This window comes from Falco biarmicus, chromosome 5, assembly GCF_023638135.1.
Source record: "Falco biarmicus isolate bFalBia1 chromosome 5, bFalBia1.pri, whole genome shotgun sequence".
NCBI lineage: Eukaryota > Metazoa > Chordata > Aves > Falconiformes > Falconidae > Falco > Falco biarmicus.
The window spans coordinates 22888925-22944474 of NC_079292.1; the positions used below are offsets into that span (position 1 = coordinate 22888925).

At 42.9% G+C, this 55550-nt stretch overlaps 2 protein-coding genes across 3 annotated transcripts; one reads left to right on the plus strand and one right to left on the minus strand.

Moving 5' to 3' along the window:
- The first annotated feature begins 14415 nt into the window (after positions 1-14415).
- Positions 14416-45072, plus strand: DMTF1 (cyclin D binding myb like transcription factor 1). Of its 2 annotated transcripts, XM_056339714.1 has the most exons (17): positions 14416-14597; positions 21434-21550; positions 22069-22188; positions 23110-23204; positions 23966-24080; positions 27138-27214; positions 28708-28865; positions 29700-29732; positions 30886-30995; positions 31723-31951; positions 33623-33774; positions 35281-35496; positions 37861-37946; positions 38615-38773; positions 39570-39953; positions 42746-42893; positions 43701-45072. In XM_056339714.1, the coding sequence occupies exons 2-17, from the start codon at positions 21442-21444 to the stop codon at positions 43808-43810; spliced, it is 2301 nt and encodes a 766-aa protein (XP_056195689.1). In that variant the 5' UTR covers positions 14416-14597; positions 21434-21441; the 3' UTR covers positions 43811-45072. The 2 variants fall into 2 exon arrangements, with proteins under 2 accessions (XP_056195689.1, XP_056195691.1); XM_056339716.1 differs by lacking the exons at positions 14416-14597; positions 21434-21550; positions 22069-22188; positions 23110-23204; positions 23966-24080 and adding an exon at positions 24242-24373.
- A 2-nt stretch (positions 45073-45074) lies between these two features.
- On the minus strand, positions 45075-54340 carry TMEM243 (transmembrane protein 243). The gene is made up of 4 exons (XM_056339717.1): positions 54168-54340; positions 47784-47834; positions 46806-46910; positions 45075-45575 (listed from the first exon to the last, which is right to left on the minus strand). The coding sequence occupies exons 1-4, from the start codon at positions 54243-54245 to the stop codon at positions 45453-45455; spliced, it is 357 nt and encodes a 118-aa protein (XP_056195692.1). The 5' UTR covers positions 54246-54340; the 3' UTR covers positions 45075-45452.
- Positions 54341-55550: the final 1210 nt, after the last annotated feature.

Genomic DNA, 55550 nt, shown 5'->3' on the forward strand with positions numbered 1-55550 from the left:
TGCTATAAGAGTGTTTACGAAACTGTGAAACCTGTATAGGAGCCCCAATTAGGATATGTCACACCATGAGAACAGCTGTGGCCCAGATGGTGCCCCAGAGGCTAATGTATTTTAAAAGGGCAACTCAGACTTCTTCTTAGAGAAAGGAAAATAATAATACATTTTTAAAAGGATATTTTTGTTTAGGGTTTTCTTACTGAAAATACAGCTTAAAACTTTTTTTTTTTTTGTGATCAAATCCAAATATTATTCTCAAATAAGACTACAAATAAGTTGTTTTATCAACAACTTTTTATAGAGAAAACCCTCATTTTTGGAAAAAGGGTGGACAGAAGATTGAGTAGTTCTAATTTTCAACGAAGACGAGGCACAAGTACTTCACACAAGGTTAAGCAGCAATGCAGCAGCAAAGTGTATGGCCCTACCTCTATACCACGTTTCTTTCCATATATTTGCAGTAGTCAGGGATTTCCTAGATACAGATGCAGGACAAAATGAATTTGCACAGAGCTGTTCAAATCAAAAGGTAATGATTACCTGCAATGAGCAAATAGAAAACCAAGACATTTCCAGAGAAATCTGTCTGTCTCTCATATATGCTGCTGGGCTGTTTGTGAAATGTTTTTTTCAGGTTTTTTTTTCTTTCTCCTTGTGATAAATTCAACTCACCTCTCACCTATTGCCAAAGCATGACAAAGATATTTTTGTTAATTTACTAAGAAGTTGATTTTCTTTGCAATTTTTTGAGACTAACCAATATGATGAAGTTGCATAGAAATAATTTCTGGGAAAACATACCACACTTTTATCACTTTTTCAGTGCTATATTCACATCTCTCTCAGCTCTTCGTGCATATAACAGAGCTATTACACACTGTGTGGCTAAAAAATAGCTGCATAGAAAAAACTGAACTTGACTGGCAGACTCCTTGAAGGTCACAGAGCAAGAGTGACCAAAAATTTCACATGGCACTCAGGGAAAATATCTTATCCTACTGAATGTTGACAAAGGTCTACACAACCAAATCCCTTCATCTGAACGCTGTCAAAACATTGAGAAGGCTGGATGTAGATATAGTCTCTACAAGTGCCCATTGGTGCCTCTCTGCCTTGGCTTCAGATATAAGCAGCTTCAAATTTAGGAAATATTCGAAGAAAAGTTTGGAACACATTGGAAATCTGCACCTGAAACCCACATTTTAATGCTGGAGCCTGACTTGCTTGCTACCAGTGAACAATGTCTTAGAGCTAGGGCAATTCCATCAGCCTGAAAGAGCAGGATATAAAAGGCTAGAACCTCTCTAATGTCAATTAGAAGGACTTCTATGGTCAAATCATCATTAGAAGGGAAAGACAGAGGAAAAAGCCAGGACCCTGTGCAGCATCTTACATCAGACCTGAAAGACTAACTGGCCTGACTCACAGCCGCTGCCACAGCAGGCAGAAAACAGCTCTGAGATTAAAGGCACAGCACTAAAAAGCAAAATAGCAAAAAAAAACCCCAACAAACAAACACAAAACACAAATTAAGCCACTTATTTCAGCCACATCACTGCATATATATCAACAGTATTTATTTCTTCTTTTATTGAATTTAAAACATCAATATTTACTGTCAATTGAAGCGTACCACTCCTGGGGTTTTTTCCACATTTTCTCATTTACTTCTCACAACTGCATGTGATGTCTAACACACGCTACAGGGATATGTGAATTATTAAAAGCTATCTTTTTTAGAGGGCTGAGGTGCTATGAAATACCTGAAAGGGCTGATGTTACAACTTCTATTCTTTTAACCATATATACAGTTTGGGTATTTATTGAGATTTTTTAAATATATGTAACCAGAACTGATTAGAAGAATTATGAGTTACTAGGCTTTGTAATCATAGATCTATTTGCCATAGCTGACAGTATTTCTTAGCAGGGGATTTGCAAAGAAAAGTCTAAAAGGGATTTGCAATACTTGTGCAAGGACCTCAGATTCAGGGTCTTTAAATTCTATGACTCCGTGGATTTCAGCCATTCTGAAAAAGGCACTAAATACCCAAATATCAATAAAAAAAATTGTATAGCATTGGCTTGCAACGTGTATGTTCCTGATGTAAATTCACAGAACCAGTCATAAATGAAGTTAAGGAAGTACTTAAGTATTTACATGTTGAAAATCCTGAGGGCTGGTATTTTTAATTTCTCAGCAGGACTGTACTGAAAAAGACCCTCCAGATGCTGAATGCACATTTTCTCCTGCTCATATGGATGCTTACATTGTCTTAAAGGGAAGGACATGCAAGAAGTGGATCTCAAGATACGACCTTAATATTGATGACTTTAGACTTTCTTTCCAAACTAGCTTACTGATGGCAGAATATATTAATTGGCATAATGTTCATTTGAGGGGAAAAAAAACACCCTGATTTTGTAATTCCTTTTTCTTTTTGTCAATCCTATAAGCAGAGGTGCTTTTTTTCCCCTGAACATAAGATTTTTCTGATCACTGGTGACATGTCTCATCAGCTGCAGAGATAAAAAAGTATTTCTTACACAGATAACTCAGAATCACCTGTTAGAGGCAGACCAGGTAACCTTTTGCTGTTACTTAGATTGATGGCTAAAGCTGATTTTTTTTATGACATAATGCCTCATTTTCTGCTAGTAGCTTTGCCATGTTATCAATGTTTGAAAAGGTTGTGTTTCTGAGTTTCAGAAGCATTTTGGATTTAGTGAGAGAAGGAGATGGAAATACAGATTCTACTTCTACCTGAAATGTCCCTTCCAAGTTTCTTAGTGTCACTGACTGACCTCTGCCTCATCCTGTGAAGTGACAATCTTCTCCTGCTATGCTCCTTCTAGATAACGAGTTGCACTGAAAGGTGCCTTGCCAGCAACCACATACCATAGTTAAAGATTTGCATTGATATTATTTGAGAACAAATTCATCTGAAAAACAAGTGAGCAGATGAAAAGAGAAATAACGGGACCCAGGATGCAGGTTGCAGTAGAGCAGTCACTGCTACAATATACAAAAACAGCCATATGTTCACCAGTGTAATATTTTGTGCTTTATTTTGATTCTGTTTGGTTCGAGATGGTTAGAAAGCTTTCACAAATTAGTTGAAAGACGGAGTCTGATATCTGAAATGTAAATTCTGCTCACTTCACTACTAAGAGTGGTCCTGCTGGCTAACTCCACCAGTTTAAACTGAAAATCTGTCAAAAAAAATTGGACAGATTCTGACAAGAGTCAGCCAGGCGGGATAGATCCAGCTTTAAAGCAGTATAAATCAAGAGGATATGACCCACCTGGCATGAATGAAAAAAAAAGCACATAACAACAAGATCTTCCAGATGTTTTCAAATCCCTTAGAGGATCGCTCCTTTCTGCTCATAAAATGAGAAAATAATGTGGTTTATTCCTATAGAGAGAAACTGCCACTATCAAAATTATCATAACAAAGAAACTCATAGTAACACAAATAATTTTCACACTTGAAGCAAAGTTTTCTGTTTGGACATGGTCTGATCTCCACTGCAGCCAGCATGCTGACATTTACTAAGGAATTAGCACATCACTCTGCCTCACATCAAATACACTGCAGCAGTATAACCTCTGGCCCCACATATATGGCTGCTATTTGATATCAATGTGACTTGCAGGAACACTGCAGCTGTGCTGGCCCTAGGTGAGCTGATACGACTGTTGATGCCTATCAAAGAAGAAAGCTGCCCTGTCACTCAGACTTGTGGGGGAGAGGGAATCTCAGCCAATGGAAAAATTCTGATAACAAATTCTAGGATTTATTAGTTCTATCCCTTTCTGAGCTGTTTGTAAGCTGAACCCTGTAGCTCTTACCTGGGGATCCCTTTGCCTATGCTCCTCTGTACCACACACTTTGGGAAGGTGTTTTAGCTTCTGCCCAGCACTTGCTCCTGAGCTGACCCCCCTGAGAGGTGGGTGGTGACTGCATGGCTTTCATCATAACCATGAGTTCCCAAATTGCTAAAAACATAACATCACCAAGCTTAAAAAACAACAACCCAAACCCTACAGGGCCAGAGTGCACCACAGGGAAGCACAGCTATGTACCCGTCCCCAGGTACAGACCAGGCTGGGAACTAGAGGATAAGCTGTCCTCAGACAGTATGTCACCTAGCCGATGGAGGCAGAAGAAGGGAGTAAGGCTGGAGTATCCACCACATCTTTGGTAAACAGATCCCTAAAGTTGTTTTCATCTCACAGAGCAGGAGTACCCAGAGGTTGCTATCAGCAACCAAGCCGGATAAATCGCTCTGGGAATGAGGAATTTCTCTTGTAGCCTGAAGCCATTTGCACAACCCTTTACCTGAGCTGGGGGTTCATTGCTGGAGCACAACCAAAGGGCAGGACAGAGAGATATTAAAGAGCTGAGAGGTTTTTTAATGTTGAAAGTTGAATTCACGGTCCAGTTTCTCATTTGATAAACCCATAGCTGTCAGCTACAGACATTTCAGGGCAGAATCATTGTGTAAAAGCACAACATGCCATACCCCCAACTCTGATCCTGGAAGATATAAACACAGAGAATCAATTTCTCACTCCTTTGTTTGAAATATGGCTATTTGTAAATTATGATTGTAAACTCATTGTCCATGACATTCTTGTTCTCACCCTTTCCCTCCATGATGCAGAAGAAAAGCATCCAAAATGCAACAAAGAGGAAAACTGGTCATGTTGCAGAGGTGGGATGTACATGCATGGTGATGGCACATGGGCAGTTCTTGTTACATCGGAGCACAGTCTAAAATCTGAGGTTTGCAGTAAACCAGAAAAGACAGACAGACAGACAGAGAGGCTGCATCTGGATGGGAAAATCTTCCTATTCGTTCACTCTCTACAGTCACACCCTTAGTGGGTCTAAACCTGCACAGCCTGACCGACTGCAGCGGAGTGGGTTTACAGTGGGTAAACCCACTGTAGGTAAAGGTTGTTGGGACCATGGAGGAGCAAGTCCATCTCTAACCTGAAGAACCAGATCTATCCTTCTAACTTGTCCAGAAATTGCTAAAGCATTTTTTTTCTTAATGAAGAAAGGGGAAATCTAGGCATAAAGCATTGAATTAAGTGGGGGGGAAAGATCTATTGCATCATGTAGTCTTCCCACCAAGTCAGGGATAGGTACCAAAAGCAGTTAGATTTCCAGAAAATTCAGCAAAGTGCAGACTAAGGGGCTGAACAGCTCACAACTATCAGTGGAGGATATAGATCTGCTGGGTCTTGAACCAGGTCCTTTATACACCCTGGAACACATACCTTCTGCCCTGGGATTCTGGAGACTGTGCCATAGACCACATGAGAGGTGCTCCTGAAAATGCAGATGTGGAAGCCCAGCCTGCATTTTCATGTTGGGCTCAGGGCTCCCACTGGTGACTGAAGCTCGTGATGGCAGTTTCACCAGTGGAACAAATTCAGGAATTGTCCCCCCCCAGCCAGCAGCTTTAAATCAACCTGATTATTTCATCCCAGCTCTTTGACAAATGAGTCTGACTTATTTAACTCGTTTGAAAGAAGTTCATTTTAATGAAGTTATTTATATAGCTCCTTGATGCCATTAGCTAGATTACATGCTGTCCAAAAGGCATAATGCATGATCTCATTTCCAACTTAATCCCCTTCTATTTCCTTCATCGTCTAACTTAAGTAGCAGGAGTTCAGAACATATGTTCTTCCATTTTCTCTCTAGACAGCAAAAAGTCATTTGACAGCTGCCAGGTAGTATTATCAGCTCATTTAGTCACTTTTTCTCTAGCCTAGGAAATCAAACTGGAATGTGAAACATATTTCTGCTAAATCGCATGGAAATCCAGGCCTGTTTAAGGTCCAGAAACGTATCATTCTGTCACTTTTGGAAATAGATAGTGTTATCCTGGCCACTGCACTGTAAATTGCCAACTTTGATTTACTGCTTTGATTGCTTCTGAAGTTTCTCACCAGTTTTTCCACATCTATGATAGGAAAAAATACATCACTTGTGCCTTGAGTTTCAAGTCCTACCTTGCAATCATTTTTTCCAAGAAACAAACTTCTTGCACTTACACTCAACCTCCCCAACATCAGTGCATCAGCATATGCGCACAGCACCAGACATGTCGGAGCCATGGTCTGAACGCATGTGAGAGCGCAGGATAAGGGACACAGGCACTTCAAATGGCCACTCAAACTGGGCAGTGGCACCGGGTACAATCTGGTGCTGAGATTCCTTGATTCTCTGTGACTTCAGGTGGAAATGCAATCAGCAAGATAAATGTATCTAAAGAACACAGCCATGCAGGACTGGACTGATGTTACTGATGTTATTTGTAAAGTGATGAGTTTGAAAACTACTACCTGAGGCCCAGATATGCTTAAACATCAGAGGCCTCTCTCTGGTCCTTCTGATGTAAATGCAGACATTTCTTGAGCTGTTGAAGGAGACAGAGAAGTGCCTCTGGAGATTCCTGGAGGATGGTCTTGTCTGCCTAAGTTAGACTTTGTCTCTTCTTGAGTGTGAGGCATCCATAGGAAATGTTATAAGGACATGGTAAGAGGCACCTGGCCATCAGCTCAGAACAGGTCCCTAATGGACTGTTTTCTTATTAAAAGGGGAGAACGTGACAGGAGCACCAGTGCTCACTTCTTTTTGCATGAGAGCTTCTGGCACAGTCCCTTCCCTGGGAGCTGGCAGGCCTCTGTCCAGGCTCCTCCTCAGCATGGGACATGGGTCCATGGGTATGTTCTCCTCAGTGATGAAACCATCTAAAGAGGTTTCTAAGGTACTCCCCCTGCAATCACTTCTGCTCACATGTCCTGCAGCCCTCTTCTGTGCTTTGTAATGGTTTTGTAACAGCTTTGCGGGTTTGTGCTGAAAACTGGGTCACTGAAAAGATCCAGGACAATGCAGAAAAACCACAAAAAATACCTATTTTGAACATTTTTCTTAACCCAAATAATTTCAGTCATACTGCATTCTGACAGGGATGGTGAAGGTGGGGGGATCTGCTCTCTCATTTCTTACACAGAGCCTGATGATGTGCCCAGGGTAGGAAGCCTGATGCTCATCTGGGCAGGACAAAACTGGAGTCTCACACCCACCTACTCGGAGAGTTTAAGACTTTTACATTACACCGTCACTGGAGAAATCTGAGGCTAGTAACAGAAATCCTTGTTTGGCTCCAAGTGTGCTAGTGGCCAGAATAGAGTCTTTCTTTATCTTGGTGCTTCCAGTCTTCAGCTTTATCATTTTCAGCTGCTCTCCAGGAATATGGTGCATGGCTCCAGTGATCTCCCAAGCAAAACAAGGAGACATGTAAAGAGTTTAAGCATCTCTTGGACAGCGGTTCTAGAAAGCAAATGAGGTCTATCACTGATTTTTCAGCCACTTTTTAGACCTTTAAATTTAGAGATTAAATAGGCTGATCCCACCCTCCACTACTTCCTCCAAATATTCTGTTTTTTCAAAAAAAAAAGGGTTTGTATTGGGGTTTGGTTGGGTTGTTGGTTTTCTTTGCTGTTGTTGTTTGTTTCCCAGAAATAAACCACTGAGAGAAACCTTTAATCACAGTGCACATTGCAAGAAAAACAATCAGCAATGGGCCACAGTATCAAGCAAGTGAGATAAAAAGAAACATGAAAATCTGGGGCAGAAGTGACCCTCAGAGGTTGTTTAAGTTGTGTCTCTGGTGTATCTACTGACAGAAACTCCAGACTGCTATGAAAGGCAGGCTGCAAGACCAGTACGGGCCCAAAAGACAGGTTTCATAAACATAAGAAAATCCTGCACTGAGGGGAATAATTCCATGAATGACTTTTTTTCCAATGGAAAAATTTAGGTTTGGAGTTGAGTTCTGCCTGCCAGCTCTGCGCTAATCCAGAGACAAAAATAAAACTGGCTGACTTGCTTAGGTAGTCGAAGTTGGAAGCAGAACAACAAAGAGGAGAAGAATTTAATGTCATAGTAAAACAAATTTAGGAACAAACCAGAATGCAAATACAAAGTAGATGCTGCTTGCTCACATCCCCTCTGGGTTGAAGCAGCTGGTTCCCAGCTCCTGGATATATCGCAGCACCATCTGCCAGCAGAGAGTAGAATTACATGATACATGGTACATTTTGTCTGACGAAAACACTTTGTCCCCCTCAAACGCACGGGAGCTTTGTCACTGCTTTCATGGTAACCAGCATTTGGCAAATACTGCCAAAACCTGAACCTAGGTGAAAGCTAAATCAGCCTGCAGCTTCAAAACAGCACGTGTTTTCCAGTGTGGAATTCCTCCCACAGCACCTTGGAGAGTTCAAGACTGACCGTACGGCTCCAGTTACTGGAATTTCATGGGTGACATAGGCCATGGAACCAGCTCTCGTCCCTTGTGTTATCCCTCCCTCCACTACACAGCTGCTGCTCCCCTGCCCACCCATAGTCCCTGCACACAGCCTGTGTACGATGGCATGCAGAAAGCACTCTCCATTTTTGTCTGTCCCTCCTACAGCAAGAACTAAATTTTGCCACCCTTCCCTCATGCCTCCCCCTGCCAGCAGTGCCTTTGATTTCGGTGGCACCACGGTAAGTCACTTCCCAGCTGGGATCCATCTGCTCCTCCCATCTGCTCTGTTCTTTTCTATCCCTTCTCTTCCGCCAGTGATTCTGTGAAGCCTTGTTCCTTCTCCTCTTCTACTGTCCATACATCCATCTCACAGAAACCGGTTCCTCCTTCCCATTCTCCTGGATATCCTCTCTATCCACCAAATCCTTTATGGATACTGTGAACTGCACAGCTCCCTCCCTCTGTACTCAATAGGAGGAAAAATGTATCATCCCGACACCACTGGCAGCTCAGACCCATGTAGGCCTTGACGGCAGCTTGCCCTCTTCTCACATTCTTCTCACATCTTCTGGGGCTGTTCCTTTTTCTTCTTCATATTTGTGATATCAACACAAACATTGCTAGTGTTGGGTTAGATGCAGTGGGATCGCTACTGCTATGGCCCCAGTCTGTGTGAGAGCTGGGCACCTCTGGATGGCAACCCAGGTGGTAAGTGTGCTTGCCCGTGCAGCCTAAACTGACTGCAACTGTAATTTAGGTGTCTCAGTAGAGGTGTCAGGAAAAAAGGAAAGGAAAACGCCCTCCTTCCCAGCTCCACAGACCGTGTATCGAGGCTTTTGAATACATTGACATTCTTAATATTTTCCAGGACTCTGGCAGAGGGTAAGTGACACGGCAGGCATTCAGAACGTATCACCAGAGGCTTTCAAGGTGGGTCAGTTCATTACAGACTCACTCAGGTACAAGTGAGGAAATATATGAGATTGTCACCAAAGACAAGGGCTCAAAATAAGTGACTGCTCTCTATAGGATTCTTCCTAGGCCAGGTAATAATTTTTCTTACAGGAGATTCACTCTGCAGTGGAGAAGCCACACAAGCTCACACCATGCTCTGTTACTTTTTCTCTGGCATCTCTCCATTTCATGGCAGCTCTTCAGAGCCTGAGCAGTCCTCCATAGCCAGCACCTACCAAACTGTGAGCATAGAAATGAACAAGTGTTTTATAAATACTAGATTGTTTATATACAAAAATATATTTTTCCTATAAATAAGTAATGAATATATTTGCCATACCCATACGTAATTAGATACATATCTATACAGATAGAAATAAATGTAAATATGCATAACCTCATAAAAAAACAGAAATCAGACTGTTTGTGGGATAGTGCAGTGAGGAGAGGTATCTTTCTCTCTGGGTTTGTTCCCTTCAGCTTGCGCCAACTACTACCTCCACTCAGAAGTTCTCTGCCCAAGAGAGTAATATCTCCATTTCTGCAACAACAAGGTACAGTTCCTCGAGAAAGGATGGAAAAACCCATGGACAAAGGTTTAGCCAGGGGATAATCTGCAAGAGACAGTCCAGCTCTTCTCTGTGGACTTGCCTTTTGCTTGGACCAAAATTTTTATGACTGACAAGAAGATGCATTTTTGGAATGTGAATCCTGAACTGCTGCTCAGCACCCCAACACCTGTCAGTGCAACTGGGAATGGATGGAGTTACAGCAGCGGATATTTGGTGGGTCAAATCAGTGGTTCAGCTCTATCTGCCCAAAGCGACAGAGGGAGTGTCACACTAAGCAGGCACAACAGATAAATACATCCAGCCAAATGAGAAAAACCTTTGGAGCTGTGGATTGCAACAAGCTGGGGAAAAAGGCATGATCTGTGACAGCATTTTTCCATGAAACTGCAGACAAGAACAGTAAACCAGACCAGAGAGTGAACTGGGACCAGTGCACAAGGCTGCATTAAGCAAGGCACATCTTACATACCAAGGCAGAGCAGAAGGACCATTCCCCTGTGAGCACCAAAGCTCCTTCTGGTGTCAGTGCAGAGACATACAACCAAAGACCTCCCTGGTGAGATCCATGTAGCTCCTTTTGCATTTAATCATTTCAACTCACAGAAGTCAAGATTCTTGAGATGCCTAACCTTTCTGCAGCACAGGGAGTGGAAAGCCATCTTGACTCAGAAGCAGCAGGCACAGTGGGGCAGGGTTTGAGCAGCTGGAGTGTGCAGGTGCCCTGCATGGGAGGATGTTATGGCTGGCACTGGGCCACCTACAACTGCTCCAGCCAGCTCTGAAACCACTGTGAATGAGCCATTGCATGCCAAAACACCAGAAGGTCAGGGTAGCGTGTGGAGCCCCTGCTCAGACAGATTTAGGAAAGCGAGGTGGCTGCAAAAGTAGGAGATACAGAATAAATACAGGCAAAGGAAGACAACTGAGGAGACGTGTGGCTGGAGATGTGTTCTTGGAAGGAGATGCTCCATGCCAAAGAGGCACACTCCTGACACCAGGTTATCATGCGGAGTTGAGGAGATCCCTGTGTCAGTTCATACATGCTACCCACCCGTCCCTGCAACTTCTCCACCAGCCCTTCCCACCCTCTGGCCCTTAGCTGCACATCACCTGGGGTGCCAGTCTCCCTAACTTGAGAGACAGAAGTCAGTAAGCGATGTGTTCATATCCCAGCCCATGGATTTGATAATACATAATCAAGATTTACCATTTTGTCTTCCAGCTACGTCAGTATCTGTTGCAGGGTGTCCCATATTGAGTACTACTCCTCTCTGACACCTATTTCATATTTACAACATACACACTCTTACGAGTCAGTTCAGAAGCAAGCTGCTAAGGCCAGCCACACTCCTTGTTAGTACATCACCTACCCTGCCCACCTCCCACTATTTAATAGATACAATTCAAGGCCTTCTCTAACTTCTGTATTTTGCATTTCTTCTCTTGAATACTGCAGAGTAAAACTTTTTTTCTTCTATTAAGGAAAAGGATCTACATCAAGCTTACAGTCGTCTATACTTTCTGTCACCACCCATGTGATCAGATTTAGGATTATTAAATTCATGCTTTGCCTTCAGGATTTACAGTGAGTCATCAGCATGCTGATGATCCTCCATCTCACATCTTCTTCTTATCAAGCAGTGCCACTGTCTCACTTTTCCCCTAATGCCTGATGAGGAACGAGCATACTGTACCTACACAGCAATGCTAATTTAGCTTTAACTTCACTGCAGCAAAGGCAGAAAAGTGCCAGCTCTGGGAGGCAACCAGTGGGTCTAGAGCACATTACAGCAGAGACACCTGGTGGCTACCAGAACATAGATTGTCTGGAAGAAAACTGTGGATGGGTAAAAAAATAACTGCTACTTTAAAAAAGGGATTGTTAAGTCTATAGCAAACTCTGTGTTTGATTCTTTCATCAACTGAAGTAGGTATATATGCATGTAATCATTCCCTCAACATGAAGTAACTCAGGATGCATGAATCCATTTGCTCCACAGAACAAGAGTCCATTACAGAGTAAGATTTCATCCTGTTCACGAAACGCCAGAGAACTCTAGTCATCACTTATTCTACATACACCTTGAACTTGATTTAAAGCAAATGTTCCTGAGTGTGGTTGTATCCTGTATCTGTGAGGAAAGTGATACTATTTCCACTGCACAAACAGGGAATGGGGCACAAACAGAGGTCATAGTCTCAAAACTGTGCAAAAAGTCTTGCAGATCTGTGACTGAAACCGGACTGGCACACAATTCCCGGTGCCCCAGTCCACAAAGTGTTGCCATGTGATCTTGCAGCAGCAGCTTATCATCTTCATATCTCACAGAATCACAGAATCATTTAGGTTGGAAAAGACCCCTAAGATCATCGAGTCCAGCAGTTAACTCAGCACTCCCCAAACCATATTGTCCCTAAGTGCCACAACTACACACCTTTTCGATACCTCCAGGGATGGTGACTTAACCCCTTCCCTGGGCAGCCTGTTCCAGCACTTGACGACCCTTTTGGTGAAGAAATGTTTCCTAATATCCAATCTAAACCTCCCCTGGCGCAACTTGTCATATTGCTTGCTGCTTGGAAGAACAGACCTCACTATGGCACACCCCAGAACAAGACCACTATGTAAAAGGAGGTACAGATTTTGCAGTTAAAATATCGTTTTCTACAAGGCACATTAAGACAGATAAGATAAAAAGAGCCTAAGGAGAAAGACTTTATACCCAGCATGAAAAATGCTCATAACTGAGGGGATAACATATGGGGGAAAAAGCATGGTATGGAAGGAGTCATCTTTGTGTTTGCTGTTTGCTGCTTGCTGCACGAGGTCCTTCTAGAAATTTTTGTGTGTTGAAGATTTATATGAAATGTCAAAACTACTGCTTCTTGCACAGTCTGAACTCAAGCCTCCTGATGATGCATTTTGGTACAGCTCAACTTGATATCCTGTTATTTTTAAAGCAAGCCCATAGCTGCCTTGAAAACAACACAAAGCAAAGCAAAACAAACAAACAAAAGCCCCAACACAGAGATATACTTCAGAGAAGGCAAACGTAGGGTTCATGCTTCATTTGCTGCAAAAAATGGAGAAAAAACCATCAGGGAGCTGCTAGAGATCATGGGCTGGTGAGTCCAACAGCTGTTATGCAACCCCAGAAAAGCAAATTGTACTTCTGCTTTGGCCGAGGAGTACCTAAGGGCACTGAGCACTTAAACTTTTCTCTGAAATTCAACTATTGGACATAGAACTATTGATCTCTGAGCTTTGATGCCCAGAAAGACCAAGTCCACAGCCACCAGAGTTAATTTAAGTCTGTTTCAAACAAAATGGATGCTATAAATCCTGTTTTCAGCTACTTATCCCAGTTCCCTTCTTGTCCCAGACGTGTTTCATCTCCATGCTTTCAACCACCATAATTTTACACACAGTGCCTCTTCCCTTGCTCTGTTCTCCCCATTACAATTCTGAGTCTTAGCCCCTCTGTTACCATGTCCCAGCTACAAGCCTTTGTTTTATAGATGCAAATCCCCACCTTTTCTTCCCGACTATGTTTTAGTCTAGAGTAAGAGCAGAACTGCGCTTTGCTGCAGCCCCTTCCACAGAAATTCCCTGACAAGAGCCATGCAGGGAGGCCCCTGTTCACCCCAGTATCTCAAAGCTGTAGCATTCTCTGGGCAAACTGAGCAACCCAAACCCTTATGTGCAAGATGCAGTTACCTAACCATAGTCATCCAGCCCCATCTGAGATATGCCAGACCAGGCAGGGCATCTGTCCTGCCTTGCCTCCCTCCAGTCACTGCTTCAGAAGCAAAGGGAGCTCCACTGGCCACATTGACCAGTCCCCTGCGGGCATCTTTTTATGCTTTTTTTTTTTTGGGGGGTGGGGGGGGTGTTAAGGTATTAAAGGGCACCAGATGTTTAGGACAACTGCATGCTGCCTGATGAACAGATTCCACAAACCTCTCCCGAGGCTTTGGGATCCCTGCAGCCTGTGAGCGTGGTTTGCAGGAAAGCTCTTCACAAGGGACAAGGCACATCTTAAAGCTCCCAAGGTTTGGGGGCAGGCACAGCTAGAGGTCCAGCACATAAGGGAAGCAGCCAAAAACCGGCTTTGTGGTAGAAGCCTAAGGAGGTTTTCACACATAAAATCGCAGGCAGGGGATGCCACTCGCCCCCTCCCTCTTTATCTACCCGGTTTGTCAGTGAAGAGGCTCAGCCGGTGGCTTTTTATTGTCAAGGCGCTTTCGAGCACCTAGCCCGTGAGGCAGCATGCACCACAATGCTCAGCCCGCTAGGCGCTTGTTTACTCTCGGTTTGTAAGGCTCGCTTTTTATAATACACCGTATTATTTTTTTTTTTCAGGTCGTCAGGCAGCAGAGAAACGAAGATCAAGCCATGAAGGAAGCACGGACGGAGAAAAGGGTTTCTCCTCAGGGCCGGCCGCAGGGGGCCTTTCCCGCCTCCCCAGCACGGAGCAAAGGAATGCGCCGTGCGCCTTGTGGCGCCGCTGCCTCTGCGGCCCCCGCACCGTGCGCTTTGTGGCGCCGCGTCCGGGCGGAAGCGACGGGGGGGACGGGCGGCGGGCCCTTCCGGCGGGCTCGCGGGCTGGCTGCGCCTTGCCCCGCCGCCGCCTCCGCCTCCCCCACTCGCCGCTCGCTGCCGCTCGGCGCCTCCATCCTGGTACTTGGGAGTCTCCATCCTGGTTTCTCAAGTGCCCGGACCCAAAACAGGAAGTAAGTGCGCGGGGGCCTGCGGGCGGACAGGGCCGGGAGCGGCCCGGCAGGGGCGGTGGCGGCGGAGCGCGGCGGGCTGAGGGGATGGGGAGGGGGAGGCGGAGGCGGCCATGTCCGGCCCCACGCCTCAGTCGCGGCCGGACTGGGCCGGGCCGGGTTGGGCCGGCGGCGAAGCTGGCAGCGCTCTCGGCCAGCACCGTCGCCCGCTGAGAGGACGGGAAAATGGCGGCGGCGGCGGCCCGGGGACCAAATGGCGGCGCTGGCGGCCGGGGGGCAGTGAGGGGCTGAGGCGGGCCCTGAGGCGCGGAGCCGCCGCCTGCGGGGCGCTGCCCCCGCCCTGGGGGCAGTGCTGGGGGCCGGGGCAGGGCGGGCAGGGCCGCTGCCTCCCGCCGCCTCTCCCCTGGGCCGCGGGCCTGGCCAGCGTGCTGCGTGCTGTCGGGAGCGCTGCGCAGGAAGAAATGTGGACGGGGGCTGGCGGGCGACAAAAGCGAGGAAGGCTGGAAATTACCAAACCTTGGGTGCCTGGGGCGGGCGGCGGGCGGGATTTTTGGTGGGGTTTTTGTTTTTTTGGTCTTTCTTGATATTTGTGTTTTAAACTCCCTTCTCTGTAATAAAGGGCCATTTGCACTAACGATTTTAGATTCCCGATTTCCCCTTGCAAGGTCTGCGGTTGGGGTATCCTAAGCTTGTGGCTTTTATCTGTTTTGTTTCATAATCTTTTTTTTTTTTTTTTCTTTTTCCAGCGAGAGTTGTGATTTGAGGTTGCTTGGGGCTCTGTTTTTAAGTGGAGTTTGCCAAGATCAGGGGTTTCATCTAAAAGCAGCAGCAGGCTTTTCTGCTCTAGAGTTATGCTGTCTGTTTTGCCAAAATAAAAGATACCGGTCGGACAAGCCCCTTTTCCCATCCTTTTGGAGTTTTTTCCTTCTATTTGAGGGGTCTTTTTTTCTTAGGTCAGCACTTGGGAACCCTGAAGTGTATTACGCTTATGCTAGCTATCTCTTCAGCTGACAGATAGTATTTGTATGTATTTATTCACAGAGAGTTACCATTGTTTGGCTCCATCTGGCCATTGTAAGTTATGAGTTGAAGTAATCTAGAAAATGCCTTTTGTTTGCCAGTGCTGCTCTGGCCATAGACTTAAGTTGGCTTCTTGACAGCATAGTTAAAATCCCTCTGCAAAACCAGGAGATGTAGACTTTGCAATGAGATGGACACATGTCATTTAGATTCTCATTTTCATCAGTCCACATTAATATAATAATGTCAACAGCTTCATGCTTGTTTTCCGGACGCTTACTGAAACTTTCTGGATGATGTTTTATGACTTTACTAAAAGATTAAACATCAATTAAAACTGTTTAAATAGAATGCCTAAAAATGCTGATTTTTGGCTTAACCACTCAAAATTATAAAGTGTATACCCGCATACAAGAGACAAAGACCTCCATGTGTCCATACTGTATTTTATATACTGAAATAGTCTCTTATTTGTAAGTGTAATTGTCTGGCCATCAGGAGGTTACAGAGCTGTGGCTTTGCTTATCAGTCTTACACCTTGTGCAGTTAGGATAACAAATCAGCTTTTCGTATTTTATTGCATGCTAAATTTCTGTCTGTTGTATATAAAGGTGAAGAAGTTAACTGTGTGCTTAGGATAAAACTGCATTTACATGAAGGAGAAAGAGTATTTATTTTAGTACATATCATACTTCCCAAGATTTTTATCCATAGCCATAGAGTTGTGCCTGAGAGCCATTTTCTGTTATTGAAAATGTGCAACTTCCTGTATTTTTTCTTCTGAAAAAGCTAAGAATTAGCTTGTTTGTTTGTTTGTTTGTTTTCCCCTGTGTAACATTTAAAGCATGCTCAGTGCCTTTTATTAAAATATCGATGGATAGGCTGGAGCTCATGGAATTCTGCCAGTTTTGGATCAATGCAAATAACAGTTTGTCCCATTGTGTCACCCATACATTCAGTTTCTGTGATGGCCCACTTCTCAAAATACCACTGACGAATAGAATGTAACTGTTCCTAAAGGACTGTAATCTAATGCTGGTACAGTTTAATAAATCTTTCTATGCCTTGAACTCAGGGTCCTTCTGTTTGATATCTGTTTGGTTTGGTCCCCTCTTAGGTTCTCTGTTGCAGCTGTTAAAGACAGTTTTTGTGTGGTGGAATTTTACATTTCAGCAGAACCCATTTCTTAAATAATAGCATCAGAGAATTGGTACTAGCTGAATAGTAGAAACTCCTGATTATATATTGGAAGTATGACTTGACCGGATTATACTAAACATTCAGGCTTCCTTAAGTATGAGGTGTATGAGGTCCTGTAATGACTTTGTTTCCTTTGTGTAATTACTCTTAAATGCCTTGACATCCCAGTGCCTTCCATGTGATTGTTCCAGTTAAATGCATCAGTAGCCTCCCTTAATAAACTTTGATGTTGCTTCTTTACAGCATTTAGTGAAATATACTTTTTAATTTTTGCCCAGTGCAGAGAAAACAGCTTTTAATACAATTCCATGCAGAAATTCAAAAAGTTACAACAGTCCACAGACGACTAGATGTAACATTCAGTTAATAACTAGGCATAATGACAAAATTCTGTCTGCAAGGGTAAAAATACTGGTTCTTAGAAGTGCTTAAGTTTTACAGCCCACAGAATAATTGAGCCCATCTGCCTGATGAAGATGATTAGAATTACAGGAATTTTGTATAAAAAATGTTCATGTTTTTTGTAACTTGGTATAAAATCAGCTTTGTGGGGTTTTTTTTCCTGCCTAAATCTGCTGCATGTTTCCCAGAAAAATAAGAACGGCTGTAGTATGTGGGTTTCATGGAAAATTTATATTGGAATTCTATATTAAATTACTCTTGTCGGGGAATTATTTTCCTCTGTCTGTTTGGTTGCATGTTGAAACCTATTTAGAATTGTAATGCAACTCTTAAAAATGTTGAGTTTGGTAAATAACTCTCAAAAGTCTTAACAGGGCAAAAAATGCTTATTAAATTTACACTGATTCTAAGGTGCTATCTTAGAAATTTAAGATTATTCTGTCTTCACTGCATTTCGTAATAAGCATCGACACTGTTAGTGTATGTGCTTCCAACAGTGTTCTCTTCCCCCACAAGCTAATGCCCTCCGTCAGAACATAAAATATTAGTGGTAGATTGGTATTTCTATGAAGAATGTGTTTGAATCAAGGATTAAAGAAAAGTCGTGGCTTATGCATTTAAAATTAATGCAAGCTTTTTGTTTTAAATAGAAATCAATGCATTTTGAAAAAGCATACTTGGTGAAGTTAGGAAAGGAAGGTGATATTTTGGAGGTGGCGAGACTACTCATGCTGTAGTTACCACTAATTAAGAAACCTTGGCTGTCATTAACTTTGTATTTAACTTTTTCAAGAGCAGATGTATAGTGGATGTGCAGGTATCTGTATGGAACAGAATTCACATGGCACATCCTGAAAGACCCCTGTGGTGGTACAGCATTGTTTAGCATGGCTTCAGCTGTCATGCCATGATAAATGAAGGACATCGGGTGAGTACAGTGTCCCTACAGCCAGTATCAAAGAAGCCTGCATCAGAGGGCGTTGTCTCCTGCAGCAGTTGTCTCCTGTGCTTACTCCACTGAGCTTGCTGAAAACTCCCAAGTGGTCCCATTAATGTCATATTTGATGTATCTTCAGCATACATGGTAGTTCTGTCATCATTTAAGTGTAAAGCAGTGTTTTTTATTATAAGGTCTGGAGATTGTTTCCTATTCACCCAGAAGAATCACTGCAGTTACTTAAGATTTTTTTCTCACCTTTCGGTCACTAATTCAAGTCTTCATGGGTTAGCATTCCTGTCCTGGTGTAAATGTGTCTTACAAAACCAAGTTTGTTTCCGTCAGTTTTCTTGTATGTGTACTGTAATGAATAAAAAATAATGTCCAAAATACGCATTTGACTTTGAGTTGGCTCCTTCTGTTTTTTTCAGTCAGTTTTGAGCTGAGGTCCAAGGCTATATCCATTACAGTTGATGGGATTTTTTCAAGTCAAATGAAGGATTTGGCTCTAAAGTTTTTATCAAGGCTTGACTATAATTATTACCTTCACTCAGAAAATTTGAGATAGCTAAATCTCAAGTATCTGACACAGAACATTACTGGTTTTTTTCTGGAGAGCCTGCAGTTACTGTTGGAATAAACCATTGTTGGGGGATAGGCAAACAGTTAGAAAACCTTGCACAGCCCAGGAATTACGTTGAAGAGTCCTTCTTAGGTGATCACAGTTCCTTGAACAACTTGCCGTGCACAGTTCTTGATGCTTTGTTAGGAGTACCTGGGAGCTCAAGCTGACAACTGTAGACGTCTAACTTGATCAGAAGAATCAGTGCTGCTTTTAGATGTGGTGCCTCAGCTATTGTCTGTTTAGTTCTGTTACAACTCTTGTTTGTATGGAAGCGTCAGGGCAGCACCTATTGATGATGGTGTATCCTACCCACCTTTGAAAGAAGTGCCAGGTTTGGGTGTATGGACTCCTTTAATGCTGCATCCTTCTCTAACATGGCAAACCAGCAAGGGAGAGAATGCGAATGGGCAAACCTAATTAGTCGGTGGTTTTAATTTGGGAACCTAATCCTATAAACCTATTCTTTGATCCTCAGCAAATCCTGATGAAACAATGACCTAGCTTTGCTCTCTTTGTATTGAGTTTTCAGTGTTCTTTCAATAAAAAAGAAGAAATGGTCTTCTGTATCTTCTGCTGTGGATGGTGCTATAGTTTCTACTGCTTCTAGATCAGCTTTAGGTGAAGTATATGATAGACACGTTTTATAAAAATAAATTTTATGTCTTTCAAGCCTTTATAGTGGTGAGAAGAAAGATAGGTGCTTTCAGCTGATCCTAGAAAAATAAATGTCATCACTTTCTGTTCACGTAAAATTAAAGGGACAATCCTCCATGGCATTTCAGGTAACTTTGGGAATTTTTACTCCAGCATTCTTTGTAGTAAAAGTTACTCAGAAAGTACATACAAACATGAAAAAGAGAATCTGTCTGTTTCTTTTGGTCCTCCAGAATGATACAATTTGTTCACTCCCCCAAAAAGCTAAATGAATAGCTCAAAACTGGGTTGAAGAGGTCTGCTAATTTAGCTATAACACTTTGGATTTCTTTCTTAATGTTTTAGAGTTAAGGGTGCATTTTTTGGTTCTTAAAAATCGGTTCTATAGCCATGCAGCAAACATCACTTCTAGTAAAGTATAGGGCAGAGGCTGTAGAACTCAGAAGCAGATGAATCCCAAGGAAGTTATTGCCTCCTATGCTTGTATGTGGCAAGGAGCTGCTGTTGATGGTAGATACGAAAGTAAATTTGAGAACCCTCTCATTTGAAATTTCAACAGTATCCGAAATTGACGTGTTCAGAAGGGTAATACCACTTCATTCTAGGAATCGGTCACTACCTGCGCTTAAAGATGGGCCAAATTTCATCAAGCCTGAGAAGTGAAAAGTAATTTTATTGGAAGACTGGCAGTAGTGTTATTCTTCCAAGGAAACGCTGTTCTTGGGAATCTTCAACACCAAAGAACATGTTTTCTGAATAAAAATTAAATAATTTCCTGCCAAAGCCATATTGTTAACATTAGACGGGGGATTTAAAATCCAGGTTGTAAATTCCACCTGCGTATGGATACATGGATATTCCTGCTTGGTACATGGAAGCTTTGTAGTGTAATTGTGATTGATTGGGGTTTTTTTAAGCTATGGTCTATGGTTGGGGTTTTTTTAGTAATGTAAGTTAACATTGTTGATAACAGTATTTTGGCTTCAAAATAAAAGTTGCAATTAACTTTTTTCCTGTTGTTGACATGTGAGAAAACACATAAGAAGGACTGAGCTCTTCACGGAGAAATTGAAGATATTTACTTTTTACAAATCTCTGCCAAAGACAGTCACCAAACCCCGGTGTTCAAAACTGATGAAGTGATTGCAAAGCTGGGTATTTTAGATGTGATTTCATGTAGATTCTGCAGCAGAAAAGGCTACGTTTCTTTCTACTTGGTGGATAACACCTTTTTTGTTTTATTTCAAAATTAGTAATAGCACGAGTTTACACTGACGTTCTTACAAGTTTTGGGTTTTTTCATGGTATTTTTATAGTGGAAATGAGATTATCAGAAGCACTTTGTATTGGCCTAGTTCACTGACTAGTGTATACAGCTTACCCTGGATAACTTATTTTCTGCATGGTTTTTTATACTGGTGATCGCTTGCACCCAGTTTTTCTGTTGCTCATGTAGTTTCAATGCTAAAGAAAAAATACAAGCTTCACAATTATTTATGTGCATGGAAGGAGAATAAAACTTTGCAACTTTATGTATAAATAGTGCAGCTATGAGTAGTACAAGATTACAGAAATATTTCTCCATCTTGACTAGCTTAGGTTATGTAATAGTAAAATTATTAAATGAGCAGTGGAACAAATATTAGTGAGAAAAAAAGTAATAGCCTAGGTTTGTATTTAAAAAAAACCAACAACAAACAACAAAAAAATCCCAAACCAAACAGTAGTAGATTACAAATGTCCTGAATAGGGAATTTGGGTACTATTTTAAACTGGAAAAGTAACTGAAGCTATCTGATGTTTCCCTGTGCAACATATAAGTCTACAGGAAAAATAAAGGCAGGTGAATGTCTGAAACTGGAGTTTTTCATGTAAAAGAACATACATACATCCGTCATTCTCTGGGGGAGTTTATGCTGGTTGGTTGAGATAAAGGAAGCAACATTACGATCACAGTGGCAGTCTGACTGCAGAAATGTAACCTGTGTATTGCTCTTTCAGGTTTGAGTATGAGCACAGTCAAAGAAGAGTCTGACACAGTGACAATAGAAACCGTGAACTCTGTGACTTTGACTCAGGACACTGAAGGGAACCTTATACTTCATTGCCCTCAAAATGGTATAGAATTGTACTGCATAGTATTTTTTTTCTTTTTTCACTGGTCCAACCATCATACTTCCCTGTCCCCAAATCCTGTGAGTTACTTGGACTCAACTTACTGTGCTGCAGTTTGTTCTGTTTCAGTTTAAAGAAGGATGAAGTGTCAAATTAGGTGTAAATCACAAAATTCTGTGTGTATGTGCCCAACAGGGATATAACTATCCTGATTTATTTTAGTGGAAGTCAGTTCTTAGAACCGAGCATGTACCCAGAGTTCTCTAGATGTAGGGGACTGGTTTGTGTGTGATGGACTGCATATGGAATGTACAAAGAAAATCTCACAGATAATGTGTGTTGAAGAAAGCATGTGAACTGTTGTTTCCCATAACTCAGACCAGCTTCCTGGTCAGTAGTAAAGCACCGAAGCAACCTATCACATTTGCTTCCGCCTTTTGTTTTGGGCTGCTTTGGTAGCAGAACTTTCTCCGAAACTGTTTTGTTAACAGAAAGTAACCTGTGTATGTTTCTGTTGTTAGAAGCTGATGAAGTAGACTCTGAAGACAGCACTGAACCTCCACACAAGAGGCTTTGCTTATCAGAGGATGATCAAAGCCTTGATGATTCCACTCCATGCATTTCTGTTGTTGCAGTTCCAAGTAAGTTCTTTTATGTACTCTTCTAACAAATGTTTCTGTTGGTAAAGGTTAAAAGTGGACTTTTTGGATCGCGTTACAATATTTTGCATGGTTTATCAATATACTTGGGTATCATCCTTACCTCATAGAGCCTTGAATAGTTTTGCAGCAATTGTTGTCTACACAGTACTGTTAAAGTAAACCTGCCTTACAGATAAAGGCCTGCAGACACAGGTATATTGGATAAGTTGAAGGATAAGCGAATGAACAACAAACTAGATGCTGTCCATCTGCAATTAGGGATTTTTAGTGATCAAACAGCAGCTTTTGCATGTTTTATAATATTGAGACATATGATGTTTTTAAGGCAGAGATTGTTGTACAAAAGATAGGCTGAGGACTGAATTAGTCTTAAGGAAGTTGACTGAATATTGAATAGTTCAATATAATCTCCCAAAGGGAGGCAAAACCAGATCCAGCAAGTTAAAATACCAGTTTACAATACCTAGAGCAGTTGTTTCATGGAACTTAGTAGAAACTCCTTAGAAATAAAGGCATTATCATGTTGAAGTTGAAGGGAAAAAGAATGCAGCCAAAGGATTTGAACATTGGCCTTTAGTAACTGGAAAATACTGAAGATAGGGCTGGAAAGGGAGCATTAGTACAGTTCCAATGTTTGCACCAAATCAAACACTTTGTATTTATACGTTTCACATTGTCTTAATTGTAGTCAAGTATAAAACTGAAGGTTTCAAAACCCATATCTAAATTTTATGAAGAGAAGGAGTTGATAATCATTTTGATGATTATACTGTGTCAACAAATAATTACCAAATAAGGCCTCTTCAAAATTTCCATTGCAAAGGTAGCACTATATAAAACCTGTAGCATGCATAAAAAAATACAGGAGTAAGGTAGGCAATTAACTTATCCATTCTGAAGTTTCAGAAAATGATCAGAGCTTTGAGGTGACCATGACTGCTACCACTGAGGTAGCTGAAGATGAGATTAACGAAGGAACTGTCACTCAGATTCAGGTACAGTAAAACTTCAAAATTGACCTTTTGGTGTACATTTTTATTTAAATGGAAATGAAAAGGGAAACAAATAGCGGAAAGGGGTTATTAAAGTAATAAGGTTATTTTTAGTGTGACATTAATGTATTTGAGCGTAGATCTCGTTTGTAAAATATTGGTCTAGAAAACTGCAATTGAATCGTTTTATATATGACAGAGGTTATTTGTAGTGTAACTTACTGCCCAAAGAGCAATACAGAAAACAGCAATAGATATAACCCTCCACTGATAATTACTTGCTCTGTGGTGGTCCACATATAAAACAATTTTATCTGGTATTTCTGTCATTCTTTGATTATAAATTAAGCTTTATAACAGGCCTAAATACACTTTGTTTTGTCACCAATCCTAACAGTTTCATACGGTTCTCATTGTGGGTGTACCATGTTTACAAGTTCTAGATCAGAGATGGTGGACACAGTGCTCTTTCTGCCAAAGCCAGTGAGACTGTTCCTATTCACTGTACATTAAACAGGATGAAGAATGATATCTAATAAATTCTCACAACATCTGTGTGTTAAGATGCTAAATCTCACTCAGGTGTTTAAGAAAGGTGAATGTACTTTCAATGCAGTATCTAAAAAGTGGCACTTTCTGAGCAGTCAGCAACGTGACTAGGTGTGCTGGTTTAATTGTCCTTCAAGTTATGCCTCCATGTTAAATGCGAGGTGGTAGAAAGCACTGAAGATCTTACAGGATGATATCATATTGGTCTTTTCAAGATTCTTCAGGATGAACAACTGGATGAAATCTCCCCAATGGGCAATGAAGAAGTGTCAGCTGTTAGTCAAGCCTGGTTCACTACTAAAGAGGATAAGGATTCTCTAACAAATAAAGGTAGGACATTTCAAATGCAGTTCTCCCAAGCTGTAAAATGGTAAGCTATTCCAAATGTCTCAGAACATTTTACAGGTTGCGTAAAGTAATCTCTGGTCTGGCTTTTTCAGTGAAGGTAGTTGAGAAGACTGAGTCTAAAAATGCTGCGAGATCCCATGCATTTTCTTCACCATCTCTCTTACATTTTGTATGCAAGAAGGAAGCTGGAATACCAGATACACTTGGAGAGGAAGAGGGACCACGCTTTCAGTGGTGACAGTGGTTCTAGTGGCCGTGGTAGAAAACTGCTGTAGGTAATGTGTCGGCACATGCAGGGCAGACAGTTGTGCATGCTCCGTTTGCACTTCTACTTGGTTAGGAGATGGGAAGCTGCAGTCAGAGAAGGATGGACCAGGAAAAAAAATCAACCTGCACTCAGGTTAATCCATCTTTCCCCAAGTAGGGCTTATTAGTCTGGCTACCATGTTGTGGTTCATATTAAAGTTTCTGAAGTGAGTTGTTTCAGGGGTGGAGGGGTCATGCAGACCAGATTCTACTGAAATAATCACCACTACTCCACTACTTCTAAAAATGTGCCCCACTGGCATTACTCTCTTTCAAAATGTATCTGCGCAATCATGTAGTAGTTGTTGAACTTCGGAGCTCCCCACCCCACAGCAAATGTCTTTTTAAACCTAGACAAAAAATTTAGTGTCAAATTAAGCCATGTCTCTCCAGTTTCATCTCTCTACTATTTTTCTTACTCTGACTTTACCTCTTTCTAGGGATGAAAAAAAATCCAATCTTTTTCAGTCAGTCCAAAGTAACTCCCTTTTTTATTGGAAAACTTCAGGAAAAAAAGTAATGGTTTTCTCTCCCAGAAGCAAATGATCTCTTACTCAGTGAGCTCTACTCCAGAGACCTGCGTGTACTGCTGAGTCAGTGAGAAAATACGGGGAGGCCTGCAGAACCTGGATGTCGGATATGGAAAATTCAGAAGAGGGGAACTGAGCAACTCTGTCAGTGACCACTTACTGATCCCAAGTGTGCACTGACAGTTGCTTCTAACAGCCAATAAATAATTTCTCCCCATTTTCTTTGTCCTTCTTATTTATTAGATTTATAGGGCTTCAAAAGTCGATATTCAGTGTTCAGTCCAAGGACTGGGGAAGAGACAGGAAAGCAAAGAGGTTGCTCTGCATCACAGCACTGAGGCAGTTGGGTAGAAGTAGTGAGAAATCCTATTGCTACAGTTCCAGTGCTCTAGGGTGAGAAGCAGCACAGAGATCATGATCTTTACAGTAGTCAGTGGGAAAGGACCTTGGTTGGGAGCAGCTTATTTTCAGCTGTGACTGGAGGAGTATGTACTGGTGATTTGGCAAAGAAAGGAGTGACTGTTCTAATTTGACTTGGTGGCCTCATATTTGATGTGTGCCTTGTTAAATATATTAGAAACTTAATGCCTTCGTAGCTGTCTCACAGGCATATCAACTGACCATATATCACAGGTAGCATTTATAATTGGGAATGAATGAAGGCATTAAATTTGGTAATTCTAATGAAGAGATTAATAACTCGAAGACATTTCCAATAAAATATGCCAAGAAAAATATTTGAGAATCCATACTAGCAGAACTTTTCTTGGGGTTTCCATGTTTAGTGACAGAGATCAGCTGTGGAGGAAGCCCAGTGCATCTCCTTTTACATTAGCGAGGAGTTTGACATGTGTTGCCTGAGCTAATAATTTTATAGCACTCCACCTAGTAATGCTTTCTTTCAAGACCTGTAGGCAGGTTATAATAATCTTGGCATTGAATATGCAGACACATGAAGTGCAAAATATATGTCATTTTCCTAAAATAGTTAGGTATTAACGGTTAGTCCATGTGAAGAGTATCAGTGTCCCTTTAAGTCAGTTCAGATGCTTGGATAGAGATGTGAATCACAGCTACAGTGGTAGATTATTGTTTTGTCTCTGTAGGTTTGGAAGAAGAGATTGAAGCCATCAGGCACAAGGGAAGAGTTTTCTCGCATCAGTTCCAACAGTATTAGTAATAATGCTTGTACTTTTCATTATAATTGGATTTGAGTAAACAATCTCTTTGGTGCGTTCTGCCTCTCAGCTGTGGTAATTAGCAGGCTGAGAAGGAAGTACCCTGATTTTTCTGACCAGAGATGGGCAGGTAGCCAGCACACACCAGTATGTAAACTGGGTCACCAGTATAATCTTAATTATAAGTGATCATTAATATTAAGTATGGTATGAGCATGAATGGAGAAAAAGAGGAATCTGTATGTAGATTTAGGGTAGGAATGTTTTGATCTTTTATTGATAGACTTGAGGTTTGAAATTTTCTCTGAATAAAATTGATTGGTTTTGCTTTTGAAGCTTAGCTGGCATTGTAGTTACTAAGGGCATAGACAAAGACAAAACATGATGTTTGTTTCTATTGGTTTCCCACTTTTTAATTGGGGAAAAAAAACCACTTGCCTTGAGTCTTCATCTTGACTGTGACCACTGGGCATTATTCCTAATGCATAAAAAGAAGAGAGATATGGACCAGCGTGTCACAATGGACTAGGTAGAGCATTTATCTCTATGAAAAGCACTCACAGTAGGTAGCACCACTCACATGTTGGGAAATGATAAGGCGTATAAGAGAACTCGGTGTTGTTGCCAGGTCCTCAGGTAATACTAGGAGTCACATTTTAAGTCCCAGCTTCTGGAATCACCTGCTTGGAAGTTTCAGCTGTCAGTTTAAAGACAGAAATTTTCTGGATGTGGCTGAAGGGAAAGCCTGAAAATGTGACTTGACAGCAAATAGAGGAATGCATGTTCTGTTTTTAAAAAGTGGATGTTTTAGAAGAGGGGTCTGACTGACTCACATTATGTAAACATAAGTTGACAGTTACTAGGGGTTGTTTATCAATTCTGAAAGAACATTGTTTAATTGTAGTTAAAGTAGCTAAAATTACTTTTTTCTTCATTAATTGTAGTGAGGGTCATGTTTTCTGATATTTCTGTTCTTGTTTTGCTGACTTTCACTTCAGTAATTAGTTGGTCATTTCTATTTTCAGGCCATAAGTGGAAGCAAGGGATGTGGTCAAAGGAAGAAATTGACATTTTGATGAGTAACATTGAGCGTTATTTAAAGGTATGTGTTAGCATATGTTATCTGCTAGTTGGTGTGGTGATGCAGCTCCTGTTAGAAACCAGCTTCCCTTAGTACTCCCCAGAATATGCAATAAGCGATTCTGATCAGTTCCCAGTAGAAATGGTCATTGCTCATTTGAAATACATAAGAAAATTGTATCCATATACAGGATTTAAGACTACTTACTGAATATAACATTTTATATTTTTTATATATATATAAAAACATTTTAAAATTTTATATCAGGATATTTGAGTGGCTTAATCTGTTTCTCTGAATATACATCACTCATGAAAACTTTGGTGAAGACAGAGGAAAAAAATTTAGTAGTAGAGATAATTTTCCTTACAAAGCATTGAATACAACTTCCAGACTTCTTTGATGCCTTATCTGTATTTGTTTACTACACTGCAAGGATGCCTGTATCTGCTGTCTTCCCCTTAATATATTGGTGTCAGAGTGCTGTGTAAAAATAGGCATGCAGTTAAGCTGACAGTGATAATTGCCCGTAAGTCATATTTGTGGTAGGCTTACCACTGAGGATATTTGAGCTGAGCCCTTACAGCTGAAAATTTATAGCTTGGATATTACAGGATCACCATCCTTCATTTGTGGATCAAAAAAAGCCCTGAATTTAGACTTCATTGGTGTAAAAATTCTCAGAATTTGTTGTGGAAAGTGTGCCTGCTTTTACATGTATTAGAATTTCTGCCACAAAATCATTAAAATAGGTAATACTGTTTTTTAAATCCAGAGAAGCTTTTTTAAGCTAGCTAAATATCTTTTTTTAGTTACTGGTATCTCACTTGATTAATTATTTTCCCATTTGTCTGCTTTCTTGTACTGCTTCAAATAATTGAAATATAAAGACTTTTAGTTTAAGCTGAAGTTAAACTAAAGCTTTTCTTTTATACTTAACTCCAGTGGTTTTGTATGTAATTTACTTTGAGTTTCCATTAGAACAAGAAGAGTAGTTTAACTGAAAAAAAAAATTGCTTTCAGATAAGGAATATCCAAAATTGTGTAATAAATTGATACAGTACTGTTTGACAACCTTCCCTTGTATGACCCCAGGCTAATTCCACCACAGTGTATTTTCCGTGATGTTCTAAATGATGGTTCAATTTTTGATCTTAAATACACATTGGAGAGATTTTTTTTTTAATGTGGATGAAGGTTAGAGCTTCCATGTCTACCTGGACTCCAGTGTAAAAAAAAAAAAAAAAACCCAAACAAAAACAAAAACAAACAAAAAACCAACCAACCACCAAAACCTAGTATTCAAGGGTTTGTATTTGAGGTAGCTAATTTATAAATACTCCATTTAACTTTTGGACAGTAGTATTTGTGATACATAGAAAGTTGCATAATAGCATACTAGGCTTCAATACTTCAATACTTCGTGTGCTGCTTTTTGATTTCTAGGAGACTTTAAGGTGTTTTGTTTGTGGTTTGTTGTTGTTTGTTGGTTTTTTTTAAATGCTTTCTTCTAGGCCCGTGGAATAAAAGATGCCACTGAAATTATATTTGAAATGTCAAAAGATGAAAGAAAAGACTTTTACAGGACAATAGCTTGGGGTCTGAATCGACCGCTCTTTGCTGTCTATAGAAGAGTTCTTCGCATGTATGATGACAGAAACCATGTTGGAAAGTATGAAAACCTCTAATGCTGCATGGTTTTATTGGTTTAAGTAGGGTCATGTATTTAATGTTTGACATGTTATTTGTGAGTCAGAAGATTCTAACCAAACAGACCTAGCTCTTGCTAATCATAAATCACTTCTGCTGAATTCTGGTAGATCAACCATGACAATAGTTGTGTTAATTTGATGGTATCCATGAGTGAAAACCAAAAAAAAACACCAAAAAACCCCAAAATAAGGATGCAGAGAGGATTCTGATATGATTGGAAGACTGACACAAGCATGGATCTGCTGAGGTGTGGTTTCTTTCTAGAGCTGTGACCTTGAGCTAATTGATCTTCATCCCTGTGCCCTTAGTTTTGCCCACTGGTAAAGCAATGGGTAAGGTGCCATCCAGAAGTGCTGAAAAGGATGTTAGATTTTAGCTTTTAAAAGTAGTTGAAAATTACAAATACCATCTTATGCTGATTGTTGGGGGTTTTAATGTAAAATCAGCTTTATGGTGATTCTGAACAGAGACAGGACAGAAAAAATAGCTGTTTAGTTGAGAGACTAATACACAAAGTTCTAATTCTATTCTTAGTAGTCAGATCTCTGAGAATGAGGAATTTTGCTTGCAAATGAGAGGAACGTTAGACCAAATAACCCTAGGAATATGTACCAAGGTGGAACATGGCATTTGTTCTTCAAGTTCTTGAAGCATTTAGTCAGATGGTTTCTTACATCTCAAATTCCTCAATCTCTTGTTGCAACTAAATATGTACTGTGTGGTTAGTAAAACAAAAATATTTATGCCGTATGCTTTGTTTAAAATAATGTATTTTTATTTACCTGTTGCTTAGGTATACTCCTGAGGAAATTGAAAAACTTAAAGAGTAAGTCTTTTTATTAACAAGATCACACTACTTTGTTTATATCTAGTAGCTTGAGAGTTTTTACAGGTTTTGTTTCACGAAATCACTAAAAAGTTACAAGTAAATTTCCTGCTCCAACTGTCAGAAAACAGTGGTCATCAAATTAATCTGAAGAGAAAGGAAACAACATTTGGATTATTTTTTTGTATTTTCTAATGTGTATTCAGGACATAAGCAATATGCAATAAAGTTCTAAAGCAAGCCTTCTGTTTAAACTAGTAATGTTTTGGATTTTTGCAGGCAGTCAACATTTGTTTGTGAAAAACAGAAATTCCCTTTCTTTAGGAAATCTGAGTAAAGATTGTTTCTAAAGAAAGTGGAAGGTCAAGGATAGAATCTCTCTTGTGAAGGTATTAAAAAGGTACATGAATTGTCAGTAAGGCTTTTTGATTTTTGTCCATGAACTTGATAGATCAAAGAAGAGGGGCTGCAGACTTTTATCTTCCCTTGCACCTTTCCAGGTTGAGCAGTTTGAAGAAACCAAGTTGGGCTGAAGGAAAGAAGGGAGTATATTTCATTGTGTTGATGGATATGTTTGGATCAGTTTAGCTGGTTTGTGTCATTCACAAGCTGCCTGTGGTTCAGATGTGTCAGAAGTAGTCATGGCTGAACATGTTAAGCAACCTGTTGTCATGTGTGGGAGGAAAATAATAGTTAAAATTATGAACATGATTTTGCAGTGTTCTGCTTCATTTCAGTTGTAGGATGTCTGGGTTTTTATCAGGCCTTATTTAGATTTCTCAAATGATCTCTATACCACCTGAAAACCCTTGAGGAACATGTGTAGAACAGATGTTGGCTGTTTATCTAAACATTCATACTGTGTTTAACACAGTAATTATGCCTCACAACCTTCCTGCAAGACAGTTAGATATTAAGCATTTTATAAGTGAGTATCCTGTGGTTTAGCTGGCCCAAAAGCTAATAGCTTCTAGAAATACATAGAAAAACTGTCAGTGATGATAGAAAATATGAATATGGTAGTATCAAAGTCAGTCCCCATTCTGTTTTTAAGCCTGTAAACTGCACGTGTGTCCTGGTTTTATTAGAGCATATTTGATATTTTGGTAATCTCATAACTGGATATAGTGCTAATGAGCGTGTTTCTGTTTAGGCTGAGAACAAAGCATGGTAACGATTGGGCCACAATAGGAGCTGCACTGGGGAGAAGTGCTTCATCTGTAAAAGATAGATGTCGACTGATGAAGGATACCTGCAACACAGGTGAGGTAAATGCTGGTGTCGGTAATGGCTGTTCTACTTAAAACTTTGTCATCTTTGCCTTTGTCAGTGGTGTTTTCAGACATGTGTAACTCTGAACCCAGGAACTTAAAATGTGAAATCTGGGACCATTTTTAGAACATCTTTGGTACAGGTTTCTGCAGTTTCACTTCTGAAAGATCAGAACATACGTTTATGCCACAAGAGCATATTTTGTTAAGGTGGATTAAAAAGTACTTTTCCTTGTGTTTAATGTTTATAAACATGCATTGTATATTTGGTATCAGTTAAGAGACAGATGTGCTTTAGGAATAAAGTATTGTTTACTTTGTAGTGCATATATTCAAATGGAAGGAAAATGTAGTCACACCTCATGTGATTACTGTATATTGAATTGTTGCATGGTTTATTTGCTTCAACTCATACAATTCAGGTAGCTTAGACCAGTTTGCTCAATATTTTGGTAAGTTCTGTGTGGCTTCATTCATCTGTGTGAAAGGAAGAGAAGAGAAACTTGGTAGCAAAACAATGGAATTACGCATTTGTTACTCAGGAATGGCTGTAATATATATTGTTAGTAAGTAAAAACAGTTAATATTTTCTTCACAGGTCAATATTTACATCTGGAATAAGGTGTTAGGCACTGAAGATAAATGTCTGGTGACATGTTATGGATCAGAACAGAGGGCATCTTCTTTTAGTTAAGTTGGAGGGCTTTTCTTTCTTTCAGGGAAGTGGACAGAGAAAGAAGAAAGAAGACTAGCAGAAGTAGTACATGAGCTAACTAGCACGGAACCGGGTGACATTGTCACACAAGGTGTATCGTGGGCTGCTGTGGCAGAACGGGTTGGGACGCGCTCTGAAAAGCAATGCCGCTCTAAATGGCTCAACTATCTCAACTGGAAACAAAGTGGGGGCACTGAGTGGACCAAGGAAGATGAAATAAATCTGATCTTGAGGTTTGTTATTTTAGTTACTTTTAAAGGTTTGTAATACATGACTCTAGCAGGATTCCATTGGGGTCCATTTTGCTGGTTTCTGAGACACTAAAAACTCTAGAACCCTCCAAAAATCACTACTGTGTTTATAGTTCCCAGAGATTTATTATTGAACATATTTTTTGTTTTTTGTTTTTTTAGTGAATATTAGTGTTCGTGAAAGGTGTCAGATTGAAAACCCTGGAGACTGAAGTCTTCTTTATTCCACAGAAAAGGTACAGCACAGGCAGCGACCGTGCAAGCTTCCCACACGTTGCCCCACCAATGCGCTTTAACCCTTCACTGGAGGGTAGTTCAGTCTCCCTGCCCGTTCAGTCCTTGGCCTCTCTGCAGAGATGACCAACAAGGGTCAAGTGTGGTGGTGGTTTCTGTGATGTGGACATCTTGTCTACAAAGAACTAAACTGAGACTGCAAATTAATTTCATGTAGGCCACCAAACACTGATTGGATATCAGCATCTTTGCATTTGAACTGGCAACCTGGTAGTAACTTTGGAAATCTTTTGCTCTCTCCAGTCCTCCTCCCATTTTGAATGCCTTTACCTCAGGCTTTTTAGCCAGTGGATTTTTATGGTTGATAGTTTTGGGTGAGAATAAAAAGCCTAGACATCTAGGGAATGTGAGCATTATTTACAAAGCAATATTCACTACTAATTTACTGAAGCTCTTTGACATGAACTCAAAATAAGTAACCTGATTCCAGATTGAAGAATGTGCTGGTTATAATTCTTCATATTTCTGTACAAATGGTATCTGTTTTGGTCTGTCCAGATATTCTTAACTCATCCTGCAGGGTTGGTTTTGGTAGGTTTTTTCTTTTTCCTTTTTTTTTTTTTCCCATTTATTTAGCTAGCAAGGATGTTTAGTGCTGTTGCTTGGTTTGTGAAGAGAAATGCTCTTAACTTCCACAAAAATCTTTTCCCCTCTCACTCCCCTCCTTTCTCATATACTCCATGTGTAGATGAGCTGGAGGCAAATCAAAGCTATTTATAGTTTTCAAAACAGATTTTGGTAGAATCCAGTGTGTGTATAACATCTGCAAAAATTATGTGAAGACTGTCCCTTACCTGGAGAGCCTTATGGGACTGATTTATGAGGAACTGCTTAATATTGTGGTTAACTTGATCTGCTTTGGCTAAGAAGCATCTGAGAGGAGGCAAAATTCTGTTAAGGACGGATGAGTGTTATTTAGGAGAAAACAAGTAAATATCATAACATGAAATTAATTAAGTGAAGGTTCAGAGTGAATCTTGGGAAGTATTTCCTGCCTTGGAGATATGTTTGGGGAATGGTTTTCCAAAGAGAAAAGATGCGAGTACCATCATTTGGAATGCTTCACAATAATCTGGTCAAAGTCCTAATGTGTATGTAAATAAGGAGAATAATCCTGCATGGCAAGGAGATGGACTGGATCATCTAACAAGTCTAGTCCATCTTCTGTTGTTTATGATTCTGCTTGACCTCTGGCAGCGTGGAGCCTTGGAAGCCTGTGTCAATTCATGAGCTCTGGTAGGCTATTCATTAGCATGCCGTTTTGCCGCTGTTAATGTGTGACAAGACCGGAGATGTGCAAGACCACTTCCAGTCTGGAGGGTAGTTTCTAACAGGTAAATATTTTCTGTATCCTGCCAGGATAGCGGAACTTGAAGTTTCTGATGAAAATGACATCAATTGGGATTTACTAGCTGAAGGATGGAGTAGTGTACGCTCACCACAGTGGCTCCGGAGTAAATGGTGGACCATTAAAAGACAGATTGCAAACCACAAAGATGTTTCATTCCCTGGTAATGTACTACTTGCACACTTGTCTTCTAACAGCTCCTTTCACAAATGTCAAAGGAATAAGGCTGCATTTTGTTCCCTACTTAAAGCGCTGGTTACCAAAGAGCACGTTGCTCCATTGCTGGAAGTTCCTGGCCCCTTGGATCTGCTGGCTGAATTGCTCCTACAAGCAATCCTTAAGTGTTTTGGTCAAAAAAAGCCAAGCTGATATATGCAACTAAACAGGAGCAGATTTTTCCAACTCCCCTCACTTTGGCTAAAGTGGGAGCATGTATGTAAGCAGCTCAGCTGGTAGATCTCAGATGATGCTGATCTTTGGTATGGAGGGCAGTGACCTCTTCAGGTGGAAGAGTATGTATCACTCTTGTATGCAGCCTAACTGTCACCTCAGGTTAGATCTGTTACCTTTACAATGTTAAAATGTAATCTGTGTTGAGGTGCTGAACCTTAGCTTTACTAGCTGCACAGTGAGGGGGAAGGGAGGAATCGGGGGCATAAAGCTCCCCAGATAAGTCTCTCATAGCACTTTCTCTTTCTTGGCTGGAGAAACTAGTGCCTGGGCCAAACAGTATTTCAGACTCCGTGACCTTCAGTCCTCCTTTTCTCTGTTTTGGGGAGAGGAAAAAAAATTGAGAGATTAGCCATGATGACTAATGAATGTCATAATGAAAGGTGTAATTTAATGGACACTTGCTGTGGTCATCAGTGTGGTTATATATTAGTCATGCCTGGAGGCTGCAGTTGAGAGGGTAGCCCTGTTACACTTACCATACATTAATAGGCATTCGTTGCATCGAATAATTCATACAATAAATACACTGCCGAGTCAACAGGCTCCACTGTCTTTCCCCGAGACAGAATGTCATGCTCTCAGGAGTGGGAAATGTTTAAGCAGTTTGCTGTACTGAATGCTAGAAAAGCAGAGGCCTCAGCTTTTGTCACCTTATTCATGTCAACCACTCCCTCAGTGGGACCAAAGTGATCATAGGGAAGAAAGGTGGGTGGGCTGATTGGTGCGATAGGCCACTTCGTGCACAGACTGAGAATTGTAGTGTAGCCACTGCGAGATTCTCTCTTGCTCCGTATTTCCAGTGACACTTCTGTCAACCTTTTGAACAAGTCCGCTTCCACGTTTTGTAAAATTAGAGCGTTTATTTCTGATAATGGCATTACACAACTAGTGATACTGGCACTTGGTTGTAGCGTGGGTATATACCATACCTGGTTGTAGAGAGGTCTATATTTTTATGAGCTTTTCTTTTTTTTTTTTTTATTTTAATTTTTTTTATTCAAGCATTCTAAAATGTCTAGGTTCCTTGAGAAAATCAAGTTCACTCTGATAGTTGACTGTAAATGTATTTTATGTATGTGCTAAATTTCTAGTTGATAAATCTCTATAAATTGTTTAGGTTCCAAATTCAGAAGGATTTTGGTTACTTTTTTCATCTTGGATAAATCTCACATGCAGCGTTTCAGACATGCTTTAGCGTGAGCGTTCTTTCTCTCAGTGCTGATAAAAGGTCTTAAACAACTCCATGAGAACCAGAAAAACAATCCAGGGCACCTGCTTTCGGAGAACAAGTCTGGAAGTGGATTACCAAACACAAACTCCAGTTCGGGGGTTCAGCATGTGCAGATTCGAGTGGCTCGCTTAGAGGAGAACACAGGCAACACACCAAGCCCTATGGCAGCTTTGCAGATTCCAGTCCAGATTACACATGTCTGTAAGTAGCTGAAACAAATGACTCGCTGTCCTCTAATGAAACCTAAAGCTTTCTTATGTTAAGATGGTGAAGGAGGAGTGGGCATGTCTTACATGATCTTGTTAATTCTGCTTTGGTCTTGCCGTAACTTCAGATTAAGGATTTCTGGGTTCCATTTGCCTGTTTCTAACTTCGTTAAGCAAATGTAGGTGTTACTGTGACAACAGTAGCAAGAAGCTGCAACTGGAGCACCTGGACATAGGAGTTGTAGGTGCCTGTCTGTGTGCATGCACACAAGGGTGTGCCATATAACATGTTCTTTGGAAAGGTACACAAACGTCTTAATGAAGGTGCAGCGTGTATGTTCATTCCTTAAGTTTCTGCTAGTAGCTCTTGTCTAAACCAGTATCATGTACAAGATCTTTTGTGAAATATGTACACTGCTGTCCCTAAGTTTGATGAAGGACCCTGACAGGGAAGGTGAGTTTTTTTCTAGCCCTGTTTCTCATTGTGCAGTTATTTCTAGGCGCAAACACTCTAGAAAGTATTAGCTGTCAAGTCACGCTGATGTTAAGCTCATGATCTGCTCTAACCACTCTATTCTTTTTTTAAGTTGGTGCTTCTCATGCTCTTAAGGATCAACTTTGCTCATTTATTACCAGGTCTACTTTGACTGTAGTGCTTATTGCTTGGTTTTGTAACTCATTAAGTAATTCCAGTCACTCCAATCCAGTCACCCCATATGCAGCCAGTCATCTCTGTTGTGTAAGATTTGCATTGTTTGCCATTTGTGAGTTTTATTAGGGAAGTTTAGTGCCTCAGTCATGCTTACTACAAAATTAATCAGGCTAAGAAATGATTCTTCAGAGTACGACTAGATAGGCATTTGCTAAACAATTTTCTGTTTATAGTTTCATTAGATTAGCCCATCTTAATCTACTTATTAAGTGCCATCTTCATTTTATCTGGTTTATTTTTAATTAGAATGACATGCAACACCAAGCCAAGAACATTTTGTCTGTTGTAATATGTCAGCAGTCTCAGACTTTTAGCCAGGCTTGGTCAAAGCTGTTGGGTTTTGATGAGCAGGCAAGATGCGCTGGTGTTCTGTAACCTTTAGTCCTTTCTGAAATGAATCCTGAAACAGTTATTTTATGTCAGTTGCCCCTGTCTGCCTAACAGGCCTTTTTCCCCATTTTAGTCTTCTTTCCTGAAGAATTTCTGTTTATGTAATCAAAGTGAATTTTGTATTGTGTCTTTCCCAGTCCCATGAGGGCTGAACCTATTAGCCACTCTCAGCTGCATTTGATAGAAGGCTCAAGGTTTCAAAGGGATAATATCTGTAAGCTTTATGAACACAACTGGCTAGGTAACAGAGAGGCCACACTTTGCAGCTGTCTGCTGCTAGGTGCCAGGAAATCTGCAGCAGCAAACCTTGAACGTGCCACTACAACAGTAAAATCTTTAAAACTGGAGCTTCTATCTTCTTCAAAGACCAGAATTACTCTGTTTTGAAGACAGAGAGTCTTGAGATGGCCAGGTTTGGAGCTTGGAGCTCTGCTGTTGTCATGTAGGTCTTTTGGCCTTTCGGTATTTATGGAATTCGTGGGTAATCCCAGGCAGATTACTAATTTGCCTGCAGCTTCCTGGAACTTGTGAGGGTTGTTTTTTTAAGAGTAAGTAAAAATTACAATTATGGTTTTGAATAGGTTTTATGATATTTTACAAAGCTTTCAGTACGAGTTGTTTTGGACCTGGTGATCTTGAAATGTCTGATACGTAAACTTTTTGATGCTTCTCTTTGTGACTTGTGGAATTAATAGAGATAATTGCATAGATAATTACACACTTGTGATAAGAATACTTACAGCTTTTATACACTGCAGTCATAACACACAAGTTAGGCAAATGTCTTGTGGAGCATCTGATATTTCATCAGTGGTGGACATGGTGGAAGGCAGAAAAGGTTAAAAATACAAAAAAATGGGAAAGACAGCAATATTAAACCTGACACCAGTTTAAAACAAGTAATATATGATCCAAAGGATATCATTACACCAGAACCTCTTAGAAATCTCATTACAAAAAGTAATTATATAATGTTAGATAACTTTATTTTTCTGCTTTGATCCCAGCGCACTAAAACCATACTTGCTTTTGCTTTTTTGGATTGTAGAATGCCCTCTTTAAATAGTATTGTATCTTGGGTAACAATTAGAGAAACTTGATATTAGTTTTCTATTTTTTTATTCAGCAAGTTTTCTTTTTCCTCTTACTGGAATTAACAGTACCCTGCTATATATTAATTGTAGTATGTTATGCTCTCTGCAAGGCTGAAACATTTTGGTTTATATACTTTCTTTCTTTTTTTCCTTCCTTTTGCAGCCTCAACCGATTCCCCTGCTGCTACTGTTGACTCTGAGACAATAACACTAAACAGTGGAACACTACAGACCTTTGAGATTCTTCCAGTAAGTAGCAGAAAACTGGTATTTGTTACTGTTCTTTCTTTTAATTACAGACACTTCTTAGACTATGGAACAGTGTATTTTCAAAAAAAAATAGTTCTCCAGTGGAAAGAGGAAGTTAAGAGATCTAAAACTTAAAAAGTTCAAAGCAAAATATGTTTCTAAAAGTGTAATTCATTAGGGCTGTGGAGTAAAATGTGAATTGCCGTTAAATGCTTTAAATCCGTCTTGATGCCTTACTGCTATGAAGTTTTCCTTTGTGCTTGTTTGGCTTTTTTTGGTTGAAATCTTACGTAACGGAGCCACAGGAAGCTCCCAGCAAGTACAGATTCTCTCAGTTCCATTGTACCGTAATTTATAGCACAGTTTCTCTTTCAACTCAGTGTTAAGAGTAAGTTGAATTTCTTCCTTTCTTAATTGCTGTTGCACAGCATAATACAGTCCTGCTTGACTCTTACTTAGCATTAATACTTGTCCTGGTAGCCTAAGGCAATGTATGAGTTCCTCTCTACTTTTTGAGTGCAGTACAGCAGTCAGCACAGTAGGGTTGGATTTGTTTGTTTGTTTTCCAGGGAAGTTACAGTTAGGGTAGCTGATGTAAATAAACACGCTCTGGGCACAGCCCAGGAAGACAGTGTGTTTGGATATTAAACTTGGGTTGTCTTTTGTAGTCTTTCCATCTCCAGCCGACTGGAACACCAGGTACATACTTACTGCAGACAAGCTCAAGCCAAGGCCTTCCTTTAACACTGACGACTAGTCCTACCATGACCCTAACGGCTGCTACTGCTCCAGCCTCCCCAGAACAGATCATAGTTCATGCCTTATCGGTATGTATTGTGAGCAGTGAAACGACTGGAGTTTGGGCAGTGGGGGAGGGGAACATCATAATGCAGGCCTCTGTATGTGCATGTTAGATTTGCAAAGCAGTTCTTAAGTTATAACAGTGTTACTTTGCTTAAAACACTGAAGAGTGCAAATTTCTTTTGTTTTTTTATTTTTTATTTTTTTTAGCAAGCAACTTCCAAGTTGCTTCAAAACTTAGCTTAGTAAGCAACTTAGTTCTCGCTGTGGCTGAGCATGCTGTCTCCATCTAGTGGCATGTTCCGCAGCACGACAAATACTGCAGTTTCCTGATGTTTTCAGTGACTGACAAATGAATATTGGTGTTCACAAAATTTGTATAGTAGTGACAGTATACTTTTTATTAGAGGGAGGGAAGAGGAAACAGACTGGGGATTGAATAACAAAAGTGATGCAAAACTCAGGGGGAAAAACTGATCTTTTGAATCTACAGTGACCCTCACATGAACGGTTGCCTCTTTCACTTTAAGTATTTACTGTATTTGTGACTCAAAGAACAGTTGACACCAAATTCAGTGTACAAATTCATTGTTTAAGGCCAGGAAAGGTTGACAGATGATCTGGGCTGACATACTATATATATAAAACTCTAAATTACACACAGTAATGAGTTCTTTGAATCCTTTTGCTTTTATTTGCTGAAAGATTTGAAGATACTTTGTCTATGAGAATACAGAAGACTTGAAGATACTTTGAGAATACAGAAGTCTCTGACATTTTTTGGTTTTTGTTTGTGTCTCTTTTTGCAAATACTGCTTACAGCCAGAGCATTTGTTAAATACAAGTGACAATGTCACAGTGCAGTGCCACACACCAAGTGTCATAATCCGCACTGTTGCTGCTGAAGATATCTCCTCGTCTGTCACTCAGGCAGAACTTACTGTTGATTCAGACATTCAGTCGGCTGACCTGACAGATCCTGCCAATACCCTAGAAACAAATACTTTCCCAGATGATATCCATCAGTCCAAGTTGAGTGATGAAGAACAGTCAGCCTACAATGAAGATGATGCCTCCAAATTCAGCAGCAATAGCAGTGAACTGATGGATGGAATTATAGTAAGAACTGTGGAGGAGATTTCAGATGCCAGCCTGAAACAGGAGGAGGATTCTCACTCTGATTTACCCAGCACTTACGTTACTGAGGTAAGGGAGTGCATGATAGTCGATATATTCCCCATTTCTGCATGGAGAATAATTTCATTGCATCGTTGACTTTTATGTGAAGGTATTCATATGAAATATGTCAGTGATTTGACATATATTGTAGTTCAGGTTTTGTTCAGATCCTCTATCCTTGAGTTTCATTAATATGTTACAGGTGTGAAAGTGTAGCGTTTAATTTGGTACTAAGCTTATATTTTACTTCAGCTGGAGCACTGAATACCTCACTATGGAGTTGCTTCACTACTCAGGGTACTTTTGCATGATGACTATGGAAAGCGGGAATATTAGTGGCACTGAACCACTGAGTTCCCTTCATCTGATTACTATTTGATGCTCTTACTTTAAGATAGACTGTCAATTGTCCAACCCTGCATACTTTACAGGTAGATGACTGCTGAGCAAGGGAGGTGCAGTAGACTATTTAGGTTTTGCTCTATGAATCTAACAACATGCTTTGAGGTGCATCACAGTTTCCATTTTTGAGGACTTCTATTAAACATACTTACAGTTAAGTATCTGTAAAATTGGAATTTGAAGCATTTAAGCTATTTCTGGCCTCAGTTTTACTCAGCTACAACACTTTCGATGCAGAAGTGAGTTTATCCAAATGATTTCAGGCATTTGGATTGTTTATACTCAATTCTTCCATCGTTCAGTTGCTGGAGCTATGATAATGAGTAAGTCAAGGAAAACAGATGCTAAAAAGAAGGTAACTGTCTTCAGTGGGTAGAAAATACCTCTTTCCTTAGAAGCTTGATTAGGTTAGGCTGTGGGAAGAGATGAGTTAGATTCAAATATACCATCCTGTTCTCTGAAACCCTGTGCTCTACTGTAATTCTGCTTTATCAGTCTTGAAAATCCATTGTTGTTAGGCTTTGTCTTTGAAAAAGATCATAACAGCCACTGCGTATCCATTATGCTTTCACAAAGAGGATCTTTGTACGTCTCAACAGTCTGCTACTACAGAAGTGTTTGAATACTGAATACATCCAAAGCTGGGGATTACGCTTCCGTTTTCCTCTCTGTTGTCTCATGGTTGACATAGTTGTGATAGGATTCTCACCAGTTCAGACATCTCATCAGCTTTCTACTCAGTTTAAAATTTCAGCTTTTCAAGGTAGAATTAGTAAACTTTCACTATAAACCTAGTTCCTAATTAAACTTCGTAGAAATCACTTATGGCTAGCAGGATATAAAGAGGAACTAAACTTTTTTTTCTATTCAGAAAATGAAACTGATTTTGTAGTTCTAATTTGCCTTACACTTCTAGTCAGACTCAAGTTTCATACGTGTATTTAAATTCTAGGAAATAGTAAACTGTGAGTGATTCTAAGTGAAAAGTTACTCTAGAAAGACATGCTTAAATTTTGCTTTCTTTAAGTCTGTGTTATTTTGATGCACTTGCCAGTATTGTATTGTCACTGTGGGTGTGGGTACTGGGAAGCAGGCAGTCATGCTGCAGGGTTTTATTATTTCTGGCTGGGAAAGGTGCCCATTTGCTACAATGGCTGCTTTAATTTTTCACACCTCCCCTTCCTAGTTTCAAGCCTTGCAACATACTGCTTATCGTGGGCAGTTTCAGCTGTGCTCTCTGCGGAAAGCTGCTTTTGCAGGTCAAGCATACTGTGCTTTGCATGGATGGGTACACATTTGGACCAAGTCTTAATTCAGAGCTGCAGCACAGGTAGTCAACTCCTTTTCAGCAACACCAGGGAAGGGGTTTTAAGGCAGTTGCCTTTGCAAAAACATTGTGAAACTATGTAGGGAAACAAGTTTTCGTAAAAAAACTAGATGAAGGAACTTCAGGATTTGCTTGAACAAAGAGGGCTGTAACCTCTCCCACACATTTCATGCTCCCTTCAAAAACCGTGATAAATCCAGGTGCCTTCTGCTAGCAACATTTGCTAGCATTCTGCATCAGTGATTCCTGAAGCTTGAACAAACCTTACACATCACATGCAAAAACTGGAATGCAAGTATTTCTGCTTCTTCTGGCAGTACTATGTAGATGTCTTTTCACTGTGTTTGCAGAACCAGGAGTCCACCGGAGTGTGCTGTGACACTAAACCGGACGTATTACTGCCATTCTAGTACTACAAAAGCCAGGGAAGAGGCAGCAGCAGCAGTTATTACAGGACTGGAAGAGAGCAGGGATATTGATAACTTGTACCTGGAAAGAATCAGTGTGTTTCCAATTTTTTGATACAATGAGGGTCATATACAAAATTTGGATCCAATTTACGGTCAGAAAGTGACAAGGGCAAGCAAGGCACAGAAGTTAAAATAGGTCTTTTGAGCTCTCTGTTCAGTAGTTAAAACTTGACACAGAAGCTGTGAAACTATTAAGTTCAGCTAAAGCTGTTGCATTTGTGGAGCTGGTTAGTACTATAAAGGTATTGCTTCAATTTCTCAGAACATCTAGACAGCAAGTAGTGGAAAAGCTTAATTACTCCTCTTTATAGACAAAACAGTTGACTTAAAAGTGATAAAATGTTCTCATCATCACCAACATTTTATCACCACCGTGCAGCCTCTCCTTTCTTCTCCTCCTGCTCTCATACTGCTCACAGGGTAGAATTCTTCTCATCTTGGTTTTAGATACCTGCACTAGGATGAAACATGCCCTATAAATGCTGGAGTAAACTAGCTCTGATGCTGACATTTCAATTTAATGAGATAAAATTGAATTAAAAACTGCTGAGTCAAGCAGGTTTTGCTGTTTATGCTACCAAGAGTATACTCTCATGTCCTATTCCTTCTGTGTTGTGCAGGAGCTGGGTTCTCCAACAATAGAAGAACAAGTTGACCAGCCTACAATAGATGATGAGACTGTGCTTATTGTTCCTTCCTCCCATGGTTTTATCCAGTCAACAGATGATATAGACAGCGAATCAGTCTTGCCCCTGACAACTCTAACAGGTGTGACAGTCCCTTCATACGGTTGATGCTGGAGCCAGGATCATTAAAGCAGTGTGGCACTTAGGATTCCTGTAAACACCACTTTATAGATCTTTGCATTCTCTTAAGTAATTTTCCATGTCATCGTTATGCAAAAGCAGGTTGGTTACCCAGCTGGTATCAGCAGAAGAAAGTCCCACTTAACTTTGTGGGAAAAGCATTAGAACAGCAGCTGCTTCATCACTTGCTGAGCTGTTTCCATCACCCTTGAGCCTTGAATTAGTATGCGTAGGCTAATAAGTAACTCCTCCTTTAGTGTGCATTTCTTCATCCCTGGTACTTGAATGAAATGTCTTTCTTTGAGAGAAGACCAGAGCCATCAGAAATGCACTTAAGGCCTCTCAGGGTGAGGGGCTGGGCTGCTCGGGGCTGTGTTTGCACAGCACTCACCTGGAAGGGCTTGCTAGCTAGTGCCATGCTTCCCCATGCCAAGTCACCTCAGACTTGGAAGCAGCGCAGATACATTCTCCCACTGCTGCACCTAACAAATACTGCTTTCCAGAGGAAGGATCTCCTCACAGAGCCATCAAAGGGTCAGTGCTAGGCCTGGTACAGTAGTACCTGATGAATCCAAACGTGAGTTACACTGGTTGAATCCATATTAGTTGTAGCTTACCTTGAAACTAGAAATTGAGAGCTGCCTAGTTTGAGCAATATTGCTTAAAATCGGTTAAAATTTCAGGCTGCATTTTCTGTCTTCTGTGTATTTTATATCTTGTTATAATGACACAGTAAATAATAGCTATAATGTACTATGCCTCTTGACAGATCCTATCCTACAGCATCATGGAGACGGGTCACACATTATCGGCTCATCGCTGGGCAGTCCTGAATTGGAAGATTCAAAGGATGTTGAAGATTTAGTGAGCTGTCACTGAGAAGCAGTAATCGTGTCCATTTTCTATTGACCATGTTTGCATTGTGAAATTAGTTACAACCCTGTGCCACATTTCCAAAGAAAGCAGTCAGTCTGTATCTTTAAGCAGAAACTTCCAGTTTGAAATTACTACAGTGCACTTTCTCTGCTCAGGCTATTTACCTCATTTATAAAGGGTTACCGAGCAGCCAGCGAAGCCTGATGTACTGCGTCTCAGCCAGGGTGTTTCGGTGTTTTAAAGAACCTCCGTTGCAGTGCTCACTGCTAGGATCCACGTGGTCAGTTCTGACCTGACTTGTTACTGGTGTGCTGAACTGCACATCTGGAAAACTGGACAGAAGTCAAGGGTTGTGGACTGTAGCCTTTTAGTGCTGCAGCAAGAATTAGTTTGCACATGTTCCATGAAGAATGGGTGAAGATTTCTGCACTTACTGACTCTTGTAATACATGGAGTAAGAGACTGTTACATTTCAGGACGGAATGTATTCCATCAAAGACTTCAGGGAGCGTGGGCAGCATCATGAAGAAATGGTCTGTATTCCCATCTCATCTGGCTTGTTAGTACAACTGCAGCATAGGAAGAAGACACAGATGCTTATGGGACTTGCCTGGGTCTGCTTGTTCCTGAGGAGCCCGTTGCTGGCAACGGACAGAGCTCAGAAAGATCACTTGTGGGAAATCTGGGGTTTTTTTACTCGTTTCTTTTCCTTCTTCACTACAGCAAGCTGAATAAAAAGGGAAAGGGCTATAAGAAAGGGAAGCTACTGGGACCCACCAGCCTCCTCCCCCCGCAAGCTTGTAACTTCTTTGAAGATTGTTGTGAGTAGGCTGGAACATTTGTCTCTCTCTCATTGTTTACATGACACTACCAGCCACCTCTCCAGAGGTGATTTATGCAGCAGGTTAGTAGGTGGGGGGTGGCATGGAGGTGGCAAAGCCTTGGAGAAGTAGCTCTGTGAGAATTTGGGCATAGGGCCCTGAGGCAAAGGAAGGCAATTTATTTCTACACAAGGGTTTGAAACAGGACACTAGGCTGAGCAGCAGCCTGTTAGCTAGGGATAGAGAGAAAAAGCTATAGAAACTAAAGACTCATGTATAAATTATTTTATTTATTTCTGTAATTAGCTCTTCATAATCAAGAGTTGGTCTTTTTCAGTCTGTGGTTTTGTTAATGTGAAAAATAAGTTGTAGTTTCAAATGGTTGCCTAGGGAACAGAAATAATTGTATATTCAGTTTAAAGGAAATAAAGAGTATTTGTCTTACGGAACTGTAAGATGCCATTTATTTATACTGCTACCGATCCTTGCAATGCTGCAGTTTATTTGTACAGTAGTAAAAAAATGCATTTTTTTCCAAAATGAAAAAGCTTGTGCCATTCTGAAACATCAGTACAACTGGAATGTTTAAGTGCAACAGTAGCTCTTCAAAAAAAAGCAGAATGTCACGTCTTACGGCAATAATTCTCCCCAACAAGAGGGACATTACATATACATTTACATGAAAATCATGTACTGATTTATCCTTGCACAACCCACTTCATTCCTCTCAGTCTGACTGTCCTCAGATGTCTCAAGTAGAGCTGAGAGTTGAGCTGAAAGCAGTCTGACACAGTAGCATCACTGCTGTGTATTCCCAATGTCCATCATTTACCCACTTCATGGAAGTACAGGTTGGCACATATACATAACATGACAATAGAAAATAATATATAGTAAATTAGGTTCCTGAATTTAGGTTCCAGGTCTCCTTGTCGATACCAGTAGATCTAGAAGAGAGAAGGAGTTTGTATTACTTTAAAATGCCAGGTACTTCAGAAGAGACGCTGTGGTAACTGAAATGGCAACTTCTGGACCTTTTTATTTTTTCTGTAAAACAACCCAGCTTCATCTGACTAGAGAGGACTAGGTGCAGAGTTCGGATAATTTTCTTAACAATTAAGAAATATCACCTGTTTTCTTAACATGCTATGGTGGAACCCACAAACAAAAAATTTGGCAAGGTGTTTCTCCCCAAAACAAGGCTGTTGGTTTGTGAAGCTTGGGTGCCAGATCAGCTGCAAAGACATGGGTTGTCCTGTCAGCTCTGTTGAAGAGGGTGGGTGGGTTCAGTGGGGGTTTTTAACACTCAGAACTGGCTGTAGCCATCAAACCCTGGTTGATGAGGACAAATGTCCGGTTTCACACTACACAGTCTTTCTTGTGCGGAGTCACAGCTACCAGCTGTAGAACCACAAACTGGTACTGACCAGGCAAACTGGTACTGACCAGATTACCCAGTGGCAAGGGGCAGGGGCCGTGACCGTTCCAGGTCACAGCTGGAAGGAGAACGCTCTCGAATATGACAAGCTACAGCAGAGGCAGGAGCCACTGATGCCCATGGCAGGGGGGCTGGACCAGATGATCTTTGAAGGTCCCTTCCAACACAAACCGTTACATGAACTCTGACCTGCCAGTTCCCTTTGCTGCTGCTGGAGACCAACTCTCCGGGGATGCCGCATCTGCTGAGTAGAGGAACCTCTGCTACAACCCTGAGGAAATGCCACCCGCTGTAGCTTCCTGCCACTGCAGCTCACCCCCTGTGCCTGAAAGGCCACTGACTTCTGCAGGTGCCTGGCTGGCCCCACCACTTCCAAGTGTTTTACTCCGCCCCTAGTCTTCTGTAGCACAATCCATCTCCAAATTCCCATCTCACTGCTCTGCTCCCAGGTTTCCTTTTTTATGTCTCCACTGGCAGCTACAGATGGCATTGTCACAGAGGTGACAAGTCGTGCATCACAGCTGGTCTGCAGAAGGTGGCTCAGTTCACACACTTGCTCTGCAGTAAATATGAAACTAGTTACCACTCCTTTGTTGTCAACTTGTTTTATGGAGGCTTTAGAAAAGCTTTTCTAGGAGAATGCAAAAAAGAAGGTAGCACCACATAGAGCTGATTTTAGTCAGATTTCATCCTCAGTCATGTACTCAAAAGCTTGCACAGCAAATGTCACTGTACTTACAAGTATGCCAGCAGAAATGCAACACAAGGAGATGCAGAAAGCAAAAAATATATTCACAGGTTTTGGAGGTAGTTGCGGGAAGACAAACGCACTGATTAGAGTGACCTGTATGGAGGAAAACAAAGATTAAGTCTTTGCTCTCACCTGCCATCAGAGCTTCCATGAGAAGAGGCTTGCCCTGACAGCTGGCGTACCGCAGCTCGCATCCAGCTCTGCACATCCCTCCCTGCTCTTTAACTCCCACCCTGTGACGAGCTTGAGGGAAATGTAAAATTCTGGAGGAAAATCACTTTGACGCCAACTGCAGACTTAGAGGCGGAAGAAAAAACAACAAATCATGAAAGCTTCACTACTCTGGCTTGTTGCTAGAACCATCCTCCAAGTCCCCACAGAGCCAGCAGGCACAGGCGTGCATGCTGCCTGTGTCGGAGCATCCCTTCAGCCAGGCTTCCCACCAGCTGCCACCCCAGCTCCCCCTCTGCCTCCCTGCACCTGGGCTTTCTACAGTGCTGCCACCACGGACCGCAGAACTGCTGCTCTCCAGTCGCGATGGCGTTGTGTTTGTCTTCAAAGCTTGGGGAAAGCATAGCTGAAGACAAAGTGACACACTTGGGAAAAACTCCTATAAACCATAAATAGAGGGAAGTAATAAATAGAAGGAAATAAAGAGAAGCGAACATGTTCTCCTGGGTCATAAGCACTTTGTCACCACACCCAGCCTCATGTTCAGCTGGGATGTACAGTCTGCCCATGGACTTGGGGCTTTTTATTGCGCAGCGAGATCTTAAAACATGGCTTTAAAAAAGGTATTCACCTTCTCCTGTTGTCAGAGTCTCAAAAGACAGAGGTACCCCAAAGTGACTACCTGGGCCCCAAACTACAGTGAAGTTTTGCCTCCCATTTTGGGGAGGAACTCTGGGGTTTCACCCCAGCACCTAACGGAGGCACGAAACATGAGATGGGATGGGAGATACTTACTACAAGCAGCAAGGATGTTAAGCCGCCAACAACTAGATTGATGACTCTGTCCTGAAAAAAAAAGAAGACAGTTACACACACGCCTTGCCAAAAAAACACCCAAACCCCCACGTAAAACAGACTGGTAACCAACAACGTTGAGAGCACCCCATCAGCCAGGACCCACGTTATCCCCAGCAGCACCATCAAGGCTCCCCTGGTCAGCTCTGTCCTGCAGGAGGGTTTCCCTTCCTCTGACTCCATGGACCTCCGGGAGGTTGTACTGGCCAAGTCCTTGTGCAGCAGGTTTGCTCACTTGCAACCGGCTTCTTCGCTACATCTGAATCAATTATAGTTATCCAAATGAATTTTAAAAGAAATTTTAAAAGTGAGAATGCACAGACAGAGCTTGTCAGAAAACGTTGTTGAGGCTTGTTTTAGCCTCAGTGCCTGAGAGTAAACACCTTGACAGTGTCTTCGGTGGGAATTTGTGGGCTGCTGGCAGGAAGGCGAAGTGTTCCCTGCACCCCAAATGTTCCTCCCCTAACACCAGCAGACCTGAGGGTGCCTACTTGGAGAGACAGATTTCACACACACAGAGACTTCTTTCTGCTGCTCCCCATAGGTACCAAACACTTAGTGGGAAAAGACAACCTTTTTGCACCTGGGAAGAGGTATCCCTCGGTGTCAGCATCGCGGTCCCACCCCAGATGTCATCAGGGCAGGGACTGGCAGTGACACTGGGTGCTCAGAGGAGCACCCTGGGCAGGACCCCGTACTGACACACTCGCTGGAGCAAGAAATGGCTCGATGCAGAAGGAGAACACTCCCATCCCTGCTGGGAAACCTGCCTCCTACCTTTCTTCATGGTGCTACTCTGAGTACAAACACCTATTGCCGATGTCGGGTTGGGTTGCACACAGACAGGTGTAACGTCCCAGACAGCTGGCTCACCAAATACAACGCTAACACAACAGCTACAGCAGAAAAGACGTGCAGAGAGAAAAAACGCAAAACTTCAGTTAATTATACTGAGAGTCATTAAATAGGTACAGTTAAAGGAAGGTGAGAAAAGAGATCAAGCAGTGAAAAAGCATCTTGCCTAAGACATCCCAGCTGGCAGGCAGGGCAACCCAGGTTTCCCTGCACCTGGTCTCACACCCTTCTTCCCTTCTAGCATTACATTTTGGAAGATGATTTGTAGAGAGAGAAGCTCCAGGTCATGAAGAAATAACTCATGGCAGCAGTGGGGCAGGAGGAGAAAGCAGAGAGCAAAGAGGTGGTGGCGGAGGGCAAAGCACACTCTTGCAGAAGACCACCAGCCCTGACCCAAGGCTCGGTGGAGCTTGTGGTTCACTAACAGGCAGATGCTGTGCCCTGGTTGTGCTCATCCCCAAGGGCAAGGGCCACAGCAAGCAGACTCTTTAAAACCTCTTCAATTAGTTGCCAGCTCCTCTACATAAAACCAGACCATTTATGCTCCTATAGCTCAGAGACCCCAAGCTGTGGGGGCATGGCAGTGGCTGCAGCAGAGGGGAATTACGCACCTCCATAGGCAACTGTCACCACATCCCCTGCACAAGGTCCTCGCCAGCCAGGCACAAACCCCTTCTCCTCACTGGCCTTTCCACATGTGGTGTCAGCGATACAACAGCAGCTTCTGGGAGCGACCTATGAAGTACCCACCACCAACCCCCAAAAATGAGCTAAGAGAAATATCTCCAGACAAGTAACAGCAGCGACAGGTTGAAATGCAACCATGCTGCCTCCGTAAGAACATATCACAACAGCTCAGCTGGGCTCCTTCACCTAAGCTAAAACAAATTCATTAAAGAACTCAAAGCTAACTTTAACCTGGACGGTATGCGGAGGGTCTTTACCCCCAAAAGCAACTCTGATGCCAGGAGAGGATGGTAGTTTTGCTCTGCCCTTGCCCCGCAGACCCGGTGGAGCCCACCAAGGCGATTTTACGGAGTGGGATCAAAGTTTGTGTTCAGGCTCGGCTCCCCACGGACAAAAGGGGTGGCAGGAGGTGAGCAGCTGGATCCCTTCCCCCTTTGTGCCATGGGGAGATGGGTTTCGATCGGCGGAGGAAGGGGAGGGAAAGCCAAGGGGCCAGCTGCAGAGCAGCCCTCGGTTGCCACCCTTTACAGCTAACCTGGGGGGGAGCGCACAGCCGCAGCCCCCTCTCTGCAGAGGGGCTTGGAGGGCCGGACACATGGTCACATACCTACGGACAGAATACACCATCCAGAAACTCAGCCATTGTTAGGTTTCTCCCCATTAACTGGAGACTTGGAAGTTAGCAATTTTAAGACTGAGAGAATTCAGCTGTTTTGCCAGGACAGAGACTGGTCTGCCAGGAGAAGACGAGGGCGTCAGCCTCAGCAGTGGGACCCGGCACAGGGACCTCTCCTCTCATGCTGCTGAGCAATGGACATTGCGGCAACAGCCGGATCAGGTACGGATGCCATCGGCGGAGTGGCTTTGCCACGTGGCAGCCAGTCCCTGCGGGTCAGGGCATCCCCTTCCCCATGCTTAAACCCACGGTCACTAAAATCTTCCAGTGCACCACTGGCAAAGGAAGGTATTTCAGGATCTGGGGATTAAAGCCACTGATCCTGAAATCCCAGGCTTGGCAGAGTGGCAAGAGGCTGTATTCCCCAGTGCCCGCTGACACCTCAGCCCCAGGCAGCTTAGCACAGCAAAAAGGTTAAAAATACACAAGAGGCCAAGATGGCTAAAGGGATTGGGGATGACAGAGCCTTTCACCTCCGCACAGTGTCTTGAGTGCACAGCCCAGCCCGGGCAGCCACTCGTGGCTACCAGGCACACGGAAACGGGCTGTGACAAGCCATGCGTCCTACAAACCATGTCACCCAACTCTTGCAACCAGCACAGCTGATTCAGGGAGGATTTTTCTCCATGCATCATTATGTATTACGATAGCTGCTAGAGTGAAAATTAATTAAATAAATAAATAAATAAATAAATAAAAGCAGCGTGCGCACCAAAACAGCGAGCGTGCAGGCTGCTGGAGGGCACCTGCACCGGCACAGGGTGCTCACACACGGACGCTGACTTCTGATACAGCCCAACAGTGTGCAGTGCACTCACGGGGATCCCTGTTCAGCCAGCTGGCAGCAGAGACATAGCCAGCTGTTGGCCACAGAGGCAATCAATTCTGTGTTTCAGCACTGTACAAGCTGCATTTCAAAACAGGAGAGTTTCTGCCCTCCTACTCCAGGGAGGGTTGCTGCAGGGGCTGGAGGCACCAGGCTTGTCCCAGGGAGCTGCTGTGGTGCAGAGGTCTCCCTCCAGCTGCCTCTGGGAAAGGGAGACAAGATCAGGAAGCAGGAGGGTGTGATCCAGGATCCTTCAGGACCTGGGTCAGGATTACTTTAAGTAACAGGGAAACTGAGGCAGGACTGAGGATGCACCCACACCACTGTGCCCACCGCACAGTCTTGGACAGAGCGACAGCTTTGCTCTTCACCCCAGTCCAGCTCAGCACTTGCAACCTCACCCCAGTCCAGCTCAGCACTTGCAACCTTCAAGTTAGCAGCTTGCAGGCTAAGCCCACCGGGAACAAGCTCCCGGCAGAGGCCTGGCCAGGCCAAGGAACAGGCTGGTTCCCTGGAGGGTGGGTACATGGTGGCATCTCTGCAGGCGTGATGGAAAAGCCATTTTTATGCCTTACATCAGCAAGTCCAGATGGCCAGCAGCAATTGCAGCCTGTTGCAGCAATAGGGGATACCTTAATCTAGTGCCAGATTAACTATGTGGAAGAGCAGACAACACACGCTATATGTGAGAAAAGCTGTGCTGAGGACCACGCTGGCCACCCTCCCGCTGCAGGACAGGGGGACATGCTCTTGTGCCGTCGCAGGCTCCTCGCTCCCGCCCTGACCTGCTCAGTCTCTTCCTATTGTTTTCTGCTTCCAACCCACAGCAATTAATACCCACCCGCTTATATTTAAATGCTCCCATGACAGAGAAACCCAAGCAGCTTCTACTTTGAACTTCTTCCCCGAGAAGTCCTGCATCTGTAATGCTCGGTCTGCTCTTCACTTGTGCCTTTGCTTTTCATCATCTCGTACCCGCTCACTCCCAGTGCTGAATCCCCACCGAATCCAGCGCACCTGGCATTCATCAGCATCGTGCTGCTACGCTCCCTCGTCTCACCAGTGACTTCTGTGGTACCACCTTGCCCCTCCACTCCACTCGGCTTGGCCGGAGCAGCTGGACCGCAGCAAGGGGAAGGAGGCCAATGCTGCTGCCCAGCTCCCTCGTCCCCATGGAGCAACTTTAGCCCCAAAGCCACCAGGTTGGAGACTGGGAAAGCATAAGAAGAGGGCACCCCCATTTCTACATCCATCTCCAACTGCTGGCAGGGGTGCAAGACCTCTGATGTGGGTGCAGGGCTTCCCGGGGCACAGCACTGCCCCTGCCCCTCCCCATGGCCTCGTGCCCTGCCCAAGCAGGGGGCTCAGGTTTGCCAGCGCACCAGCCATCACTTGCAGAGACACATAAGCAGAGCCAGGACAGGGCAGATACGCTTCTCCCAGCAGACCTGCTCCCATCTTAAGGCAAAGTTTAGCTTCATTTCAGAGACACAACAGCTCCGGACCTCAGCAGCATCTGTCTCTAGGCAACCCCAGCGAACCAGCACGGCGGTCCCGTGTCCTCAGGCACAGGTACAGCAGAGAGAGGCCATCGGCCAGTGCTGGTCCCACGCGACTGGTGCCAAAAACAGCCCCAGAAGATGGGCAGGGGTGCTGTGCAGGGCACTGGATCCCTGTTTGAGCCCAGAAACTGGAATTAGCATCCCATGTTTATTATTTACTGCTCCTCTTTGAGAGCAGAGCCACAGCTGGAAAAAGATGGGGGTCAGGGATCAAAGGCTTGACCTAGGCTGGAAAGTTTGAGGTTTGCCTGCCAGGACCGCTGCCTGGCTTCAATAGCACATCCCAGTCCCCAGAAGTCCCCATCCCCAGAAGCTTCCCAAAAGCTTCCCCCGACCAAGGACCAGCCCACGTGACCCCATGTGTGCTCTGGCAAAGGTCCCCTCACCTCCAGCGCTCTCCATCAGGGCTGGCACCCGTCCCCCCTCACTCCATCCTCCCAGAGGTCCTGCCTGTCCTCCTTCTACCCCACATCATCCTGGTTCCCCCCCCCCCACAAATTTGGCTGGTATAATTTTATTTATATTTTTATGAAAAGTTATCATTTTAGCAGCATTTCCAGTTTCAGCCTGCACCCCTCCACGGACACACGCAGCGACGGGTGACCTCTCCTACCAGGGGACAAACCCCAAGCCACGACCCGCTGGCACCCCACAGGCAGCGGGGCGTGCACACCGCCGGGTACCGCGATTCCCATTGGATCTGGGTGCCGGGCAGCACCCCGGGCCCCCCCCGAAGCAGCGCAGCGCCCCCAAGCAGGCAGCCGAACGCTGCCCGGCTGAGCGGCTTACGGGGATCGGCACCTGAGGAGTCGGCACTGCCGCACGTCAGCCAGCGCCGCTGAAAAAACCGAGTAACGACAACCAGGGGGGGACCGAAACCAGCCCCCCATCCCCAGCAAAGCAAGGACCCCCCAAATTGGGTGAGCTGTAGCTCAGGGGGCTGCAGCCCTAAGCCCTGGTCTGGGGGGCTGCAGGGCCACACGCACCCCAATGAGGCACACAGCCTGGGGGTCCCCCAGCCCCGGGGCTCCTGCGCCCCGAGCCCCTGCTCCCCAGCAGGGCTCGGGGGGCGTTGGGAGGGGATTATCTGGAAGTTTTTTTCTTTATCGGGGGCGTTTGGGGAGTTTCTTTTTTATTTCAGGAGGAGCTCTTGCCTTGGGGGATTGTTTTGCGGACGGTTGGGTTTGTTTTTTTAAATTTGAGAGGGGGGGTTGGTTGTTCCGGGCATTTTTAACAGATTGGTTTTGCTCGGGGGCACCGATCAGGAGCAGTTTGGTTTGGGTTTATTTTTTTTTTTATTACCATTTTTTTAATTCTACCAATCCAAAGGGTTTTTTTCTTTTGGAATTTGGGGGTCTCCTTTTATGTTTTTCCATGGGGGTGCAGCTTTGTTGTCGCTTTACTGATTTTTGATGCGGGGGGTGGGGCTGAGATATTATTTCTTGTTTTATGTTGGTTTTTTATTTGTTTGCCGGCTCTGGGCAGGCTCCCGGCTCAGGGGCCGGCTGGCCCGGCTCGCTGCGCTGCTCTTCGCGTTTGCGGAGCCCGGGAGCGAGCGGCCGTTATCGGGGGGGGGGGGGGGGGGCAACTGGGGAGGGGGGGCGCGCTGCTGCTGCATTTCCCTTGCTGGGGTGGGGGGGGCTGCTGGGAGCGGGGGGATGGGGGGTGCCCGGGACGGTTTCGGGGTGTTTTTCCCTCCCCTCCCCTCCCCCCCTTACCCTGGCCGAGGTCTCCCCGAAGAGCGGCCGGTTGTCGGGCCCGCCGGTGCCGTAGCCGCGGGCGGCGAAGCCCTCCATGGCGGGGGGCGCGCCCTCATGCTGCGCCTCCGCGCCGCTCCGCGCCCCCCCGCGCCGCCCCGCGCCGCTCCGCGCCCCGCCCCCGCGCCCAGCCCCGCCCCCGCCGCGGGATGGGGAGGGGAGGGGGTGGGATAGGGATGGGGATGGGATAGGGATGGGATAGGGATGGGGGTGGGATAGGGATGGGGGTGGGGATGGGGATGGGGGGGCTGCGGCGGGGCCCCTCGCGGCCTGACACCTGCGGGGGTGGGGGGGATGGGGATGTGCGCGGGTGTACGCGCAGGCTGCGCGTATCTGCAGGCGCAAATGAGCATCGCTGTGCCCGGCATTGCGCGGGCGCGGCTCCGCGGGGCCGCCGCGGCTCTGGCCCGGGTGGGGGGGTAAGGCCACCGGCCTGTTACTCGTTGCCTTTATTATTCAACAAAGTTGCGTTATTTAAGTAAATCTCATTATCGATTACGATATTGTGATTTGGAGAAATTAAGATTTTTTATTATTGTTTAAATTTTATTTTAGTCCATTTTATTTTTATATATATATTCTTGTAACATTTTATAATTTTTTGTTCATTTTATTTTTATTTTATTTTATCTCATTTTCTCTCATTTCATCTCATTTTCTCCTAAACTTTTATTTCATTTTATTTCATTTTATCTCATTTTATTTTTATTTTTAAACATCTGATACTGGCAGAGCTGAAAAATGAACTTACGCAGTGATCCAGGCCACCTGCACACGTTGCCTGCACAAACCCTGCCAAAGGCAGTGATCATTCCTGCAGCTGGGGTTGGTGGCAGGGAAATATTTGCGCTCTGTACATGAGCCAGAGTTTTCGCTCAGGTTCACCAGGCGAAACCCCATGCGCTGCCTCGGCTTGGACTGACGGCTGCTGCTGGTGCTTCAGAGCTGAAGACAGGTTTGTGTGTGAGAAAGCCAGGGTGGGGGGTGTAATTTTATTTTTTATATTTTTTGTGGGGGGGTTTTTTATTGTTATTTTTTTCTAACTACATCATTTGGTCATGCAAAGTATCTCCCCTCTTGAATATCCCCAGACCATCATGGCTACAACATTTCTCCAAGTGTATTTTCAGATGAGAAGAAACCCATTAAGATGTATTAGCAATTAAGATGCCATGGCTCCCGGGACAGATTGTTGATTTTTTGTTTAAATTGGCCCTGGCATTTACCCCCACCCCTCTTCTCCCCCACCACACACCTCTCTAGCACTTCCAGGAGGCTTCTTGCTGTGGATGACAAATTCCACTAAACATCAGTGGAATTCAGCAGAAATAACATGGGCATTTC

Coding starts and splice junctions, on each gene's coding strand:
- DMTF1 (XM_056339714.1), top strand. CDS start 21,442: ATGAGCACAGTCAAAGAAGAGTCTGACACAGTGACAATAGAAACCGTG. Junction 21,551..22,068: donor ACTTCATTGCCCTCAAAATG/GTATAGAATTGT, acceptor TTCTGTTGTTAG/AAGCTGATGAAGTAGACTCT. Junction 28,866..29,699: donor GACAGAAACCATGTTGGAAA/GTATGAAAACCT, acceptor CCTGTTGCTTAG/GTATACTCCTGAGGAAATTG.
- TMEM243 (XM_056339717.1), bottom strand. CDS start 54,245: ATGGAGGGCTTCGCCGCCCGCGGCTACGGCACCGGCGGGCCCGACAAC. Junction 47,835..54,167: donor TCGGGGAGACCTCGGCCAGG/GTAAGGGGGGGA, acceptor TTTTTTTTTCAG/GACAGAGTCATCAATCTAGT. Junction 45,576..46,805: donor GCATTTCTGCTGGCATACTT/GTAAGTACAGTG, acceptor TCTCTCTTCTAG/ATCTACTGGTATCGACAAGG.